Below are 72,089 nucleotides of genomic sequence, written 5' to 3'. Positions count from 1 at the left end.
ACATGTGGCGCAAAAAGTACGCTAGTCTAGCCTAAAACACCATTCACTGCGTTTTCAGTACGTGCGAGCGTCGATGGAAGACTTCAGTCTAGCCCGCATAAACCGATGCATCCAATATTAACCATTTACATGATCATATAAATACGTTAGACATTCGTCATTGAACCTCCCGCTAGTGTTCGAGAAATAAAGCGCACCCAATACGTTCAGGAAATATATCTTGCCGTTGCTTGTCAGTTCGTCGGCAATCTGTATCTTACATTGCCTGTATTTCTATTGCCGTTCCCTGACGACGGCCGCTTATTTTATAGGGAACTAGTTGTTTTGTTCACGAACATAACCGTTTTAATACATTTAGACAAGCGTGTGGGAGCTAAAGCGACACAATTTATTGCTGCGCGCCTTCGGAGTCCGATTGAACTAGCGGTGACGAAGGCGGTTCACCTAGCTGTCTGCTCCGCGCTCACTGCGCTCCTCCTGCACACAGCGCCCTCTCTCCTGTCATCGTTGAAACGACCAGCTCGCCGGCGGCAGACGGCACACTTCTCAATTCTAGAACACTATACTAGAGGGAAAGCTGGGCAGGGAAACGAGCTTCTCACTGGTTCGCCGCCATCATCAAATTTATCATTGTGGCCAGCACAGTTTCTGCTCACTGCGTCAAAAATGAACAAAGGTTTGAACAAAAGTTTTAAAAACCGCTGCCGATAACACAACTGTAGGAAATTTCTATACATTTTTTTCAAGTTTCAAGCATATTATATAATCTTTCAGGCACCTTCTTAGCCATAAAGGAATGATGTAGAACAATTGGAAACCATGCTTGCGAGCAGACGTAGTGGACGTAGTAGATCAACAGTAAACACACACGAGCACCCTTTGACATTTACTGTATGCAGCACTAGCCATCCCGGATAGACCAAGGGCCGTTGCTGTGGAATTCGTCACTGTTTTTATATATATATATATATATATATATATATATATATATATATATATATATATATATATATATATATATATATATATATATATATACTGTGGTCGTCGTCTTGCGCCAAAGCAAATTTCTGACATACTTTCAGGTGATCGGGCACAGAGGAGATGCATGTGCGCTCGACGGACGAAATGCATGCGAAGCGCGGAACAATCGCAGGGATAGCCGGCCTTGCGATAACAACTCAGAAGAATCAGGACACCTATGTGATGTTACAGTAGGTACGCGACGCAACATATCACAAGAAATGCTCCACACGCGACGATTCTGCCGTTGTTTACAGCACCTACTGAACAGTAGCCGCCCGCCGTCGGTTAGCTGCACGCCGCCATCTTCCCACGATCTAAGTTGCCAGCTTCAAACCATCTTCATGTGCCAGATTTAGCAAGTAAAATTCATCTGGCAACCAATGAACAGTGGGATAATGGCGGCAATCACGCGGTAACCCCTCGAATGCATTGGGTGAACGGGCAGCTTTCCCTCTAGAGTCTTTGTATTAACTCTATGCCGTCGGGCGACGTCCGACGGCGCGCTATGAGGCCCCATCTGCAGCCGGTGTGACGTCATCACGTGACGTCACATCATGTGATCTCACTTCAAGGTCAATGGTGGCCACCGCCGGGAGGCGACCAAGGAGGATAAGGCCTCATTCTCACAGCCGGTGCTCCTCTCCGTCGCGGCGGCACCGGCGGGGGACACCGCACGACGGATGGAGCGGCGCGATGTTCAAACATAAAGGGCTGCCGGATGCCGTCAAACCTGTTCGGGGCGGGGCTTCGCCGCTCCCACGTGACTCTACGTCAGAGCGCTTTTTTTTTCTCCTGCAAGAAAAAAATATATGGAGGGCGGCTGCCCCCTCTGCAGCGGTGGAAGTCGTGTACTCCGCGTCTGTACGGGGGAAAAAAAAAAAGAAGCGTGCTGTCTCACGTGCTCTAGCAGCAGTTTGGAGCTAGAAAGCGTTTTCATCTCAGCTTTGGTAACGGTACAAACACCACGCGTACTGCGCCAAAACAAATGAGTACAATTATAGCAAGCATGTATTAAACCGCAAAACGTTATGCTCACTCCAATAAAATTATTCTTCGCAATCAGCACAATCACAGAAAACGTAATGAACTATTCTATCAATAAAATATTTGTTCGCGACAACATGGCAAGATGGTTTTGATACATGCATTAAAAAATCAAGTTAGAATGGCGCCGTCTGAAATAATATTTCACGCAGATCTGTCGGAAGTCGAGGTTAGCTGTGACGTCCTGCATATTTCAAAATAAATAAAATCGGCATTTTTTGTTAGCCTCTTGTGCTTCGGTGCTTCAGTAGCTGTACGAAACTCCACGCAACTCAAGACTGCTATCAATATAAGCATTGTTCACCAGCAATGAAACGTTCCTGTCGATACCACCATTCGTGATATTTAGGTAGCACTTAATATTTCGCTATCACCTGCAAGTGCAAGCAATGGGGCTTCAAAAGCGGTGGCTTCCTCTTAAAACGCAGTTTCGTCACAGCTTTTTTTTAAAGGGTTCTCTGTCTTGCGGGGATATTGCGACCTTTTCTTACATTTCTTTACCCCATTGATATGCTTTTTCTTTACTTGCTTTCTTAGACCTCCTCCCCTTGACGAATGTTTCTTGCCGCGCCATTTACCAGCTGTTTGCATTTTTCTCTCTCTCCCTCTCTTTTCTTTGTTCAGTTTTCTCCTCTGCTCCTTTCCTCATCTCGCCTATTACCTATTCCTTTCACTTCTTCACCTGTGCGGCAGTCATTTTGACTTCTTCTTTACTGCCTCGAACCTTGCTTGCCACTCCGTACTTGTTTTTGGTTCTGGTTGTGTCTATATAATGGCTCTTAGCTCAACTTGTGAGCCACATGCTTTACACGATTTCAATTTGTCAAGAACCTGTTCTGCGTTTGGATCGACTTAGGTTGGCGAGAAAAACTACCAGATTAACTATTTGCAACGAGGTACCGTTTGCGTAGCTCCAAAATGAAAGGGAGTGAAATTCCAAATCTACTACTTGAAAATAGTGTTACCCCAGCATCTCAGATAAAAAAAAAATTACCCGTCTCTTATATTCCGCTTTTAGTGTCGCGACTTCTCGCAGCAGTTCAGAGTTGGAACGCCTTCTTATGTCAGCCTCAGTACAAACACCGCACGTACTACGGTACAAAAATGGGTACGGATATGTATCAAGCCAGTATCCAAGCTCAGCATAAATGCGCACATCTATAATATTATTCATGGCAGTCAGCGAAATGCCCCGCCGGGGTGGTGCAGTGGTAAGACGCCCGACTACTGTGCCGGAGTTCCCGGGTTCGAACCCGACCGCGGTTGCTGCGTTTCGATGGAGGCGAAACGAAGTGACGTCCGTGTTGCTGTGCGATGTCAGCGCACGTTAAAGATCCCCAGGTGGTCGAAATTACTCCGTAGCCCTCCACTACGGCTCCTCTTTCCCTCTTTACACTTTAACTCCCACCTTCCTCCCTTCCCTTACGGCGCGGTTCAGGTGTCCACAGCTACAAGTGTGACAGATACTGCGCCTTTCCCTTCCTGTGAACCAATTTAACTTTTATTTAACTTTAGTCAGCGAAATCGAAGAAATCTATAGGAACATATATAATAACCCTGTCATCAATAAAGGAATGGGTCGCCAGAACTTGCAAAATTTCTTTTGATACACCCATTCAAACATACAACTGAAATATCGTTACGTTTTGTAGGAGGTCATGTTTAGCTGCGACACCCGGTGCTTTGAAAAATGAAAAAAGAAAAAAAGAAGCGGCATTTGTTGTCTCTTGTCAGCGCGCGCTTCGCGGGGCACCAAACAGGAGGGCAACCCCAGCTTTTTTTCTCTCTCTCTCTCTCTCTGTGTTCGCGCACCGCCGTCTGCATGCGAGCCCGCGATGGCCGCGCGGCCGCTCCGCCAGCGCTCGCTCGGTCGCGACACGCAAGCCGTGACGTAGAGTCACGTGAGAGAAGCGAGCGCGCTCACTGGTCCGTCTTTCGTGGGGCGGAGTCCGCCGCTCGCCGGACCGGCGGCGCCTTGGAGCAAACCCCACGGCGCCGGCCACCCGATTTCGGGGAGTACTGGCACCATTAACTCCCCTTCTCGGGCGAGCGCCGAGGCGACGGAAGCGACGGAGGAGAGAAAAACCGGCTATGAGAATGAGGCCTAAGGCGACCGACGGCGCGATATGAGGCCCCATCTGCAGCCGGTGTGACGTCATCACGTGACGTCATGTGACCCCACTTCAGGGTCAATAGTGGCCACCGCCGTGCGTCGCGCGAAGGCCCGAAACCTACGTTAATGTGCTTCGCATAAAACCAGATTTCGTCTTTGTGTACATCCATTGTAACAGGAATAATTCTTTCCTTCTCTTTCCTTGTTGGAAAGGCGTTCGGACCGAGCAGCACGACGTGGAGCTCGTTCGGCAGCTCGCTGGACTACATGCTGGCGCAGCCCCCCGTGGTGACTGTTGTGCGGACTACCCCCAGCGGCGCGGAGGTCACCCACCGTGCAGCCGCCGGTCGCCGGCGAAGGCCAACCGCGCAGTCTAATAGCCGCGAAGACCTGGCCAAGCCGTCGACTAAGACACAGCCTTCGAAGTGATGGTTGGAGTGCCTTCATACACGCTACCGCCTGTCGTCCCATCTAAGCTAGGAGACGAAGAGGTCTTCTTTTTGAAGCGACAATATGTTCTGAACTGTGGAACTCTATTTATTGTGCATATGACATTTAATGAATTTAATCGATGAATCTTTTTCTTGATTTTTGGTTGGTCGTACCAGAAATGGCTACTTGACGTAACAGGTCGTTTTATGGAATATGGCACTTGCGCGCCCGGTGCATTGCATACAAAACGGGATCTGATCTTGTGGTGCTGTATTTTATTTTTTGCCCAGGGAGGTACGCACGCAGAAATTGAGCCGTGAATCTGGCGGGATTGCGTTTCAACGATTCGCGTTCTCTTTATCAGAATAAAAGAGTAGGCCTTCATGGCCGCAATTACTGTAGCCACAAACGATCGAAACATGAGCGCTGCATGCAGGAAAATCGCCCCTTCTATTTCTCTTTATTAGACACAATAAAGCCGGGAAAAATACCAGAGCGAGCCTCACGTTTTGTATTGCGCCTTGCAGCACGCTGCTTGCTGTATCACCTCCTTGTTTCCTTCACCTCTTCGCTAAGTTTGCATGTGAGCAGAGAAAAAAATTAGCTGGGGTTTAGCTTTAGTTAAACCTGGTAGGTTGCGTAAGCAAAGCCGACGTAGCTTCTGTTTCTATGCCTTTTCTACGGCGCGGTGGGGCTACCGACCGGGTTTACCCGACGGCTTGAAGAGGGCCCCTATCTGCGGTCGCTCCAAAGGTCGAACGTGGCTACCGGCCGGGTTTACACGACGGGCTGAAACCTGACGTAGTATTGCTTACGCAATAAAATATGATTTAAACCTACAAATTGCAAATCGATATGTGATAGAGATTAAGAGATAGAGATAGAGGAAACGAGGCGATGGCGAAGGAAGCATGTGCTGCAAGGCGCAAAAAAAAGAGGGAATTTTGGTGGAGCGTGTACGCAAGAAATACCTAAATGCCATTTTCCACAATAGTTAGGTACTGTGGTTATGTTCCTTTGAGGCTTTATTTCAACAGCTTTCCTACAGCCAATATATAGGAGCCTACGATTTTTCAAAACGCCTTCAGTACTGCAAATTGTAGTGCTCACTATGTTTCTTATCTTAGGTTTTCGATGCGATTTTATGGCATTGTCAAACATGCGCCGAAGACTTAAGATTAGATGAGCTTTCACTCTATCTTGAGATCGAGAAGTGAGAGGGGCCCAGTGTTGCGAGATTAATGGCGAGATTACGTAAAACTATCAACCAGTCTCGAGTCACTCACAGTGCCCCGCTCCTATTTGTCGGCCCTGACCGAGAAGTAGGACTTAGGAGTGGGGCATTGTGACCACTTTGAAAATAGTTTTGTGTTAGCGTGGTATATAATCTGGACCGAAATATCCATCACCACGCTTCGCTGCCTTTAAATGAGAGCGTTACACATCCCCTCTCGTAGTCGTATATATGACACATCAGGACAAACCTCTGAACTAGCCGCAGAAAGAGGCGGTTATCTGTTTCAGCGTCGGTCTGGCAGTCGACAGGCATGTCACTTCACGTATATTTTGCTGCTTTCTGTAGCCTTCCCAAGCATTTCTGCAAGGATCTCTAAATAAAAAAGAAGAGACCAGAAAGCTAAAGGTCAGAGTGCACGAGGCCTCTAAAATGACTAAATTGCAAAGTGAATGTGGTCAAAGGAAAGCGAATAGATAATGACAGCATTCGTTAGGGCTGTCCAGCAGTCGTTCCATTCGTTAAATTGCGGGCGAGTGTGATTACGCGCAAGACAACAATGCCCGGCAGCGCTGCCTTCTTCAGCGGTTCAGTTTCACTAAGCTTAGAAACACTTTGATTGATTGATTGATTGATTGATTGATTTATAGGAAGGGAAATGCGCGGCAACTGTCTGACTTGTTTTCTGTGGACACCTCAACCGCGCCGTAGGGGAAGGCAGGAAGGTGGGAGTGAAAGTGGAAAGAGAGAAAGAGAAGCCATAGTGGAGGGCTGCAGAGTAATTTCGACCACCTGGGGATCTAACGTGCGCTAGCATCGCACAGCACACGGACGCCTCTTCGTTTCGCCTCCATCGAAACACAGCCGCCGAGGCCGGGTTCGAGCCCGGGTACTCCGGCACAGTAGTCGGGCGTCTTACCACTGCACCACCCCGGCGCCCTATGCGGCTTTCGGCGTTCTGGAGGAGGAGAAAAAAAAAGCTTAAAGCAGAAATTGACAGACGCAAATTTGACCTTGCAAGAGAAGGTAGAAGAAGAAGAGTACACGGGATGCGAGGTGGTTTTCTTGTGGATGGCACTTATGACTGCTACACACCGCTTGCACCCTTCGCGAATAGCATCGATGGAGAACGGTAAGTTGCATTTTTCGGAAGCAGTGCTGCATTGAGTGCAGCCCCAGCGCACAGTGTGTTGACCGGAATTGATGACAGCCATTTAAGGCAACACAGGGAGAGAATGTTGAGAACTTCATGAAAACAATTCCTCACAACATGACGAAAGAAGTAGTGCTTCAAAGGTAGCTGCCATTTGCAGCAGTGCATGGCACGAAAATTCAGCGATGTCTATTGCGTTTTTCTTTTTTCAGAGATTATCGTTCTCATGGCTTCTAGCAGCTCAAAAGTCGCTTTTATCAAAACATGCACCTGAAACATTTGGGTCATTATTCCACAAGTGCTCCAGTCAGACAGGGAGAGAGATGTGATCAGACGTTTGCTGGTATAGGGTGGCGACGGATTGCGCAGACGCGGAAAATAGGAAATCGTTGACAAGGCATCTGTTCTGACGCGCGACGATAGATCAGAGTCGGCTGGTGAGGAAGATGATGAGGAATTGTTCGAAGTTCTGAATGCAAGAGGTGTTTTGCTTCTGTGCGTGTACATTAAAAAAGAAATGAATTAACATTTCCTTCACAATTGCTCTTCCTGTTTTCATGTTGTGTTCTGGTAGCCACCGCGCGCGTCTACATCCCGGCTGCTGGACAAATGGCCAAAATTACCTCGGCCGAGCGCGAGGTGTCAGAAGGTTAGCAGATCTACGTATACATTTTACCATCTACATTTAGTAATTTGCGTCAGCAGCTGAAAAAGTATAAATCATATCCAGGTTTACATGACGTAAATCAGGACGGATCAGTGTGCAACGCGACGGAGCAGTGTGCAGCAATCGACCCGAACATGACCTGCTCCAATCACCAGTGCGTCTGCTCGCCCTTCACGTCGGTGCCAAACGGCGGACTTTGCAACTCCACAGGTGAAGAATGCAAACATATTTGTCAGAGAAAATATTTAACATACATATTTAACAACTTAGGGTTCTCAATAGTCAATTGCCCCGCCACTGTTGGTCACTCTTTAGGGCGCTCGAATGTTGAACCAAAGAATGCGCGATCGAATCCTTGCCGTGGCGGACGCTTTTTGGTGGCGTGGAAAATCAAGGCGCCCGGGTGCTGTACGATGTCAGTGCATGTTAAAGAACTCCTCGTGGCCGAAATTTCCGGAGTCATTCACTACGGACGGCGTCTGTCATAGCCTGAGTAGCTTTGGGGAGTTGAACCCACAAACCAACCCAACCATCAATAGTATAATTGTGGGTGTTATCAGAAAATATCTCCATGAATACAGGACAAATAGACTGTGTCTTAAACTTTAATGTAATTGGCTTATCTGCGCTGGATTTATGTGGTCAAAGTGTGCACCTTCGATGCAGCCTCATGATATATGCTTTATTGACGATTTGAAGAAAATCAAGAAAGGATGGACGCCAGAACTTTCACTTCCACCTTCTCCAGTTTTTTTCTTGGTACCCACATCATAACGCTATACTTGCCTGGCCATTTTCTTCTCTGTCCCTCTGCTCTCTATGGTCGACCGAGAAGCCAGCATGTTCTACGTGCGGTCACTGGGTGAGGCATGCTCCGACGATGCCAACTGCTCGTCCACGGCCCTCTGCATATTCGGCCGATGCACCTGTCCGCCGGGGCTCAGACCCTGGGGCGAGCGAAACTGTACCGCCATCTACGGCGCTGGTAAGCGTGTGCACCTCACGTTTTTCTTACTTAAAGTTGTCATGACACCAATTTTGAAACAAACATTTTACTGCACCTTATTCCCGACGTGCCAAAGCAACTTAACCTCAAATCTCAGTTCTATCAAAGCTGTAGATATTTTTAAAACTAGTATTTTTGTTTCTTCGAGAACACCTTGCTGATCTGGTAGCTGAGGCAGTGGGTGACGACAGAAAGCGACCCCGCGTCGTCTGCTGCATGTTCTGTGCACAAGCACCTTCAACCGCGATATTGCGCACCCACGGTGAGCTGATGTGGCGGTCCTAACAGCTGTCATACCGCTAACCGCGGTTACCGCAAACTGAGCTTTTGTATCTCTGTTACCGCTTTTAACATAGGAAATAGCGGCGTCGGTGGGCGGGATTCAGGTGCACGTCGGCGCTGGAGTAAGGTGCGCGGCGCGCTTCAACAACGCACACATTACACAATGAAATAGGTCTCAAAAGCAACGCACAAAATGCGCAGTGTATGGAGTACCATCTGACGGCGCTTTGGATGGAGGGATGGAATATAGGAGCGTCCCCTTTGAAACGGTTTGGTAGCAGTAGCTATCATGCTCATTTTTCTCCCTATATCTTAATTATTGATTTATATTGGTTAACTACATTGGTTTCTACATTACTAACATTACGTCACTTCTCTGCTTTTAAGCCACCAATCTTCCAGTCGTTTTTTGCTAGTTTCCACCGCCGGTTTATTCACCCGGCCACTGGTATCTCTAAACCCCAGAGCCTCAGGAACAGTGACTGCGCCTGCATCAACTTCCGGATGGATACCATTACATTCGAGTATAATATGGTCAATTGTTTCACCGGAGTTACCACATGCAGTTACCACATGTATAACCTTCGAGCGCCACCTGGCGGCGCAGCAACGTAAGCTGCGGGGCACTACATCGGGGCACCCAATGCCCGTCCCGTATTTCCGGCACCGTTTGCGCTGCCCATTGTAAGGCCAAATTTCGACCCAGCCACATCATTCAAGTAGATGATAAGCTCATAAGATTTAAAGCATCGGATGCCGCAAGATTGCCGCAATGATGCCAACCGCGAGCGCGGTCGACGACGCCACTCAGGACGTCTGCATGCTTCTCCCTATAGTCCTCGTTAGCCCTAGATTGCTCGAAGCCACATTAGAACGGCACTTTGTAATTGATCAGCGAGGCGTTAGAGTAAATGGCCTACTCGATCGTGAAACTTGCTCACAACCTCGCTGTTTTGTAGTAAAGGCAATGATTATTTTCGGAGCGACGCGATTAGCAGCAGAGCTAGCGTATACACTAACACAGGCATCACAACGGCGGAACCTGCAGTGCGGTTCGTAAAAACAAAAAAAAAAAAAAGAAAAATTCCCACCGTATATGACCATTTTCCAAGAAGCATTTGATTTTTAAATTATTTTCCTTGGACCTACTTTTATTACGATAAGACCGAATATTAGCATGCTTTTCTGACACTGGGGCAAGAGATTCGCCGTATACCGTTGGCGCGGACGGGTTGAACAGCCCGGCCGGTGGTGCCGGCGCCGCGATGTTTATTGGGGGGGGGGGGGGGAGGGGGCACTGCTGCCGTCGGACGATGGCGGCTGTCACGCCGAATGTGGACGTGGTAGGCAAGAGCTAAACCGCGCTTCACAACAGTCCATGCTCTGGCTTCAGAGACATGCTAAGTGCAGTCACTGGCAGTCATGCTAGTTTTTGAACAAACCGCGAACATATGTAGCACAGTGTATCGGCAACATATTGCAGCCGGCAAAGCCTCGATGCGCCGGTCCGTGACGTCACCAATCATTTCAATCTGGCGACCGTTGCCGGTGGGAGGAACTTCGCTGTCTCAACTTCAGTCACTTATTTCGAAATAAAGAATGCGTCTATAGGGCGCTTTAATTTCGGAAATACAATAATAATGCCCAGTATATAAAACATAAAATATAGAATATAAAACTGTAATATGTTGGATGACAATGGCATGGCTCCTTTAAAAGGGGCACTAAATAGAGAGAATGAACCTAAAAAAGTCAGAGGTTCGTTTCACGTAATAGAAAAATTGTCGTACGTTTTTCGAAAAGAACGCTTCCATGACCCGTATAACTGCATAAGAGCGATATATCCGTGTCCACCACATTGCGGTAACATGAAACATCAGCAGAAGATGTATTTATTGGGCTTTTATAGAGATATACTATATCGCCGTCTCAATGGGCATTTGCCTTGAAACTACAAGGGAAGGAGCGCCCCGTTCATAACCAAAAGGGAGTAGTGTTTCAAACTAAAACAGCGCAATAAGGACTGCGGAATGAATGCAGGGCACTCGAAAATACGAGCGCTAAATATTTATATGCATAAACAGACAATAAGTTGAATATGACAAGTTCTTAACGGCGTCCATGCCTGCAGTGTTCGTTAGGCGGCCGATGAAGCGGTTTAGTTTTCACTCCAGCCATCGATTCGGCTACTTTGTACAGGCTACGGACGTGACGCGATTAAAACGTATGTGTCCTTTCTTTGGGTTTTAGTATGTCCTTGTGAGAACACCCAGATTCATGCACGTCGTCATCGTTGGAAGTGCGATACGAGCGCCTGGTTTCCGGTGTTTTTTTTTTTTTTTTTTTCTATGTTAGAAATCTGAGCATGGTTTGAGATACCTTGAAAAATATCCAAGATATGTCTTTTCCATGTACAGTGATCTTTTGGTTACCTTATTGGTATGTTCCCAGCGCTGGTCATCATGGATAAAACATGTGAGGCCGCGGTACGTGGGGCAAGATTTTCCCCGAGAAAAATGCCCAACCAGCTGATCCGTGTTCGTCATGGGGTTATGCGTGAATTGATCTTTTCGTCGACCATTACAGGTGGCAATTGTGTACGAAATTAATTAAATGTCACTTGATAACAAGTCAGTAAATAACACAGAAAGGTAACTGACGACAAGTAATCAATTACGCACAACTGCGGCTAGACGGAAGGGAAAACGGACAACCGCTGTGGAGTCCAGACGGTTAGTTCCTTCTGTTGTCCGCTCCCGCTTGGAAATAACGGATCATAGGGCTCTATTGTGCCGTTTTCTACTTTAAATGTCCCATGTTGGATTAAAATTTTGTGATGAATACAACAACGGCACGGGAGGAGGCAGACTAGCTGTATACACAGTTTGCAGCGCACCGAAGCCGCACGGGGAGAAGGCACCCCTCTGTCAATTTTACATCTTTACTTCATTCTCTTTCTTACAGCGACTGGGGATGTTTTGTTTATTTTAAATTAAGACTGAGATCCCTGGCAGAGAGTTGGAACTGTTGAAATAAAATTTTAAATCATCCAGCCTACAAACATCAACGTTAAATCGCTTTTCATGCTACTGACACTGAGTTCGAGGAGTCCTTCAGCAAGTTTATATTATTGCGTTATAGTAAGGAAGGTCACTGATACTAAGTTTATGTGTAAGAAATTTCAGTAGATATTCAAATTGCACGTTTGCGATAACGTACTGTTTTGTGCTCTTTCCATTGCAGCTCCCGCAGCTTCCTGGTTCAGCGTTCTGCTGGGCTTCTGGGGCTTGGTGCTCATCGGCGTGTTAGCGCTCTGTGTCTACGTCTTCGTGCTACGGTGAGGCCCGCAGCTTCAGTTAGTTACCTTTTTTAACGCACCTACCTTTACCAAATTAGGTAGACTCTAGAGCTTAACATTAGGGGCATGACGCAATAGGGACTCGTGGAGCTACGGGGTGCTTGTACACTGACAAGTTGACGTAGAACACGGAGGCGCCATCTGTCTTGGCAACGACGTATCAAGTCTTGAAGCTCCAGTGGCCGCCGCATGCCGGGGACGCGTTTTCACCTGCGCGTTTCTGACCCATCCCTGAAAGCGCCTTTTCGATCCGAGGCCCGGCGACGGCTTTACGAAACAAAGGGTCCAATACGGTCTCGCGTTAAATCCCGCCGGCGTGGCGCAGTAGTTAGGGCGATCTACCACAGAACACTAGAAACGCGCGTTCAATCCCAGCCGCGCTTGCCATTTCTAGATAGAGGCAAAAAAGCGAGGCTCCCCTGTATACGGTACGAGCTCAGAGCACTTTAAAGAACCCTAGGTGGTCGAGGTCTTCCGAGCCCTCCAATATTGCATCCCATATATCCTGAATAGCTTTGCTACGTTGAATTCTATAAAACAATAACGATTAATAAAAACAAGAGATCTAGAAGACGGTGTCTCACCCACAACGGTCACACTCAGCACGAGTGGCACCTGCCGCCACTGACGACGACAACGATGTGTAGCAGAACTGAGCCCCGCCTTGCGCCAAGGCTCGCGTGGTTCGGTCGGCTCAAGGCATCACATAATTCTCTAGCATTTGAGTCAATATATCAGCCATCGCTTTCATTGTGACAACCTAATCCTGACTGATGCCCACAATGGCTCATCTAAAAACTTGCGAGTAAGGGCTTTATTCAGTCATGAACACATTTGAAACAAATATTCGGTTCTTCAGGGCAGTGTGCCGCTGACTTCATGTCTCACTGGAATACGCTGTGTAAAAATGTATGGCAATACTTAAGCTTTTCCTTTCAGGGCGTGAGACGGCAGCGTTAACGGGTTGCGTACACGGCTTCTAGTGTGGATCCTCGTTCTGTGTACAAGCACTTTACAACTCGCCCACTCACTAATCTCTAAACTTGGGCTGCTATTATCTCACTATGCTTATTTGCACACATTCGTTAGCTAACGCATATTGTACAAAATACTAACCGATACAGATATGCCAAGCTTTGCTTTAGCCAATCCGTACAAGTTTCCCTGCGAGGCCGAGGGCAGCGCTCCTGACTTGAGATGCAATTGCAGGCCACTAGTTTGATTGCCACCTCACCCGCCCATTTCAGTGGACCTGCAACTGGACCGTATAATGTGGTCTCGTGACATTACTAAACCTGCCTTCCAATCAATGCCCCATGTGGCCTGCCAACTGGACTTGCCAGATCCATATTCGTGATTTATCGCTCACAACGTCGACAACGCTGGCACCGAAGTTTCCGGAAAACTGAACCATTAACGCGATCTCGTTCTATATTTTGGGAAATACAAGGGCTGCAGTTCTGAAACTCATTATTGTTTTATAGACCTACCGCGAAGGTTCAGGGGTTAGGGCCATGGTTAGAGTGCTAGACTGCTTGGTGTGCCCAAGAATTTTCCCAGCCGCGGTGGCTGCTTTTCCATGGAGGCGAAAAGCAAGGCGCCCGTGTGGTGTGCGATGTCAGTGCACGTTAAAGAGCATCAGCTGGTGTAAATTTCCGAAACCCTCCACTACAACGTCTTTCATAGCCTGAGTCGCTTCGGGACGTTAACTCCATAAACCAAACCATCATCTTAGTTCAAGCTTCAGTTCTAGGACTCGTATGTGTCAAGCGCAACAAAAGAGCCCTGCGGTACTGCTATCACGGAGGGAACATGATGTATACATCTAATTATGCTAACAGGAAAACTGATATTGTGTCTGAGTTAATATGTGTTGACGTGGTATATATATGAAGCATATTGAAATTTTACAGGAGGAGGCACCAAGGTAAGAACCGTAATGGGGACCCCCTTTGAGTCAATGCATCAAATAGAATCTAAAAATAAGGCAGGAAAACACAAGTGCTTAGAAAGACTTAATCGTAAAAAAAAATGCAAAAAGTTTGCGAGCAAAATGTCTTAGTACTACGTACGTAGCGATTATACAAAATAAATTATACAATAGTAACAAAGTCATCAATACCACTGACAAGGAATAGTAAACGAGGAAGCGGATGTTGTGAAAAATGCAGGCAAAAGTGTAATGCAAAACTAATTTGAAGTCGAATTCATCCCAAAACTGAATAATAAATGAGATACCAGTCAGGAGCGATGAAAAGCACATAAAAAATAAATATGGACTATCCTAACGTAGCTAGTAAGTAGTTCCTCAATAATTGATGAAATGAGGATGATGTACGTAGTAATTTCAAGTGAGTATGTAAACAATCCCAGATGATTATCGCTGGAAAGAAAAGTACCTCATTATCATAATTATTACGAAGTCTCGGAAGAAGTAGGTCGTTATGTTTTGTAATTCTTGTTATGTTTGTGTTTGACAAGTCTAGGGGGTCAATGCAATTAAGCTTGAAGCTTGGATTGTAATTAAAAGCGCGATCTATAAGTAGTACTAAGCTAAGCTTAAGTTGGAAGTCGAGAGGAAGAATGTTTAGATTACCGTATCTGTGCCATGGCACATATATGGCAACCTAAACATCTTTCTTCTTGGCTTAGACGAAAGGTAAAGCTCCAACGCCCTGATTTATATTTATTGTTTAAAAATAAAAAGCTAACAATGAGTATATAATGATTAATTTAAAAATTTATTACCATGCACTTGAGACATGGAATTAACAAGAAAGCAGGACTCCAATGCAAGTTCCCAGAGGTGAAGCCCTGTCTAAAATTTAATTTCACAGTGACGATGTAAAGGCGGCACCATCAGAAGGGATTCACGATGTAACCAATACACAACCTGCCACCTGGAAAACCGAAACCACCTGTCTGAATAGCCGCCTGTCGCCCAGACCGAGACAGGCGTACAGGAAAACTGCTGCTCCTTGATTATTGCAAGGACTCGGAGGAAAAATACTAACTCAACGTCATACTTGTCAGACTTAAGAGAAACGTAGTTTCGAACCACATGTTCTGCGTCTGGTTGCATTCTACGATGCTTTCAGAGCAATAGCTATGTCCGCCAGCTCCTCCTGGAACATACATTATTGATTCTCCATGATCACGTTAGTTACCTACTGTATGGACCGGTTGCTATCTTCTATTGGCTTGCATTCTATCTTTGTGAAGCAGCTCTCGTCGGGCAGTGACAGGACGGTGTCGTACTGTTTGAAACGCCTCTCGGATGCTTTGTACACGTATGCGTAGAGGCTCCCAAAGCACCGCGTGGCGGCGGTGCAGCTTCTGACGGGCAGCGCCATGTACAGCAGAAATATAGGAACTGGGAATATGGGGGCTGCGCCGGCCGTCCGTTTTCCTTGGACTGCCGCATTCCCTCTCCCTTTCCGTGCACGTGCAGAGCTCTCGCGCTGCATCTGCAGTGAGTCGCAGTATACTGTCAGCGGCGGGGATCAGAACGACCTTCGCCTAGAACGGGATCTGTAGGAGGGCAGATGTTTTCAGAGTACGGTGAAGAATGCGGATAGGTCCGTCGTAGGCCGGTGTTAGTGGAGCGGCACAAAAACGCGGGGCGAAGTGGCCAGGTCAGGGAGCACAAAATGTTATGTTGGCGGGACGGACGCGGCGGTGTAGGCCGGAGGTCTTTAATGCAGTCCAACAGGTGTTGAAGGAATTCTGGGAGCGGGGCTGGGAGCTGCTGGGATGTAAAGAAGTCTCCTGGAAGTCGCAGAACACTACCATGCACCAGCTCTGCAGCTGAGCACTGTAAGTATTCCCGGGTGACGGCCCGTAGAACAAGTAGCGCAAAGGGTAAGGAGTTGACCCAGGTGGCGGAAGTGAGGTGATCTGCCAAGGTGACCTTCAATTGACGGTGAAGACGTTCCACCATGCCGTTGGCACACGGATGATATGCAATGGCAAGGACATGCTTGGCGCCGAGTATATGATTAAGGGAAACAAACGGGGTGGACTCAAACTGGCGGCCATTGTCGGTTGTCAAGGTGCCAGGACAACCAAATCGAGATATCCACATAGAGATGAAGGCGCGGGAAACAGTCTCCGCGGTGAGGTCAGGAATGGGCACTGCCTCCGCCCAGCGAGTGAAGTGGTCGACCATGGTCAGGATATAACGCTAGCCTCGAGACTCGGTTAGCGGGTCCACGATGTCGATATGTACATGGTCGAACGACGGCCAGGTGGTAGGAAGGGCCTGGGAAGGCTTCTTGGTATGACGGCAGACCATGGTCGTCTGGCAGGGCAGACACTCACAGGCGCGTCTTAGTGCCCAAATCAGCGTTGGTTCCGGGCCAAATATAGCGCTGGGTGAGAAGTCGCTGAGTAGCCCGAATGCCCTGGTGGCATATGTCATGTAGAGAAGGGAAAATGGGGTGAAGTAGCGAAGCCGGAACAAAAGGGCGGGGAAGGTCTGTTGACACATCGCACCAAAAGGGCTCAGGCGATCAGGGATGGGGCACAAGCCGTAGTCGGAGGGAACGGGGATTCTCTCGAAAAGCGGCGAGCTCACAGTCATTCTGCTGAGCGAAAGAGAATGTGGCCCAGTTGACGGTGGGAGATGGAGTGTCTACCATGGTAATACGAGAGAGGGCATGAGCGGCAGTGCTGGTGGCACCTTGCACATAGAGAACGTCGGTAGTAAACTCCGAGATATAAGCGAGTTGGCAGAGTTCGAGTGAGACGTACTTCGAGGAGTGGATGCGGAATACGTACGCCAGAGGCCTATGATCGGTAAGCACGGAAGACTGGCATCCTACTACAAAATGCCGAAATTGTTGTATCGCGGAGTAGATGGCTAGGAGCTCTCCACCAAAGGTGCTGTAGTGGATCCGAGCAGGAAGTAGCTTCCGAGAGTAAAACGACAATGATCTCCACTCGGAGTTTATGTACTGCTGGAAGACGGTTCCGACGGCCACCACCATGAATCTAGTAGCGACGTTGCTGCGCGGATGGACCAGAAGCAGTGCTTGTTTTGTGGCAGTAAAGGCGTCCCGTGCTTCTGATGACCACGAAATGGCGGAAGACGGGCCAGCGGGTAACTGGAGAAGGTCAGTGAGAGGGCGATGCAGCTCTGCACAGTGTGGGATGAAGCGCCTGGAAACATTTACCAGCCCAAGGAATTGCCATATGTGACGCAGTGTTGTAGGCTGCAGATAATCCGCCTTTTGCGCGAGGATGTGGCGCCATCATGCGGGAGCGGGCGGGAAACACATTGAGCGGCACTGTAGCAGACGACGCGAGAGCGCACCATACGAAATGGCCACGCCAACGCTGGTAGAAAGCGAAAGCTTCCCCCCTTTTTTGGCCTCGGAGCGGAAAGTAGTGGCAGTGATTGCAGCATATCATGTTCACGCAGTATGGGGGAAGGTAGAGCGTTTTCACAATCCACTCATAACGCACGTACGCATATACTATGTTCGTATTGTAAGAGCGTGTAGCGCGGGCCGTGTTCGACGTGACAGAATGAGACGCTCTCAGCGTGCAGGTTTTCGGCAGACAGGAGAGCGTGGGGGCAGAGAGAGAGAGAGGGATCTCAAAGGGCAAAGCAGCCAGGGGTTTGTTGATGCTGCAGAGCTAGGTGGAATCGTCTGCTGTGACTTTGAGCGGCGCATATGCGCGGGGTGTCTTGAGTTACCGAGCACAATGCGGTCACCGCGGCGCCGGCATGGCGCACTGGGCGTCGCTTCCTCCTCGCGTCATCTACAACCGTGCAGCTATAGGATTTCATCCACGAAGATCGGCAGAGAGTCACATATACACACCCCGTGAAAAGGGCATTGTCCCGGCCGGAATGCACACCTGCAGGAAACGCGCTGCATTTTTCTGGCAATGGATGATTCAGAGCTGTAGCCGGTTTCTGGCCTCAGGAGTCAGAACGGATGTGGTCGCAGTGGTGAAAAGGTTCTCGGTGCGGAGAGAATGGTCATTCTGTTGTGAAAGGATCTCGAACGTTCATTTCTGCCTCCGCCGCGATTTCTGCGGAATCAACAACTTGGTGACACATGTGAATCTCCTACATATCGGATGCGCATCTCGGTCAGGAACCAACCCTGTTCTACGTCCAGAGCGATCCACTCTGCAAGTGAACGAGCATGAACCCTCCAGGAGACTCATTTATTGTGCCGGGCGGTTTCCTTGCCGTTGCAAACGGTTGGACAAAGACGACGATTATCAAGCTCCCTAACGAAGTGCATCTGATTGCGTACATTAAAGGAACAAAGTCCGGATGCTTTGGCGTGCACGAAGGCGAGCCTTTAATTAAAAAAAAACATACTGTGCGTCGTGCAAGTGTCAAGTGCGTCATATGCTCCGAGCGGCAAAAACGCAGATACTACAGGTATGCATGCATCTAAGCGAAATAGGCATGATGAAAAGTACCTACTGGAGTTTTCACCCAGGCTGTAGCGCACCAGTGATAGCTGCAATGAGGATTTCTTCGGTGCGTGACTGCTTCAGTTGCACCGGGGCCTGAAGGCGATGTATTTTGTCCCTTCTTATCTTTATGTGCGAAAGGGCTAGGTAGCTTTGATATCACAGACGGCTGTGTGCGCTGGGCCGTAATATTTAGCATGTTTTATCGTTACTGCCACCTCACTAACAAGAAAAAAAAAATACGGCGTTTTAATGCACTGCCGTTCGCGAGCCTCATGACCAGCTCAACCACTCGGCTCGCTAACGGCGGTGCATCACAACAAACACCCTTTTTTTTTCTTCTTTTTAGTCAGGCGGCAGTCGTGATAAAACATGCTAAATATTACGGCGTGGCGCACACAGCCACCTGTGATATCTGCGCTACCCGGCCCCTTCGGACATAAAGAAAACAAACGACAAAATACATCGCCATCAGACGCGCCGAACAAATGCTCATTGCGGCTATCACTGGTGGGTTACAGGCTTGGTGCAAACTCCGGTAGATACTTTTCATCATGAACATTTCCTTTAGATGCATACATACCTGTAACGAAGTGTTTTTCGCACAGTCGAGAGCCCGCAGTCGGCTGCCAAGGTCGCCCATTCACGTCTTGACGCAATTGGTTGCCCTAATCCAAGCTTCACGCCGTTGCAGGTCGCGGCTCGCCGAAGGAAACCTAACAAAACGCGTCTTGCATCCCGGCACGCCTCGAGAGTGGCAGCCGTAAGCGGCACAGGTGGTTGGCATCGTTTTACCGAGGCTGTGAACATACCGCGCCTCCAGCCCCCGTGCGTTGGCTATGAGTGCGGCGACGAGATGCGCCGTCGACGCCTCTCAGTGTGTTTTCATCAGTCGCCGCGGGGGTTCGCGCATGCGCAGAAAACTCGCGCAAAAAGCGGATTCTTGATGGGCTGTATGGTGGACGCGAGAAGGCGGATATCCTCCGAGGATATGTGATGACACAAGACCTCGAGCTAAGAGGCACCAATACACACTTGGAGGCATTCACAACCAGGCCGTACTGCTGTAGACGCTTGAACAGAGCGCGTAGGTGTTGCTCATGATCTTCAGGCATAGGGCTGAAGATGAAGACATCATCCAGGTACGCGAAGACAGGCGGCAGCTCCGCGTGACCTCAGCCATGAACCGATGGAAGGTTTGAGCCGAATTGCGTAGTTCAAAAGACATCCGCACATACTCAAACAAACCAAAGGGCGTCGTAATGGCGGTCTTAGGTAAGTTCGCGGGTTCGATGGGAATGTGGTGATACGGCTTCACGAGGTCAACTTTGCCAAAAATGCTGCAGCCGGCAAGGCGCGACGTAAAGTCCTGGATGTGAGACAGCGGATAGCTGTCGTAGACAGTCTTGATATTTAACGCCCGATAGTCGCCACAGGAACGCCAGTCATCGGGATCCTGCTTGGGCTGCAGCGTAGCGGAGATGCCCACACGCCTGACGTCGGGCATATAGTGCCGAGCTGCAGCATGTGGTCAAACGCACGTTTGCTGATAGCGACATGGTCTCCAAACAAGCGCATGGTCGAGCAGCTGTTGGCGAACCGCGGGTGACGATGTGGGGTATCACTGTATGTTTCGGCGCCTGAGTGAGGTTGCATAGCTTGGTCAGCTCCTGGAAATCCGCCACCACTTTTCGAACTGACATCTTGGCATTGTGTTCTGATGCTATTGCCAACTCCTTCGCAGCCTTGAATTGGTCTTGTTGATCCGGCTGCCAGTGAGTTGCCGGAGACATTCACTGCTGTGAGTGCAAATGCTTTTTTTGTGCTTGTTTTGCCCTGCATTTTCGTACACTGCACTGCTGTATTAGCCGCACTTAACATGAAGGGCGCTACCTGGTAATTGCCTGATTGATTAACTGGGTGCATATTCCTTTCGATTCGATTTTATGAAAAAAGCCATCTTTATGTGTTTGGGTATTTGTGTGTTTGTTTACATGGTTGGGAGTTCACAATACATCTTAATTGGGAAGAGCATAGTTTGACTCCAATAATGCGAGTGATCCTAGGAGTGACCTATGGCGAGAAATGACCGATCCCGCAGCATCCACGGAACAGGAATAACGTCCGGGTCACCAGATGAAGGGCTAACGCCTCAGGATAGAAGGAACAAGACTGCTCTTGATTGACACCAGAACATGACTGCCTGCAGAGTCTGCACGAGGAAAGACCAGGCACCGTTATTTATTTTCTTCGCCGGGCGGCGTCCGATATCCGGGTTCCCGGCGCCACCCAAGAGGGCGCTACAGTTCGTTGACAACGTGTGCTTTCTGAAACAGACAGTCAATTAGGATTCACGACTGGACACGATGTGCGCGTCGAAAGTCAGGGATCACATCGAATACGCTGCGTGCCTTTTAATAGTCACTTTAAGCGTCGAAGTTGAAGTTGTCGACACCGCGTGTAGGAAATAATCGGGCCTGCCCAAAAAAGATCGTATCGTAATTCGTTGTTGTAGTGATTTATGATTGTCTGGTGTGTAACGGGCGATGACGGGTTTATGATATCAATGTATTTAGTTGATGAATTAAAGAAATAAAAAAATAAAAATGCGTTGAAAGGTGTCAAGCTGCTCAGGATGGAAAGGCAGTATCTGCAAAAGCCAAACATCGGCGTACAAAATAAACAATATGTCAAAATAAACAAATAAAAATAAAAAGTATAAAACATCATCTCTGTGTGTGTGAAACGCCGTCATACTGTTAACGGCGGCTATGAATTATCCTATAATTGTTAGTTAGTTGTCTTGGAGAGTTTAGCGTGTCAAAGTAATTCAGAGTGATTCAGGCTATGAGAGACGCCTAAGTGGAAGGCTCCAGAAATTTCAGACACCTGGTTGTCTTTATCGTACACTGACGTCACGCAGTAGACGGGTGCCTTGCTTTTCGCCTTCATCGACAATGTAATGTTTGGTATATGCTCGAAATACTGAACTCTCTATAAGCACTAAAAATCGGTGCACTCAAAGGCCTTTCGATCGATATTCTCTGCAGTTGAATATAAAGGGCACGTTTTATTTATTTTCATATGATGTCCTTGTATAAGAAATCGTATTCTCCTGGGATGAAAATTGAGTGCGAAGAAAAATATTTTTCAATGGCAGTCATACCTATCCACTGGAAAGCTTTGGAAGGCAAAAGGGACGCGTTCTCCAGCCATTTAAATATTACCGTATGAATTATTCGTAAGGCAGTGAATTCTTTAAGCTCTGGAAAGCTAAGCTAGATTAGAAGCTAGGCTGGGAAGATATCTCTGAACAAGCTAACCTCTTGTACTTCGGTTCTCACGTCATGTTTGGATTTTAATTTTGTGAGAATATGGGCTTTATATTGGAGCACAACTGTCAGTGCAAACGCAGGGCTCAGTGCACTAGATGCATACGCGTAAATTAAGGCGGAAACGGCCGGAGTCTCACCGGCAGCGTCCGAAGGGCTTCTCCCCAGTAGCCTCGATGGCTCGCCGCCAGGGGAATCCCCGCGCTTTCGTCGTGCGCCGAAACTTGAGCTGGGGTTCTCTATAGTCTACTGGATCGTAAGTGCGTAGAGCAATGCTTAATGACACGGGCGAAATGTGCAAATGTAATAACAAAGCGTAGGAACGTTTATGTTTGCTCTCGTCCAGTTTTGCAACATACGTAACATAACTTATATTTAGCCAATTTTTTGGGTTCGTTCGGCTTGATTCTTAGGGGCCAATGTCGCAAAGGGAATCAGGTTGTAAGTGGGATGATGTCGTCGAAGGTTCCGTATAATCTCGAACAGCTGTCTTTGTTTAAAGAGCAACCACAATGCACATTCACCGACACCTTGCTTCTTGCCCCCACGGCAAAGTGGCCTGCATTTAAGGCCACATATGGTACGCAAACTTATCACTAAAAGAGAGAGACTAGAGCGCCATCGTGCCTCGTCAAGCCCTTTTATTGCGAAAGCCACACTGCTCGCAGTTTGAGCCTTCAGCGTGGAACGGCAGTGACCACCATTGGCCTCTGACCTTTAGACGATCCCCATAGACGACCCCAAGCTGGCAGGAGCTGCCAACTTGGGTCTCTCGTTTCACATGGGATGGTTATGTCAGAATCAGCCTGCCCCGGCATTCACGTTACTCCTAGAGCCCAATTAGACACGTTCATACAGCTTGGTTGAAGAGGGTCTTTATATGTGGGCTGGCAGGAGCTGCCAACTTGGGTCTCTCGTTTCACATGGGACGCTTATGTTAGAATCAGCCTGCCAGGACCTTGGCATTTCGTTACCCCTCTAGGCCACTAAGACACATTCATACGGCTTGGTTAAAGCGGGGCTTTATGTGTGGGCTGGGGAAGAAGAAGAAGAATTAGAAGCATGCTCGGTTACCCGCAGCAATTGCATTCGCTCAATATTCGGTTCAGCAGCGTTGAACTCTTCTAATTTTATTTGCTTCACGTGAGACTGTGTCTATCTTTCCTGCAGGGGGTTCCAGCCTTCATGGGCACAAGGCTACTCCGGCCGCGAGAAGTCCGCGACACTTATCGTCTGGTCCCAGGAAAGCTTGGGCGACCATGTATACAGTACTCCGACGGCGGCCCCGCAGCGCTCTCAAGTATCCGATTCGATGTCTGGCCAGCAGATGGAGACCGAGCTGTTCCCGAGCGTCTTGCAGCTAGACTCGTTGCTTATGGGGGGCGAGCGTTCCACCGACCTCACCAACCAGATGAGCACGATGAGCGAGCTTCGGGGCCTGTGCAGTGCTCCGGAAGAGTCGTTCGTGCGGCCAGTGCTGACCGGAGAGGAGATGTACCGCAAATATCCCCACCTCCGGGAAATGATATCGTCTTTAAGTGAAGGGACGAACGAGCTATCCCCGCTGTCATCACCGACGTCACGTCGCAGTGTTCAGCCAAGCGAGAGTTCCTTGACGTCAGAGGCAAGCCCGTTTCAGAGCATCGTCTTTTGCAGGCACAAAGTCGTAATTTCGGCAGCACTACACGCGTTTATCTAATCCTGCTCTATTGAAAAATCATTGACTAGAGGGAGAGTTTGGCGTGTTTTTGTGATGTGAAAGGTGAAAAGGAAACCACAGAAGACATTACCCGGTGTGTTCTGCATTGCTACGTATTGCCTCGCACTTCAAAAGATCCCACAAATGAAACTTCAGAGAAACTTATAAATGTGTTAGAAGGATGAGTGTTTCAATGTAAAGAAAAAAAAGGCATCAAGGTTTTTGAAAGTGAAATGAGTTTGAGAGTTCAACACATACCTCTCGCATGTAGTCTAGGAAATTGCGGAATTCTTTGTCATTCGAATTTACTTAATACCTTGAAGTATGCGATGTGAAAGTCGATGAAAAGATTTCTCACGTACACGAGGAACCTGCAGAAGCATTATATATGCGCTATTTTGAGTATTTTCAGTTCACAGCACCCCACAACCAACGGTTGTAGTATAGGTCGCAAAGCGTTTTCTGTGGTATATACGCAGTCGGTGGGCAAGATGGAACGGCGCTCAGCAATCTCCTCCTTCCCGAAGAAACTAAGTTCGTCGCCAAGGCTCGAGGTGACCTCCAGGCACGTGGCCTTCCCTTCTCACAGAGCTACATCGCCCGTCCGCGCCTCAAAGCGAGAGAGCGAATCCGAGCCGCCCGGACAAACCCTGGCGGGCTCCCAGGTGCGTCCATAATTAAAAACAATATAAAATAGCATGTACATGATTATGATCATCTCGGTTATAATCACTATTGTAGTCATCAACCCAACGACCCCAATAACCCTGCCTTGTACGTACCACGGGCGCGTTGCCCTCGCAAACCTCGAAGTTTCACACACCCGTCAAGTTTACCACCAGCAACCCCCCCCCCCCCCCCCCCCCCCACCACCACCACCGCCGCACCGCCACCACCACCATCTCCTCCTCCTCCTGCTCCTCTTCGTTCGCCTGCTGCAAGTTTCCTTTGTCTTGCAATCCACTCCCTAAATGTCTGAGTCAACTACCTACATTAAATGGTCCGTATAGGTTGATTCCGTGCACTTAAAATGAAAGGCCAAAAAGAACGGTAAAGAAAGAGAATATTGGGCTGCGGTAAATGCGAGGAAATATGAACATGTGAAAAGCTTTTATTGCATGCAAAATAGAGGTTTGCTTGCCAATCGCTAATTAGATGTTGAAAGTCTGTACGTGAACATATAGAAACCGTTACCAATCGATAAAAGGCCTTCTGTATGGCGAAAATCCCAATGGCGATTTTGTCTCTTCTACTTTGGCGACCTTTGCGAATAGAAAAGTCAATTTCTGCCATGTATCTTCCGAACCGGCCTTTCGATCACCCATTTCGCGGAGATATTATTAGATACACCTCGGTGAGAACTACCTTGAAAGTGGAAGAGCGCGCTTCTTCCACCAAGTTTAATATATGGCTGCACAAAAGGCAATGCCCCAGTGTACGTAAAAGCTTCTCGCTTCTTCTAAAACCTTGATTTCGTATACGGAAATTACATTTGCGTACTATCGAATTTGTATTCTTTAGCGCGATTCAACTTTGTAGCGGAATCTTGATGTCGTGTTTTTTTTTATGGCTCACTCGATAGAAAATAATGGGAGCATGCATAAGGGAACTGCGAAGCGATCTGTTAAAAACTGCCGACTTTCACTTGCTGATTAATAATAACGCTTATTTGGCTAGAGTCGGTGCTGCTTTCTGGGCATTAGAGTTTGGGAAATGTGCATTATATAGGTCACTGCGCTGGCACTCACTCTGCGGTTCGTCAGGCCCCAGTTTGCCTATTTATTAAAATGTAGCACGCGACAATATTCGTTTAGGGTGGGTCAGAGTTGCTAGCGGAAAAGAAAACATTAGTCAAATTATTTGATTAACACTGATTCCAATGTGACACATCTTTCTTTTTTTCTCGCGTTCTATCAACAAAAGAGCTTGCTTTGCCTTAATATAAATGTTTTTGTTAAATAACGTGCAGTGTGATGCGTATTTACTCAATATCGCTTAATTAGGATGAATTACATAGCAATTTATCTATTTAATGTGTTCCGGTCAGACAGCTTTCATTTAATACTCCATTTAATACATTACAGTATGTTTATTGTAAAAAAAGAAAGAAGCAATAGTAATGAAACATCCCTAGTAGCGTTCCAGGATTGATATACGTCCACAATTAGCGCAGCATAAAGTGGTACCTTGTAGGAATATCAAGTAAAGTAATTTGGTAGAGGTACTGTTAAGACCTGACGTGAAATTTCAGAGGGGTAATCACCAGTTTTAACATTGTTATCATTTTTCTCCTGTTCCTGCAAAGGCTTTTGGCACAAGCAGCACTCCGTGGAGCTCTTTCGGAAGCTCGATGGATTCGCTGCTGGGGAGGCCTGTGGTGGCCCGCTTCTACACTTCTACCAGCGGCACGGACACACCAGTGCCCACGTATAACAGCAAATGCAGCGATGGGCCGGCAGCGTCACTGAAAAGCCGAAGTCACTCAAAAGAGGATGCTATTGCTAGTCAAACGAACTCGACTCGATGAACCAGCATGTCATCGGAGGGGCTTATGCAAATATGTGCTTTCGAAAGAGTTCATAAAAAAATAGCTGCGATCAAGCTGGACACTTTTATAATGATGACTTTCTAGTTTTCATCTGTAATGATTGCGTGCGGTTTGAAATCAAACGCGGACTCTTTGTCTTTTTAACAGCCGTTTCGCAGGTTTCTCTTTCTCCATGCGTTGACACATTCCGTAATTCACTAAATGCTAGAAATTGTTTGTATAATTTTGCTCATTATCAACTGAAGCAACCCAGCATACTGAATGATTCCTCAATGGCTTATGGCTTTATCTCTTCTCTTGAAGTTAAGTTAAAACTCCGTGAAGTGTCGCACTATTACGCATTGTTGTATCGCATTTGATCATGCCTTACCATGGTTTCTATGGTCTCCATTATGTCATGTGGTGCGAGATCACACTCAAGTGGTTATGACACATTTGCAGCCTATGTGCACAGCGCTCACCGGTAAGTGTTTTTTTCTTTGTGCCCCTGAAGAGTTCCCTGTAACTAAGCGAAATATCATGTACATTTTTAAACTAGAAACTATTGAACGCACACGGCGTCGATTATACACCGAATCTTTCAGCGGATGATTTATAAAATTTCTAGCCTTGGTTTCGAAACAGGAAGTGAAACATTTCTAGGAACAAGCCTTCAGCCGGCTGTATATGTAATTTCCTATAAATATTCATTCCAGTCACATGGCTATTACGGCGATTAGCTTTACCTTTAGCATAATTTTGTGGTCAGGGGTAAGTGGGGTGTTTGAAGTCATGAACGGTATGATGCCATATCAGGTATGCTCTAAAAGGGGATAGTTGGTCCTTGAAGTGAAAATAAAAGCCCTTTTTTAAATTGTTGGAGCACTAAGAAATCAGCTCATTCTTTGCGTACAAAATTTCACTGCAAACCACAACGTTAACTGATGACAAACCGCAACTCATGCAGCGCCTGATTCGGTGGCTTGTTGTAGTGTAGCCCACTGAGCACATTATTTTGCTCTGCTGCTTGGTGGATGGAAACGGAAAGTTATCGGAAAAATCTGTAGTTGCTCTCTTTAAGAGCGGCGACGCGATGCAAAAGAGAGCGCCTGTCACGACGAAAGAAAGATGACAGCAGGAATTTACTGCGTAGCGATTGCAACATTTCACCAGCATGTTATGTTTTCATGAAGTTTCGAAAACTTACCTGAATTTAGGTTTTGCGTAAAAAAAAAGTGCCACATTTGCTTGCGCTGCTGAGCTTTAGAGAAGGAATGTTTTTTGTTTGTTTAAGGAACTATCACGGCGTCGTTTTGTTCATAGCGTCGAACTCCTGTTGGTGTAAACCACTCAATTATGGCGAGGAAAAAGTTGCTTTTATTTAATTAGCAAAGTAATTAGATTGATTTGTATAGTAGATGACGTCCGCCGCAGTTGGTAGTTAGCTTTATAGGAATGTTTGAGTGTTTGCTGAAGCACCAGAATACTATTTCAGTGTTCCGAGTAGGCTGATAGTATAGTGGCAAACATATAGGCAATCAAGCAAAAAATATTTACGATCGAGAGGTTCACGTAATTCATCACGTAGTTTAAGAACTTCTCGATATCTTAGTGCTAATTATAATGGGTGATGAATATTCAGCAACTGGCTCTGTTAGAAGCGTGGGTCGGCGCGCAGCATTTACGATGCCTACGTTCGTTGCGCATTTCTGTTTTTCATCGGCATTAAGCTTGTGCTATAATTGTGGCTGCGCGCAATAAGGATGACAAAATAAGATAATAAACGTTTCCGCAGCTTTCGCAGTAACTGACTCGTTGGACACGACTCTCAGCCCGAACAAAATTATTTTCTTTGCGAATTGCTGGCGGTGTTGTTCAGGCTGGCAACTACAGGTGTCCCTGTTAGTACACCAAATCCAAGAAAGGAAGCTGGGAAAGCATTTTAGCTGAGGATTGCAAAAGAGCTTCTTCCACACTACAACACTTCGTGGCACCTCACACATGCTATTGCAACATTTTTAGCTTTCCTATGATGTTTGCACCTCTCAGCGGTGATTTATGAATGCCTTACACCGCTAGGTGCCTTTTTCCAACCATGTGGTTTTGTTTTAGAAGTACTTCAATGGGCGCTAGCAAGGCACTGCAGGTACTTAAACTTAATTAAGAGTAAACATATCTTCTGATGCGCGCACTTTTCTTTTTTTTCTTTGATTTCTTTTTGTAATGGAATAGTTATTTCAGCTTTAAAACTGCATTATTTGTTGCATTTTAGCTCAGATTCAACACAGGAAGATCGTATACGCAGGAAACCTTGTGACATAGCTCTCCGGGATCCTCCGGCCTCTACATGCTCGATATTTTGGTCACTGAATGCCATTCGCGCGGGAAATTCCGCTTAAGATGCGCAAACCTTCAAAAAAAAAAAAAAAAAAAAAAAAACTAATTACACCTTTACAGAACCAGAACTGGAGAAATGCGAAGGTTGCTGCTGTTCCGACATCAGACGCGGCATTTTTTTTATTTGTAAATGTTTCTACATTTTAATACTTTTTAATGTTATATAATTTTTATTTTTAACATTTCATTTGTTTTTTTTTTTTTTTGCATATTTAGCACTTTGATTACTTTATTTCTCTTAACGCCTTCCTGCGTCCTGGCGCTAGGCAATGAGACCTATGGGCAGCTTCGCAGGAAGTCGGCGTAGAATAGTGTTTTGCGCACTCAGCTGGGACACGGAAAGATCGTGCTTTTCTATTCCTGACAAGGACATGATTTTTTCCTTTAGTGTCAGTTTATGAGGAGCCAATCTGGAGACACGCTTTGGTGGTCTCTTCTGATGACAGGCTGTGATAAAGCCTCTTATGAGACAAGAACTGCTTACACATTAATATCACTGTAATTTTGGAACGACGTTCAAGATAGCTAGCAGAGAACAGGATCTACGAGACCTTCATGCTTAGCATGCTTTTATTGACAAATTGTGACACGTGAATCGCGTTAGGAATTAATTGGCACTTGCCAAATGCAACTCTCAATGTGTATGCGCAACATTTACTCTCACTTCCTGAACACTGCAGTCATTTACTGAAACAATCATTCTCAGGTGTGGCCCCACCATGATGGTACAGTGGTTAGGGCTCTCGACTACTGCGCTCAAGAATGTGGGATCGAATCCTGGCCGCGGCGGTCACTTTTCGATGGAGGCGAAAAGCAAGGCGCCCGTGCGCAATGCGATGTCAGTGCGCGTTAAAGAATCCCAGGCGTTGAAATTTTCGGGGGCTTCCATTACGGCGTCTCTCATAGCATGAGTTGCCTTTGGACGTTACGCCTCTGAAACCAAACCAAACCAAAGGGCGCTCGACTACTGTGCCAATGTGGGATCGAATCCCGGACGCGGCGGCCACTTTTCTATGGAGACGAAAAGCAGAGCGCCCGTGCGCAATGCAGTGTCAGTGGACACTAAAGAATCCCAGGCGTTGAAATTTCCGAAGGCTTCCACTACGGCGTCTCTCATAGCATGCGTTGCCTTTGGACGTTAAACTTCTGAAACCAAACCAAACCAAACCATTGTTAAGTGCAGCTCTACTTCGCTGTTCATCACTAGCTGCGTGTTGAAAGAAACATTGCGCGTTTATCCCACATGAATTACTGAGCACTCATTGTTTGGCCTGCTTCTCCTATTGTGAACTCATTCAAAGGCTCACTACCAAGTTCATTAAAGCAAGGCTGACGACCCGCCACTCTATGCCGAAATATCGTTTGAGCTAGTGCCAGTAGAGAACTCAATTTTATTGATCGAGTTCAGTAAGGCCTGTCAGTGTTCTTTCTTTCTTTCTTTCCTTCCTTCTTTCTTTCTTTCTTTCTTTCTTTCTTTCTTTCTTTCTTTCTTTCTTTCTTTCTTTCTTTCTTTCTTTCTTTCTTTCTTTCTTTCTTTCTTTCTTTCTTTCTTTTTGCCATTGATTTTGCGCACACAGTAGTGCATTGTATTCTACGGTAGAACGAATGACGCAGTTGAAACATAGACGTTATTTTGGCACCTTCAAACTGTTTTTGCCTTTCAGCGCAATATGTGTTCAAGTTTACCAGCATATTGCATGTCTGCCGCTTGGAGCAATATTATACAGAGTCGCAGTACTCACAGCAACCACATGAATCCTCATGGCTTCTGCTGAATGCCAGATTCAATGGGATACAACAAACCTTTGCTGCAAGTGCTGTGAAACAGGGTTCGTGTTTACCGATAAGAATACATTTAACCAAGTAAAAATTGGATATTGGTCACCGGAAACGAGTCATCAAACTTAGCATGAACAAGGGGTAATGAGATGAAGTAATATCAACATTCACGACAATACAATTTTTGCAGAGTTATATGCATATTTTAATGGATGATCTTGCTTTTCAATGCCCTAATTTATGAATTTATGCTTGTATAAGGCACATATAAAAATTTGATAATATTTATGAAAAATTGCAATGCCTAATCACTCGTTCAAACACAGGCGCGGACACACAGTCAACTCTAAATATAAGCACGAACGTTCTGACATCACAAAAAATTTGAGATACTGTTATAGTTCTCTTCCTTAAATAAGGGCATCACTTTAAACCCCTTTCGCCGAGAGGTTTTCTTTATGAGGTCTTATTTTGCTCTTTGATCAAACACAATACTAAATAAAAAGCTTGGAACATGTCACTGTCTTACATAGAAAATACTTTAGTCCATTTCTTAGCGAAGTACTATGCAAAGATGAAACAATGCTCTGCAAGATGCGAAGAGCCGAACAATATGCTCTTCATTCTGGCTCGCATTTTCCGAGCTACACCCTAGTAAGAACCGGGCGAGATCGAGGACCGCAGTGTGGTACCCTAGGCCTCTGTACAGTGATGTGAGCTTTCTGCGATGTGGTCATACAGGCAAAGGTGTCTCCCAGCTTGTGAGGACAAATAAATGCTGCTGGAAGCAAGGGCACCGCGCATCTCGGGGCGTTTCTTTGCAGAGGGTGGCGTAGTCCTTTTTGGGATTGTGTTGGGTGGTGATCACAGCGGCACATGAACTACACGCACACTATTTAGCACAAGCGTCGTCTGTCGCGGTTGCTGTACCAGCAGTCGCCCGGGTATCGGCGCCCATGGTCAGTCACAGGCACTTCCTTGGACAATGATTGTGAGAGAAGAGTAGTTTCTGGTTCTGCAGGGACTACCCACCGGCAGCAAGCCTTGAGACGTTTACAGACCGCACTGGTTCACAGAGAGGTCCATCACATAAGTCGCGTTTGAAGGAAAATAACCACATATGTCGCGTTTGAAGGAAAAATAACGGAGTGTCATCTCACTATACACATTGTACCGCTGCGCTGCTTTTTGTGGTTGCACTGCTGCAAAGGGTAGAACGTTCGGCGGATGGAAACCCTGTATTTTTATACGTCACTTTGATGTCATTGTTTATTCTGGCCTGGAATAAACTGCTGTTTTTTGTACCTTCTCGTCTATGTATTTCTGGTCTCATAGACCTAAACTCGCAAACGACGCCCAGAAGAAAGTGTCACAAACTTCGACGCTCACACAAGGAGTTCTTCGCAGTTCGCTACCGTCAGTAACACCAGTCTTTTTAAGCAGAGTCGCTGCACACAGACACACAGGACGTGTATGGTCCGAGACATCATAAATGCTCTATGTGGACTAGGAATATCGACGTTCGCTTCCTTAGCGACAGGTTAGCAGCGGGAAATTACGCTGTCTTCAATTTTTATCTCCGGCTTCTCAATGCTCCCGTTGGCGTCCGCTTTAGGCTCCCGCTTTTGTGAACCTCTGCCTCCAGAGAGCATCCCAAAGAGCATCTTGTCTAATGCGGCGGTCGGTGCTTCACATGCGAGGAACGACAAGAAGGCCAGCTCGAAGCTCCAGATAAGCACCGAGTTGAACAGTGACACCTGGAAAAGAAATTTCACCACCATCACTGTTTGTTTTTCACGCGTACAGTATGAAACGTTTTTCATATTTGTTCAAATATGAAACTTGATTGTCATTTTCTGTGACCGCAGATTGTACAAATTAAAATAAGCAAGAAATTAGCCGAACATGCGCCTACGGATGAGATGGCGCTAGAGTAAAAGCGACAGGAAAAAACAAGCTTCAAATTTGCAAAACCACGTGCGCTACGGTTTGACATTTGATTAGTACTTGTAGTGTCTCCGGTACTTTATACATTTAGTTCAAGGTGTCTAAATTATACAGTGCTTCTTTTTAACCAGTAGTTAGACCACCCCACCAAGTAAAGCTGGGCATTGGAGTATGCTCTTCTTAGTCATACTCCCTCTGACTGTCGATGAAAGAAATATAGAGGAAAGTGGCATCGTTGGGTTAATTGTAAGCACGCACACGCACGCTACTACTGTTTACGTCTTTAGGCCCCTCATTTGCCAATTTCTCGTCACCTCAAAGTCATAATATTTTAAATGCGGCAGTAGCCGCAGGAAGCCGGTTAAACTACGAACGCCCATTACATTTAACAGCTAACTAGCAACAATGATAATACTTACCGTATTAAATTTCGACCAGAATAAGCGCTCCCTAGATGAGTGCAGCAGCAGCTCAATGAATGGAAGGTGTATCAGGTAGGCGCCATATGAAAGCTTGCTCAGGGGCACGAACGCTGTCCAGGAGAGGAACCTGTTGACAGGGCCTGCAAAATTGTGGTGGGGATGCTGAATGCGCTCTCGGAAGGAGGGAAAGGCTTGAAAAAGGTACAGAGCTAAAAAAAAGTATATTTTGTTTTCAATCATGAAGGACATCCAGTCAATGTGATGTATTTTCAGCCTCTCCTTTTTGCTAAAACGTAAAATGAAAGCAATTTACAGCACCTATGTGAGCATGCGAAGGAGTGCCAGTATTGAGCCCATTGAAGCGGCACTGAATCAGTTATGCCGCGGAATATGAAGCAATATGGGCAAGGGCATTTTGTGGGCAAGTAGCCTGAGTTGATGGCTCGTGGAAACATGACGTGCACAAGCACCGAAATTATGTTTTGAATATGCTAACTACAGGCGCGAAGCTCCTTTTGCTTGATATGAAATGGGTGAAAGTTTGTGCACGGCATCTATTCTGTTCAATTGCTCGCTTGAGGTTGTTTGCGCTGCTCAATATTAAACCTTCGAGTCTTTGGAAGGGGAAATATAAACCGCGGCAACGTTTCGAATGCCCGTCAAGGATCGTCCTTCGATGAAGAGCACAGTAACGTGTGGTCGGATAACGTCTAAGCCTGCAGTATTGCTCTGCCAAAATTCAGATTTTCAGCACATGATTGATGGAGGGTAAGAAAGTAGCCATTAGTTACAGCTGTTATCGTTATTTAACGAATGGGTGTTCATAAGTTTGATGCTGTCGAATGGTGAAAATTGATTTCATTTACGATTGAGTTGTCAGCAGCAGAATACAGGACGTCGCGAACAGAGACCCATTGTCGTAAAAGAAAAAAATAATTTCCACTCTACTGCAAACGGGATGGTGAAAAATAGTGAAGAGAAACATACTCTGTTGTTCTGCGACTAGAGTATATCGAATGACAGTTTGCGGTTTGAACTTCGTTAGAATGCGAAATTGCTTTTTCATATGGCATACTGAGCATTACGGCCTCTCCTTTTTCGTCACCACCAGAATTCCAGCCGTAGAAAAGAAGCACCAGCCTCCACCACCCGTGCCTGGTTCGCTTATTGGAGAGGTGCAAGCGCCAAAAAGCGATAGCTGCAATCTCACGCTTGCTACTTCGTATGAGTGGTTCGCGCCTCGATAAAGAGGATCGTGACGGCGCGGTCCACATGCGTTTCTTTTCCCAACATTTTTTATGTAGAAGAATTCCGCACACTCCCCAAGGAACGCGACATCTGGTAAAAACTGCGAACGCGTTATGATGACTATAGGAGCCTCACCGCCTCGACCAGTGGAACAGGCCAGCGTGATCCAAACGAGGAAGATCGACCAGAGGATACGGTCGAAGAATGCCGCGAGCAGCACGACTCCATGCGAAGTCGGATCTGGGCTTCTGTACCAAGCAAGCTTCATGAAGGTGCAGAACAGGCCGCAGCCAGCTGCGACAGTCCAGCCTGCGAAAAGGGCGACCTGCACGAACAAAGCGCGAATAATTGGAGCATGTTTCCTTTTGAGCCCTGTTATGAGCTTTTAAGAAATAGGTATATGAGCAACGTTTACTTGCTGCTCTCCTTTATTTTCCTGTTCACTGTTCTAACGTGATGTCATTATAAAGGCCTGTTTCTACAGAAAATTCTGTGCTAACGTTGCCGTTGTGCGCGAAAAATCACGGGCAGGATTCTGGCAGCTGATAGTTCGCAAGTGATATGGCTGGGAATTCATTCTTTAGCGGGTTGTGGGACCTAACGTGACCACGTGCAACAATGTTGGGAGGAGTTGCCAAGTCAGGTTTTTAGGATAGAGGGCGGATATAGATAAACTTTCCCGGACACTTGGATCCCGAGTTAGGCCCACTTGACCACTCAAGCGCAGCTGTATCACTTTGTTGTATAAAGCGGGACTTTATATCTAATCAGGTTGTCTTTCAAACAAAGTAGTAGCTTACGACTGTACTAGAATATGTGTGAGATATTAGTGCGCCAATTAAGGAGTTCATGTTTAAGAGGGGAGCAAGGTGTATGCACCCGAACAAGGATTGACAAGGGGAATCTCAGATTGCAGCCTTTAACGCTGATATGCCATATCCTTAAAAGCAGAGCTTAGTGCCCCTATAGTTTTCCCCTTATAAATAAAGGAAAACGCCAATCATTCTGCTTGATTTAATAAACGCTGACTTTCGAGTTGGCCTTTCCTTATAGATGCTCGACCACTTATAGATCATCGCCCTTATTTTTTTCATGTTCAAATTCACTACCTCTACACACTGTCCTTCCCTATCGTTTTGCTCTGCAGAGCTTGCCTCTTCCATCATATTTTCTAAAAAAAAACGGCCGGCTTAGTACCTTGTAGCATGCCACCTTTTGCAGTGCCCAAGCATCAACAACATAGTCTAGGTAACTCTGTTTCATCTCATCAGACTCCACACATCCCACCCTCCTCCCCTTACTCGGTCTTCCTTCTCAGATAGAAAGCCCTATTTGAACCCACATAAAATAAGGAATGCTTTGCACATGATGGAATTTCACTTTGTGGAAACGTTGACTAGTGAACTCAGGCTTTCTATCAAATCTTGGTATAAACTGCGTCAGTTATACACGAAATACAATCATGTCTTTTCGGGACTGCCTCGTTGACGAGGCCTATCTACCGACTGTCTTTAGTATGTTTTGCTGTTAGACATAGTACCGTGTGGGAGAACTTTAAATATTTGGAAATGAGGTTAGCTTTAACGTTAGTCGTTCAGAAAACCTGCCTGCCTAAAGAGAACTAGTTTTTGTTCGGTATGAAAGAAGCACAATATGTGGCGTGTTCTCATCATTTTACGAAAACTCACTCCATGCTGCGTCCCAAACCGTCGAGTCAATGAGTCTGGCGATTTGCAGAGTCAGTCACATTTTGCCTTGCTCGCTAAATACTTGTGCTTTGATCTCCCTTATGTTTATCAATCGCTAATACGCTTACCTTGCTCATTGGCCGCTTCCTAAAATCGTCCATAAGAAGGAATGCAATGCAGCCGCTGAAGTAGCACACGGCATGGTAGTAAGGCCTCATGTAGTACTCGTTCACCGTTCGCTCCATTTCCCTGTAACAAAACCAAAAACCTTAGTTATACATGTGGTAACAAATTATGGGAAAAGCTTAAGCTCCATCTGTAATTGTATAAAGCGATATCGTTGGCTACCCGTCTACATATAAAGGCCCGATTTAACAAAGTCTTATAAACGCACCTGCGTTTTAACCGTTTTTTTAGTCTATGCCAGGCTTCAGTAGGTGGTTTAAGCCCGTATCTCGAATGTTCTTCGTAAGCTTTCAACTCTACACTGCTAAATGTTCCTGTGAATATGTTCTTCGACGGCAGCAGAGCACGTTTGTTGGTATCGCCGACGCCGACTTCAGATCCTTGCAGGCGCAGCTCAGCTCAGTGGCGCCTTAACCAGCTGTTCTGTTGTTTATGTGTAAATACCACGTGACCCTATAGAGCTTCACTTTAATGCTATGCATAGCGCTGGCATCACATCGTCATCCTTCTTAGCATGATCTTTTTTAGCTATCTCTTGTGTAGCTCTGAAATTCAGATATTATCACTAATAGAATGACCGCTGCATTGCTTTAGGGCATTGTCGGCGGAAATATTTTTACATCCTAGTATTTTAATCTCGAAGACCATTTGCGTGGAGATTAACATGCTGAAGTCATTGCTACTGTAGAACTCACTTCACATTTCCTCTGCAGGCAGCAGTGCCTGCCTCTGCAGACAGCGGTACGCAGATTGCGCATGTCCACCGTCGTTCGCCCTGCTCTGTTTACCAACATCTCTGGTAAAGCTCCAACTTCGTGCAGCAGAAGTGCGACGTCACATCACGCTTTCTTTGCGGAGGCCCACGTGTCATTGGTCCGTCGTGGTGATCCACCTTAAGCATCTTGTTTCTGCCAGTAACACTTTCATAAGTGTCTCACTTTTTATCCCCCCTCCCTGTCGCGGTGGCTCTATAATTACGAAGCTCGAGTGCTGAACTCAAGGACGCGGGTTCGTTCCCCGGCAGAGGAGGCCACTTTTCGATGTAAGCGAAGAACAAGTCGCCTGTGTACTGTGCGATTTCAGTGCAGGTTAAAGTACCCGATGTGATAAAAATTTTCGAAACCCTCCACCATGTCGTTCCCCATAGCCAGAGTCGCTTTGAGGCGCTAAAGGGACACTGCAGCACTTATAGCAAAAGTTGGGCTTTCAGCAGAAACCCACAGTTTTTCATGCTGCGAACTTGAATATCGGATTGAAATTAGGCAGAAGAAAGCAGAAATAGCCTTTTTTTTTTCAGCACAAATACGCAACCCGCGTGACGGGGTTCACCGCGTGTCGCGCCACCGCCTGGGATTGGCCAAGACGTCGCGTGACGACCTTTTGAGGACCGAGGAAGCTGCCGATGCGGCTCCTTCACTGCGCTTTGTGCTGATAGAAGCTCTCTGCGGCTTTGTGAATGTCATTATGGCATGCCATTTCCACACGAGTTACCATCGGGATTTTCACCGCATGTATCCATACCAGATGCGTCCACAAACGATGAAGCACTTCCGTTGTGGGGAGCATATTTTTGGCATGAAAACTTGCTTTGGTTAGAGTAAGAAATTTTGAAAAGTAGTGTGTGTCATTATTAGCAGAAAATACACGGCCCTCAGTGAAATCTGGGCGCGTACGTTCCTGAAAAGGAAGGTCAGCGAACTACATTGCCTTAGCCGACTGCTTCCATCTCAGGCCTCCCGCCCCGCCCCAAAGGTCATTGTTGGGAAAAATGGATCCAAGGCTTGGCGCACCAAATCTTGCTTTGAGTGCCATGGGGAAATGAAGAATTTTATAGAAAGGGTGAAGCAGTACAGAGCTGATACCAGACAAATGAGCAATAAGCGAAACTGGGTTGCCGAGCTCTGCAATGCATACGAGGCATTGATGGGGTCATTGTGTGAGTAATAGGACATTTAGCAGATGTAGAGAATTGTTCCCTTTTATCATACTCTCACAATACACGTTCAGAGAATGGACGGCTGACGTATGTCGAAAGCCAAGCTGCAGCTCCTCCGCACCCATACCTTCATAAGAAAATCATGTTCCGAAATTTGTTTTCTTACAAAAGCATCGTCGTTTTCATTTCTAACTTAATGTGCATCCCCAAACAAGACAGGACTATGAAAAATGACAAGGCAGCAACGGGTACAAAATCACAAGGCCATATATGAACAACTTCGATGATTGCTTGCTTGGAAGCATCGAAGGAAACCTCCCTTAGTGCGCTCCTTATGTGAATGCGCCTGTACTTAGCAGAGGTGTACACTCCTTATCTTATAATAATGCTCCCGGAAAGGTTTCACGAACATATCAGGCACGTGCTGTCCTGGAAAGGATTTCGCAAAGCCTTCACAACCTATACTTCGTCTCAAAGATATATGCAACACTGCGAACAGCCAAGGAGTCCTTGCAATTGTGCTCCTAAGTGCATCTCGCCTCTGCACACTATGGTATAGAAGTGTTCTACTGTCACCCCCGCCAATTTAGGGGGCGAGAGGCGCGTAGGAGCACAATTGCCTATTGTAGTGCTCGTGAACCTGATTGGACCGTTGTGCCTCTGCCTTTCGCAGTGCTGCAAACATCTTGTGAGACGAAGTATAGCTGCGACACAACAGTAGGCTCTTCTTAATCATCCGCTAGTTCGCAAAAAGCATCAGCGCGTGCTGCTGATCAGTTGTCAATGTTTAGCATAGAAGCCGCTGCGCGGAGCGTTTGCGCAAAAAAAGAAAACGAGACACGCGGATACAACCATGAGCCAATGCTGTCTGCCCGTCCCATCGCGAGATTGCACTCCATGAACGGATGAGCTACATGTATACGCTAAAACTCAAGCGAACGCGAACGTGATGCCCATATAGCTCACATGTAGCTCAGTCTTAATGAGAGCAAACATGATGCATCGTGTGGACCAGCGATGCTTTGGCTTTCGCAATTCTTCATTGTAAATTCCACAGCGCTCTCGGAATTTTTTTCCCTGTGCCATTAACATCTGTATTGCTGAGTTCTCTGCTTTCGGGCAAAATGAATACAAAGACGATATTTGTAGCTGCAAGCGCCACAGGCGCAGAAAAATTAGGTTACAAATCACTTGTGCTCATCACGTAGTACACAGAGGGTTTCACTCAGAACTCACTGCAATATGGGACCGGGAAATATCATGAACGGAGGTAGATCCGAGGCATCCACAACCCATGTTCCGACGGCGCAACCCAACAGCGACAGCAGAAGAAACGCCACCACGGCCATCATTTTGTGACTGAAAAAAAATTAAATAAATAAATCTGCCATTTTAGAAACCTCGCGACAGTTGATAAAAAAGGGTTTCAAATTCGTAACCTCATCAGATAAAAAACAACTATTTAAACAGTAGATCCACAGAAACCAGTTATTAAAGAGTTGCATATAATTTTGCTACAATTAGGCGGCTATCGTGTTCTCCTCTCGAGCTATATTCAATGCTAACTTTTAAAAAACTTCCTATTTACTCACTCTCAGATTTTCACGGGCTACATATGAATTCAAGAATTTGCACACATTTATATGAAAGAAACAGCTTCGCTTCAGAAATGCGTTCGGGCTTAAAATCAAGGTTGGGAACCAGCTATGAAAAACATTTCCCCTTTCTCATTAGCTGTAATCGACAAAAAATGTGTCAAGATGCATAAAAATATTGTACACTTCTTAAGCGCGAAATACTATTCGAGATTTTTTATGAGAAACCCCCTTTTTTGGATACATGTGGGAATAATAAATAAAAATAGAAATTATAATGTAGCTTGGAGTTGTACCCTTTTTCGTACATTTGCTTGAGGGTAATTGTACAGGTTGTGTCATGCGGCTGTTCTAATTCCATCAACCTTAAGTATGTAGAGTATAAGGAAAATTCGCATGGTCACACCTAAAGATTCTTGTGTGCCAGGGATACCACAAGGTCCCCAAACGTAGGCGACCGACCAGCAAACCCGATAACTGAGGAGTTTTTTATGACAATGTTACTACACTTTTTGAAATCCCCCTTTCGTGTCTCTGTGATGAAGGTTGTTTCAGGCTACTTACCTTTTAAATACCAGTAGTACTAGAAGGGATACAGTGAAAAGCTGGAAATCCGTAGACAGATACCATAAGTGGGGCAGCACATCCTGTTATGGAAGGAAAACATAGTCGTCATGTTGTGGGGTTGCGTTCCAAGAAGAAATTTTAAAGTTGCTGAAAATTTCTTTCAATGATTAGAAATGGACTGAATGTCCGCATATTACAACCGGGCGTGGGCAGAGCAACTTAATTTTTGTACTTGATAAAGTGATTCTTCTGCAGGAGTCCCATTGTGATTACGTTTTGCTATCGGATCTAATGATAAGGTTTGGCACGGTTTCGTTGGGGAAAAAAGGAAGACAGCCCGCGCCTGCACCATTGCATGAATATTGTTTGTTTAGATTTGCTTATCCTTATCACTTGACATATCCATTAGAAAATTCTATCAATTACCGGCGCATGACCGTGCCTTAGCTAACTTCGAAAGCCCTCAATAGTCAAAACACAATTTTCAAAAATGTGGAGACATTTAAGCTCCGCCCTTAAAGGTATGACGCGGTACAGACGATGACAACCACACACACAAAGGCCTGGTTTATTCAAGCAGCATGGATGTATACCTGCGTATAGCTTATGTGTAGCAGGCATAACTCCTCATCTAAGAGCAATGGAAGGTTGTCCACCTTCCCACCTCAAGTGAGCATCCCTGTAGTTGGCAGCTCCTCCACACTTTCTGATATCATGCTGCCTTGTTAAGTCGCACAAACCATTGCAGAATTCGTGCTTGCGCCATGCCTGCGTTTCTTTCGCTCAGAACGGAAACGCTGACGCCAACGCCGAATTTTTTGGGTAACAGAATCATTAACGCTATCTCGTTAAATAAATGAAATCCTAATAATATCGTAATTGGTCGTGAGTGCTTCTTATTCGCGTTTTTTATGACAAAATCAGGCGGCTCGAATGGCCGACTGAGGAATCGCAAAGGCGTCGAAAAGACGGAGAGCGGAAATATCAGATATACAGAAACGAAACATTCATTTTCGCTCTTGGAGGCTTTCTTCCCTTTCATGTTGTGTTGTTTCGTAGCGCGGTTCCTTAATTACAGTACCTTATGCAGATATTCGCCACCGGTCCAAATGCATAAAAGTTCCAGATAAAACGTCTTCAATTTCCGCATAAGCAGGTTGTGACTCGAATCATTTTAAATCTCCGCCGCTAACTTTGTATGAATACGAGCCTAATTGTTTGTCAATTATATGTTAACAGTTACTGCTTTTGTATGGTTTGCGTTTCTCTGAACTGCTATCCCTCACCTCTCTCTGCCAAAGGCCTGCTGGATGCAATAAAAAAACAAACATCAAAGTGTCTGCCCACAGGCTTCTCTTCTGAGTGACACCTGTTGCGGAACACTTTCAGTACCAGTTAGGCGCAAATATCTGTATGAGGCGCGTCTTATGGTTGTAAAGACACTGAGTTGTGATCAGCCAATAGCTAATGTAAGTGACCGTAGGTACTTTACATATCCTACAGCAGGTATTAAAATGATATCCTTGTGCGCCAGACGCTTTCGACAGAATGAACTCATCTTGCCCTTGGCAGTTTTGCTTTACGGAGCATCGCCTAAGCGTTTAAGAAAACCGTTTTTTGTCTTAAGCAGAAGTTGACACCATGCATAAATAAGCTTTAGGAAGAAGGATGTGTGGTAAGCTCACCCGTGGCGTAATGTGGTAAAAATTTCTTATCATGACAAGGAGGTGCCACCAGTGGTAATCAATTTCCTGGTACATTTTCTGGAAGAAGGACTTGGTGTCCGGTCCAGAGACAAATCGTGGCAGCAGGTACATACACATGATGATGAAGAAGAGCGGGATGCAAGTTCTGCAAAGAGATCAATGTCACTGTTACTGCCTAAAGGACTAAGAATTGTTTGCGGTTTTCTTGGGTAGAGTGACATATTTTAGATTGCCTCTGTTTCTGCCCTCTGAATTCATATGCCTTGAATTTTATATCTAACCTTTGAAAATTTTAATTTAGACGTGCTGGGCTTTCTGTAAAATCAATAGAAATTTCGTGTGAAACATCGCAGTTTAATGCGTGACATTGCTCTTGTAAGCTTGGGAACTCGAGCGTTCGACGTTACGGCAAAAAAAAAAAAAAAAAAAAAAGCTGCGAACCACACCTTACAATTTCTGCTTCGTTTCAAGAAAAAATGCGCGTCCACACATGATAGAAGACCTTGTTGCTGCGCTCCAATCGGCGCATTTCCTGGTATAGGTAGGTGTGGTAGAGAACGAACGCAAGAACGAAACACACAGTTGATGAAACTTTCTTGCACGTGATTTCTCTTTTATGTTTACCCCGGGTAATGCTAAGCTCACAACAAGATGTGCTGGACGGCATGTGGTGCGGTGGCTATGATCTCGCGCCATGTGTTTGGGCTGCGGAAACTGAGGCACCAGAGCATGAGTAGAATACCTTTCTATTTCGCATTTACATCCACGAGCTTCCTACAAGTGCACGCAGGATGTAAAATAACCGCATTTAGTGCTCTGTTTTCTAACTGGAAGCTTGGCAAGAAAATGCGATAAATTTATTTTGTTGCTCAAGTCTTAATGCGATGCGCCTGCGCACTAACGTCTCTCTGCTTGTCATACTGAATATCAAAACGTTCTTACCTGATGAACCGCCTAAGCACTCCTATAATGAAGACAATGGGGCCGGTTCTCTTTTGTCTGCTCACAGTAAGGGTGAGGAAAAAGCCGCTGGAAAACAAGGTGAACACTTCTGTCAGTTATGTGCAGGCGACGCACAAGCTGGCTACTTATCACTCTAGCAGCCACCCGGAAGTAAAATCGCTAGTACAGAAATAAATAACGAATCGAGAATTATGTATTGTGTATTTTGTATAGTCGTATCACATCACTGAACAGCCCCTTCACCTCCACCACCCCTCTCCCCTTTTTCTTATAGAAAGGATAGCAAAATCCCTTGTTTCAATGTGTGAAAAGGTGAACATATTGTTGAACAACGAAAGGAACATATCAGACTTCTATTTTTTGTTACCTCAAATATATTAATCTCTAAATGTGCTTCTTTTTCCCACGCACCTATGAGTAAAAAAAAAGGCCCAAGAAATATCCATGGTCGACGTTTTTTAGTGTTCTTACATGCACTAGGTTATGTGAAATTGTATGTATACGATTACTTGGGTCTTTTTTGTTCAAGCTGTTTTACCACTAATTTCGTTTTCCTTTTCTTGCTCTAGGTTTTGCTACTGTGGCCGGGCTCTGAGAGGAGGAAGACATTTCAGTTATGTATAACGTAACCTACCTGAGGAAGAAGAACGTTCCAACGCTGCTGAATCCTGCCGTTATAATCATGAATGACCACTCGTGAGAAGTAATCAGCAAATTCAACAGACGTGCTGGAATAGTAAGAAAGCTATTAGGAATCTTCTCGCGCCATATGAACTGGGGTGTCGATTTGAAGACACCAATCATGTGATTAAATAAAACTGATGTTTGATAGGATCTTTTAGATAGATGTAATGATTCGATTAACAAGACGAGCAGGTTTCTTACTGTATTAGCATCGTAAGGAGGCATGACCTCTGTTCTATGTCTAGGGGAAAGGCAACGTTTTATAGGCAATGGGGTGAGCTTCGAGCTTACAACGTAAGGAAGCTGAGCATCACATAAAACAACTGGCCCAGCTATTCACGATAAAAGTTTGAAAGGAGGCTAGGGAGCGCTCTCAACAATAGAGGTCCCTGGTAAGAGATCGAAATAATAACATGAAAAACACAGACAAAATGTTCTAACTTTTCTTCTGGCAGCAACAACTAATTCGAATTCGCTCTTCGTTTCCTCCAGTCTATCATGAGACCAAGAGACTACTCCAACCCCAGAAGAAGAGTAGTCGACAAAGAAACTCGATTGTAAGAATGGAGCAGGAAGAAAGTGCACAAGAGGTTTTTCTATGCTTTCCATATCTACCCTGTGCCAGAAGACGCTTGGCTTCGTTGTACAGTGTAGTTTTGAGACGTAGTTTCAGCCTGACGAAAGAGTAACAAGTTACAATGAAACGTTGCGGACGAGGCGGCAACATTTATTCATCATAAGCTCTACTTTCCATATTTAGTTTTATGACAGTTAAGCTTCAAGATGTATTGATTGGTACCGAACACAACTGCAGCCTCCTACGTAAATATGCGCGCAAATTAGACGAGCAGGACAGTGATAGAAACTGCGGAAAAAAGGTTTTCCACTCTCAGTGGCACATATTTTTCTCAAAATTTAACAGGACATCAATTTGTGACCTTGTAATCAATTTGAAGTCGGGTTCCCCCTGGCCCTCCCGAGATGCTTGCTCTATACTGCATTCTAAGAGGAAAGACAACATTCCCATTCTGCGATGCTATCAAGAATGCATTAGGTCAGCTCGCCAAATGATGTGTGCGTTTTTGTCCTTCTTTAGAGAAGTCGTAACCATCTGGTCGCTTTCGTCATGATGGCTTCCTCACACGGCAAGAAGACCGTAATGAGTGGATGGCCGATATGTTGAAGTTAAAGGCGTGGAATGGAAGTATGACGATATCCACCTGTGCCTTGATAGAAGCAGCATCAGATATCACGCACTGAAGTAGCGCAATATTATAAAATGTGAAAATTTTTAAAGAAACAAAGCAATCCTCGATTTGAACGTAAGATTATATATACAGCTTTCAAGGCTTAGTTTGCTTCATGTGGTCTACGCAAAAAAAGGTTGGTGATTCAACGATTACACGGACACTTTCACAAATTGAAAACGATGAAGAGGAGCTATCGATAACAGATTACTTATGCATATGAGACGTTTTTAGATGCGTAACTTACACAAAGCAATGGCACTCGTTAACTGAATAACATAGAAGCTGCGGTCCTACGCGCTCCGTTTTTTTTTTACGTTTTCTTTTGAAAAGCAGGCAGCTATAGGTTGCTAATCAATAGACCCGGCCTTCTAAGCGCGCACAGAAAGCAAGGTGGTAAATGCGTAGCAACCAACGTGATCTACTCACACCAACTGTCCGACATAGTCTGTCCGCAGTGGCACAATACAATGTGGACAATGCACCAGAATCTCATGCCGTGCAGGAACTGAAGGGCGTACTGTTCAGCGTTAGCCTTGTCAGCCGCTCTGAGCAGCATACTGGTGTTGGATATCATGGAGAACCCATTGCCGAGTTTGTGAAGCATACCTGGATGGGAAGGGAATGACAATAGCACATAAGAAACTGCTGTCGACTTGATAAAGCCTGGAAAGTGGTTTGCATAAGACAAATAGTTTTGTCCAAAAAAGCACCTTTAGCCGCCTCAGCCTGTAGGGCTTGATTGAAATACATATTGAATATATTTAGAATAATAACTGAAAACGCGCATATGGACGATTTATTTCAACGCTATTTTTCTGAATATTGAATCCTAGTCTTAGTGATGAGTTGGGCACATTTTCATGAAAGCTCCAGAATTCAAAATATTACTATTACACAAATTAAATAATTATGTCAACAGTTGTGGCTATGGGAAGGATGCCGGCAGGAATACTGAAATAATTTTATAGCGGAAAGTTACTGATAAATCAGGGATTTCGAGGAATACACCGCAGCCTTCGAAATCACGATACAAATGTAGACAAAATGCCAAAATCGTACGCTTACTGTGTTCTTTAATCCATTTTGGCTTGCTTTTCGTCGAGTAGTCCAACCACGTGCTCGCTGCAATGATGGCGATCAGGACGCCTAGGAATATGCTGTAAGTAAAAGCACTGGAATTGTTAAGAAAGCAGAGCCATTGTATTTGCAGCACACAATTTTGGGAAAACCAATTTCAACTCAGTCCTTTGCAGCCGAATGGTCAGAAGTTTGAATTACTCCTTGTTACTATTCTATGCTCTAAACACGATTGCAATACATCAATAATTATAAACATTTATTATGTGGAGCTCCCAGATGCACTAAGATACAACCTTCTGCACTATCTCTCTTCTGCAGAGCAGGGATCTCTGGAACCGGAAGGCATCCGAGCATCATGCTTCAGGCTCTTTCGTATCCGACTACACTAAGAGAGACTGGTGGTGCTTTCACTGGCCAAACAAGCAAGTTATCTGCATCAGGATATATGAAATCTTTCTGATGTTCACGCCAGGTAGAACCGGGTTGGTCACCAAACAGGTCCGCGGCCCATACAAGTCAAACTTCGAAACAATGTTCATACCACTGTGCAGAAAACCTGCCTGGCTGATTTCTGACTTAGTTGTCAATGCAGGTATTTTCAAAATTAACTAACAACTTATTTGTGTCAGCAAGAAGTGATGTAACAAAGTTTCGCTAAAAATCAGGGCTACATTTTCAAGGTGTAGAGGCATGAGAATAACAAAGGAACTTGCTTGACAGGGAACAAACGAAAACAGAGCAGGACGGGATTAGGTTCGCTTATAATAATTGCACTCGAAGTGTATTGAAAGAGCGGGCGTAGAATGGGTGCGAAAAGGCTTCCTTCATATGCAGTTACCTTTCGTTTCTGGGAAACAAGCGTGAGTGAGAAGTACTTACACAATGCCCAATTGTGCCTTAGTCCATGGCTCCATTTCAGCCGTCACGCAGTTGGACACTTCAATGCGCACAAGTGGGGGCTTCACTGTAAAATAAATAAACAAAACGTTATGCGAACCCATTAGGCCATAAAAATACCTGTGCGCCTTCGGCAGTAAATAAGTTTACCCTTCTTGCATCGACCATTCTCTGCGAACCGCTGCGGCTATAGGGAGGGCGCCAAGTTATTTTTGACAACCTCTTCAGGACTGACGGATAAGCAGCCACTCGCGCCTGAGCGAGAAACGATATATTTCTTACTGGTAGCGAGTCACCACTTCCAGCTTGAGTTCATAAGCACGAGAGCAGACGAGTGCATTGTAAGATGGGGGTTGGAGCTCAGAATAGCGAGGTGTAGAGTTATGGAGTCCTGCCTAGCTAGAATAGCTTTGTGGATAGTAACGGCATCTCGATTTCATCCATTGTGTCATTCAGGCATATCACGAGAAAAGAGGGCCACAGAAATGGTAGAAGCGTCCGAGATTCCACATGATAGTAACGAATCCATTAAAGCACACTATGACTGAGATTTTAGCAAAGAGCTGGAATTTGGTAACATGGCAAAAAAGGTTTTCGATCTGCAAATGGATGGCTTATTTGATGTCCCCTAGAAAAAGATCATTGCCGCCTAAAAAATGTCGCTTTGCGACATCTGACATGAACCAAACAGTCATCAATCACTGACAACTAGTCACTAATTATTGACGTATATAAAGAGTATATATAGACGTATGACCGTAAAAGTGAATTATCAATAGTGATAGATAATAAATAGTAGCGTATAATGCCAATACGATAGACTTATTAACAGTAATCGCGTTTGGGTTTCAACAGTGTCACTGATTACAATTCCTAATCATTGCAACCTAAAAATGCAAATTAATGGTATTCAACATAAATTAACATTAGTTCCCTTAACCAGCACTAATAACATCACTTGTATTTATGAAAACAGCAACACTCCATAGAAACTCTTTCGCTTTAACCGCACGCATGTTCTTTAAGCGCCACTGGCAATCTTCTATTAACAGCTTCTTAGAGTTTATAATTAAGCATAAAACCAGCTTCTTGGTCGTTTTTTCCTGCCTTGAGTTGTCAGTGTGGTTAACGCCGGCGCCCATTCCTTTTGGCTGTTTTAACGCTTTTCCTTCTTGTGTGATATGCTTGTTCTTTCTTGTTCTTGTGTGTTCTTCTTGTTCTTCTTGTCGTATCTTTCTTCAGATACTTGGTGTTCATCGGCATTAGCCCCATTTGCGCCTTTTATCACGATAACAATGTCATCGTTTCATCTAACTACTCACGTCTTCCGTGGTCGCGTGACAACTCTTCGGTTTCAGCCCTTCATGTCACCTAAGTGCCCGTTTCACTCCGAAATACGAGTCAGTTAAAAGTTGTGCGCGCCTTTTTCTTCGTGTCCGTGCATGTTGCTTATGCAGCCTCCATGTGCAGCGGCGTTGAACGACGAAAAGCTAATCTATCGCAGTGACAAAGACTACAGGAAGCAGGTCACTGTTTGTTTCTTAGCTATTGTATCTCTAATTTAGTGCAGTATGCGCGGGACTTAAATTTACTTAAAATTTTGTCGATACATGCGGACGAAGAGAAAGGTAAGTCTTAAGATTAGCGTCTTCAATTGAAGACCCTGTGAGTACCCTCATTTCTGGATTTCATCTTGGGATGAGCAGCGCAATCAAGGTATGCAGTAGAATGAGAAATTTCCATGCCGCTTTTAAATCACCGTGTTATATAAATTCAGGTATACTCAGTTCGGATAAGAATTTGTTCGGAATGCAAGCGCTCCTGATTTTAGTTGCTCGAATATTTACTTGAGGCGAAAAGGTTAACGGCAGCTCATCAAACAGCGAATATTTGAGTACTACTATTCAACTTTGAGACATCTAGAGAAATTTACCCGCCGCCATTTGCAGCCATCGATATGACTTTTTATTTGATTCTTGATTAAAAGTGGAATTCCTAGCAACAATTTCAAACTAGCTCGCAGAGACAAATCCTCCGGAAGGCTAATGAACACTAGTGTTCAGATCTAATCTTATACTTCGAAAAGGTAAATGCTGGTTTTGTCTTCACACCCATGAAGCAAGAGAGGGCAAGAGTTTTTGTTTTCAAGAACTTGAAGCCTATTTTGACTGTCGAAGGCGCCCAAGTGCTACGTTGTAGCGGCGCTGTTACACATGACGCTTGTCGGTGAAGATGTTCAGTTCGGCAAAGAAGCATATTTTTATCGCTCTCAGGGCCCTTCTATCAACAAGAGCTATACAGTGATAATTACATGGAATTATCTCGGTAACGGGAAGCGCCGCAGATTAAAGAGCCACCGCTTGATGGCCGCCCTTCAGCTCCGGCTACTTCCCGGTGGGCTACAAGGTGTTGGCAAGAATTGTATATCCGTAAAAGTTCCTGGGCCAACTGTAACCGAGGGTAACCAAAAGTTATAACAATTTCAGCCTACTTGTATTAACTAATGCTTGCAAGTCTTGTTCATTGCAGTCCTCAACGAAGCAGATTGCCAAGCGAAGAGCGGGAATCTCCTCTACGGAGAAGTAATTCTTGAAGTATTTGAACTGAAACGAGAAGGGAATATCCAAAGTAAGAAACGTTATGTGGAGACAACATTGTTTGTTTTGTAAATATTACAAAGTTTAACGACAGCAGTAAAGTATTAACGAGTCAGATGTGAGTTCAGCAAATAATAATAAAAAAAAACTTTGTAGAAATGAGCACACGTTCAGGGCACAATCCCTCGACGGCACACGTTGGGCTTATAGACAGATGACCTACTACTATTCTTTATCTTGACTAGGAACTCTGCACCTAATTGTCAGAAAGCATTGAAATGTCCTTGTTGTAAGCATAGTGCATTCAGGAAGGCTGCCTGCTGATTTACAGCTAAATTTATGATAATAAACAAATGTCTCACATGAAATACGTCAGCGTGCTTACCTTCGGGTGCAAGACGCTAGAAACGGAGTCTATTCTTTTCTCGATAGCACTGGCGTTCTTGAAGTAGACCAGCAGGTTGCAGTATTGGCCATGTGTTAAAACTTCACCGAAGCTGTCCAGCGCTACAGTTTCAATGCACTCATCGAATGCACCCAGGTCCACACGAGAACCCTGAAGGAGACCCGTAGGTATCTTTCCAGATGAGTCGAAAACTGTCATATATAGAAAAGGGTGGAAGTAGGGCAGTTGAAAAAAAAGAAAAAAAAAACTATCTACACAAAGAAGAACAACTTGGGTGCATATGGTGTTATTACCTTCACATTTGATCATCAACAAACATGTCTGAGCAACAGAAGTTGCGAATAAAAATGCCTTTCAGTGTCGGCTCTGAATAGGACTACCATGAAGTTGTGTACACGTAAAACATCATAGCTTTAGGGTAACGCATGGACCCCACGCCCGAGGGGCCATACGAACAACGGTGACCACTTACGACGGTCACGTGACCATGATATGAATTGCGCGAAGGACGGGGTCTGCACATCAAAAGATTTACTCATCTGAAGCTCAAAAAACGTCATCGAGCTGTGCACGTAATAGCACTCACCAGATCCGCGGCATCATTCCGTATAAAAAGGTACAGATGATGCCACAAGACCAAAGTTGCAGGCCTGAAAACACAGGGCAGTCGTAATTGCTCGTGCAACTGACACACCCTTGTTTACCGAACTATGTATGCAAGGGTGAGAGCAGCTGCTTCTCCTTTCGGGACATGATTGAATTTCTTATGTGCACGTGGAGAAAACATATTAGGCTTGGCTTTATCTCTTGAATATGCCAAGAATATCTAACTTGCACTAAGGTGTGTAATGTGCGGTGCTATCTCTGGCGCTCGCTTTGCATTTCACATCGTCGTTTTTTTTTTTTACCCCTGTTTTTCAGCTCTGGTCATGTTCCTAGTGCATAGGTGTCGCATAAAACAAAAAATAAAAAAAAAACTCCCTTTTCTTTTTTCGTCTCAAATATACGATAGACCAGGGCTCTGATAACAGGACCTTGCAAAGAGCATCCTCTAGTTACCATTACCTCGTTAACTTAGCTTGGTGGAGTTTCATTCTCAGTAGCTGCGAAAAAAAAAAAAGAAAAAAAGAAAAGCGGATCTCATGGATGCTTGACACATGGTACAGACGTCAGCGATGCGTCGCAGAGTCTACGAAACCAAACGTAGAGGATATCTGTCGCTTACGAGGCACTTTATTATGAAACGAATAAAAATAAATTTGAAGCAAAGTTAAAGCTACGTAAGTATGCGACGTAAAGACGACGTCATGGGCTGCTGAAATCGATACTGCCGTGCAAGCCTTTACGATCGTAAGACGTGGAGCTGTGTCAAAAGCTGCGTGCCTCAGAAGAAGGTGGCTTTGGACGTCTCGTTCGTGAGTTGCATTCGAAAGCACTCTCAGATTCGAAGAAATTGGCAAAGTGCCCCTCCCGGCTGATCTTGGACACCCTCCTATGCAGACACAACCCGTCGAGAACTACATGTTACAGTAAAAATACGAAAACTTACCTTTGGAGTGCTTTGTTCAAGAGGATTTATAAAATTTTTTTAAATTTATAAAACTCACAAAGCTCGTTGTTTGCCACACGACATTTTAACAAAAGGTGTCAATGGAGTATGCATACAGGCCAGGTGTCTCGAAAATATTACACACTAGGCTTTCACACAATCCCGCTGGCACCAGGAATTTCAAGTTTTGCTTTGGAAACACAGTGCCTGCTGTGTATTGAGTACTTTTGAACCCCTACCTGTCGCCTCTTTACTGCCGTTAGCTCTTTCGCACCGGTTGGCAACTCACTATACGTTACTGACAAGCACGAAAATTCGCACACTTTCCCTACAAACATAAAGGCGGTGTTCCCCTTTATTTTTATCTTTGAGTCGGCGCCCCTTGAACGGTAAGCACGTGCAAGACAGCTGAGGGATCAAAGTTCTCGAAATGTGCCGTGAGGGGTGCGTTACATTTTTCACTCCCTTTTTGTTTGTCCCTGTGCAGTTTGCGGATGCTGGCCAGGAGAAGTTAAAAGTTTAGCCAGAGTGGCACGCGCATGGCAGAGATTTGATAGGTCTGATATAAACAAACTATGCCAGGAGCTCAATGTGTTCGCTTGCTACAGCCTACAGAGGTAGGCGCATCTCAGTCCCACTCCTGATGCTGTTCATTACCATGGTGATACCAGCAATCCGCTGAAATATGTGCAGAAAGCGCTATAACTAAGGCACAAATTTATTTGAAAGCTATGTTTAGTGATCGCTTTGACAGCATGGTCTTTTTTTAAAGCAAAACAACAAAACATCCGTTCTGTAGTGCAGTACAATCCAATTTTTGGAGGATGCACTTTGAACTCTACCGAATACATTCAAATCTAGGAGAGAGTTCCTTAAAAAGTTTGCAAAATATTGCTGTACTTAAATGATGCAAAACACTAGGCGTATAATATCACGTTGGCTTAATACGAGGCGGAGGCGATCTATGTTTGCTGGTGTTGCTACAGGTCTTTGATGGCCCGCAAAATTTATGAATGTGGGCCAACGAGTTACATTTTATCATAATATATACTTCACGCGGCAGAGACAGCTCTCTCCGTTACCATCTCTGGTTAAAAAAACTTGCGCGAGTCTTGGGATGTTTGCTTCATGTGCTACTCAAACTTCGTAAACAGTCATGAATGCCTGCAATATATAACTTTGCCGTAGATGGACACCTCTTTCAGGTCCTGAATGCTGTGTTCCTGCCTATCGAGCACCTTGGGGTTATGTTCTGTTCAAATTGTAGTCTCTGCTCCACAGCGTAGATAATTTATTCCTCTTATTCGGGTCAAAGGTTGAAGGTTCAAAGAACGCCTGAGCAAGCAATGGAACTTTCTCCCATCCTGTAGTATTCATTGTTCATTGGCAAAGAAATTAGAAGAGTTATTATCTATGCACTTCAATGCCCTATACTTCTTTGACAGCAATAATTTCTCGTGGTTTATATTCCTAAATAAATAAATAAATAAATAAATAAATAAATAAATAAATAAATAAATAAATAAATAAATAAATAAATAAATAAATAAATAAATAAATAAATAAATAAATAAATAAATAAATAAATAAATAAATAAATAAATAAATAAATAAATAAATAAATAAATAAATAAATAAACAGAAGTACTGTCAGTATATCTTTTAAATCTGCTTTGTTTTATTTTGCTTACTTCCAGAGTGACTACACCTGTATTCATTTGCAACATATTTACGGTTGTGGCGGCAACGACGTGCGTAGGGCCATTTACTGCGGGTACACATAGGCGCTTCCACGTTAACACCGGTGTGTGCACAAGACTCGTTGGGAGACATGTTTAGAAAGGACAAGGTTATTCAAGAGATGTACGGATCAACACAAATATTTGCGAAAACATTTTGGTGTTTGTTAAGCTTTCATGGGCAAAGAAAACGTAATCGAAGGCTAAAAAAAGCTTTTTTTTTTTAAAGCTGTGGCATAGCAGTGATCGAAGCAATAAATACTAAGTATACTTTTCCGCAAATGAATAGTGCTATGTAGACCATGCACGTTTTTCTTTGTAGGCAGTTGTATTACTAGTTTTATATCTTTGTGCAATTAGCTTTTCCAGTTTTACCTTCCGTGACATTGCAAGTACAGAAGGGTGAAACTTGCAAGGCATTGAAAAAGAATGTTAAAGCTAATCAAACCAAAACAATAAATATTTGAAGCTTCGGAGACAGCAAGATATACCGTCATGACACTTGCGTTCCTTTTGGCTTCAGTTGACTTGTTGATTCAAGAGAAGCTTCCTTCATTTAACCTAGATTATTGATTTTGCGACGCTCTTTGTGTGGTCCGGGAAAACACTTCCATGTGCTCTTTCTGTCGAAAAAGAGTTGTTGCTTTTCACAACAATTTAAAGCATGCATCTCCACTTTTTTTCCTTCTGCTTCTGTTCATTCTTAGGGTGAAGTTTTTATTGCTTCGAACGTTACACTGTTGGGCAAATAGGGATAGTATATAGAGAGGCAAGCGAGCACAGGTTGCTTACTGTATTTCTACTTCCTTATGTAACGCGTAATTCTAGCGCTATTTTTTGTTTAGGAGTGGGTTGCTTGTGTCCAGATAATCGCCCCATGGCCACAAAACATTGTTATAAGTGCGCCACCCAAAACTAATGCGAACTTCGGCCTATTCATTGATAAAATGAGTCTAAGCGGTTTTAATTATGCACCCGCATGACTAGCCCAGTATGTAGTATCTGAAGTTTTACGAAAGAAAGAAATAGAACAAATAATGAACGAACGAGTTGACTCATGAAAACGAGGGTAAACAATAAGTCTGTAAGCAGAGTGGCATGGCTTTTGATGCATTCTATGCAACATGACAAGACAATACTCTCCAGAAAGCTTCTGAATACCACAGGTCATCTCAACGTCGGCAGTATGCATCAAAGTCAGCACACCAATGGTTCAGTTCACTTCGTTCAGAGCCGGCGCTCTTAAAGACCCACAAAACGCATTGTAGCTTTCAATTTAGGTATATACTCACGTTTTAGGGCCCAAGGCTCGAGGTTCTGGACGGCCCTCATCATTCGAAGGAGGGCGGTGCTGCACTCTGGTCGCACTTCCGCTTCCAGGAGCTTCCTCCTCAGCGACTTTGGTATGTTCGCGAAGCCGCCGGCTAGTGCGTTTCGCAGCGCCAGTTCGAAGTCCACATCCTCCTCTTCTTGATTGTGTTCAGTAGCTGAGGTTGTGGACGCTGTCGTGTTGGCTTCGTCATCTTTGGTGGAGCCTGTTACGTACTCGGCTCGAGAGCACTGAGTGAAGAGCACTGTACACACTGTGAAAAGCACTAGACACACCTTCGACGGGCCACAACCTCGTCCCCCTGAGGGATGTAGTAGGAGCATGGTTGATTACACTCACACCGGAACAAAACGAAGTGAAAGAAGCAAATATCAGTTTTTCTCCGTCTCAAAAATTCCAAGAAAAGAGCTGAATCCCGTGAGTTACTGGCCCGTGCAGTCCGGTGGCAGAGCTTTCACTCGGAAAAAGAAACTGCTCCAGTCAAGCCAAGAATTTCGCAATAGCAACGAACTTTAAGCAAGGAAGAAGAATCCAGTGCAAGAGCATTCATTTGTGAACTTCGTTTCTATAAGTAAAAAGTTGTCTTTCGTCTAAAATTCACTGGCGAAAACGTCTTCTTTACACGAGCGTTCCGCGAGAAACGTTACAGGGCTCCAACGCCTTGACCAGAAGATGCAGGGGATGGAAGTTTCGTTCTGCAGTCACAGCAGTCGACGCGGAACCCCACAACTTAACGTTTCCACTGTTGGCCCGAAGCAGAGTGAACACGAGACGTGAAGTCTCTCCTCGAGCCGTCTTCGACGCATCCGAAGACACATGCAGCTATTTGTGGGCACGCGGATGAATTGCGCCCCTGGCATTACCGCCGCCTATAGACCCGTTCGTGCGAGGAGGTGACGGTGGGACATTTTCTCTGCTCGTCGTTCCACTCACCCGCATCCGCCGCCCTCGACGCCAGCCTTCTGACGACATTTTCTACGTCACGCCGCTTTCCATGATTTTGAGTTAGCCTTCGGTCTTCGGAACAAGTCTCCTCTCAATCCTGTACTCACCCTGCTTGCGGCGAGGGAATGCTGCCAGATTAATCGCTTGGTCTTTCTCTCGCTTTCTTGGTCGTTGGGCCGCGTTCAGCTGCCGCTCAGTGCTTTCACTGCAAGCATGCTTCTTAGGAAATTAACGTTGACTGCAAAAGTTGCGAAAGTAGGAAAGTACGTCACTAAGAACCTGAAACTACAGCCTTCAGGGATTCCGGTGAATATGGTACGAAGAGCAACCAAAACAAATGATGCGGTTAAAATTCCCCAATTCATAATAAATATGCGGAGAGTGCAGCACGTCACGAAGTCGCACTGCTCATGTTGCTGCGTCGCTTAATAGAGGCGTGTTTGCGAATATTTTGTCAATAACGAGTTGTAAAGACATCCTGTGTGGGTGAAATAGGCCGATAGGTCAACATGCAGCTGAACAAATTCGTGGGGCTGCTATTGGAGTTTCGCTGTGCGGAGGGAAAAATATGTTCATCTACCCAGATACACAAAATAAATTGGTGGAAGAGGCCGCTACATGCATGTGTACAGTCATAATTGTTTATTGTCAGTACTTGAAAAAATTCTCCACTAGGAATGTTCATCGCTTTAAACGAAGCCAAAAACGTTTTATGGGAATGGAGCATGATTGTAGCCACCAGTTGACAAACCCATTGAAACTATTACCAAATGTGCTCACACTCGGCTCAAAAGGTAAGGAAAACAATAAGATTTGCACAGAGTTAGCCTTTGATGAAACAGAAGGCTGTATTACGTTCCTGCCGAGTACGTAACAGCAGCTCATCCAACATCAAAAGAGCGAAACGCGAAGCGAACGCAGGAAAGGTTTCAGCGTGCGCTCTGCAGCAGTTTCCCAAAGTACATTTGCAGTAGACCCAAGGTAGATCATTTGAAGGACGCACTTCAACAAAAAAGGCGAATGGTTTAGCGCTAAACTAGACAAATTGCAAATTCAAAAGGAAGAAAACTCGCTTTCTACCAAGATTTTATAATTTTGTGCTAAGTACAAAATAATTGAAATGATAGTAAGAGCTCGCAGAAAATCGATTTCAAAAGCCACATCTTTAAACCTGTATGTTCTAGTAACGAGAGCGCATACCTAGACAAGAACTTGTTTTAATAAGTGAAAAAATGTGCTAATTGTTTTATATGCACCAGTTTTGCCAAATGCTCACATTAGCAGCACGACCTAAAATTCCATTTCTCCAATCCTTGCAACACATTTAGTTCACAAGTTCCTTCTATTTGCTGATAGTGAGCTGAGCGGGTCGGAAATGTAAGGTGACTACATAAATACAACACTTAGTGATAATTGAGATATTGGCACCAGTACTATGGAATAATTTTAAATTAGCATTCAACATATGCTTCAGTTGACAACTATATAATGCACGTAATTTATTCACTCATACTAACTCAAGGTTCTTCCTGGGAAGTTGATGGGCTTGTTATATACATAATAGATCGTAATAAAGACAGACATAAAAGAAAAATGTGTAAGACAGACAAGTTACATACATTTTTTTGCTAAAGCCATCGACGAGGGTGGTTCGGTTAAGTTCTAGGTGGCACTTGTACAGCAGGAAGTTACTACGTCTACCGCTAGGGCATCCAGTGGCACTGGTGAACACTTTCATCATTAGCGTACAAGGGGCATAAAATCCCTTGAAATTAAACGGTTTTGAAGGCCACCGTCATTGCTGGAATAGTAAACGATGGCAGGTGACATGTGGAGTTAGTTCAGATGCCACCGGCGGAATGTGGTTATCTTTCATTTACTGCCTATTCGATAATTCTGCTCGTAGAAAATGAATGTACAAAACATTTTTATAAATCAACACCTGAGCGTTACGCTGGTGATTAACACCAAGAAGAAATCTTTAGGAGTACTTGTAACATATGGAGCTTTTATGTAACGAAGCATGGACAGAAAAGTGAGGGTCTCTGAGAAATTCATTCACATTCACAAGATGGTCTTGCCTAAGCAGATGCAGCACGAATCATGCTAAAAGGTTTATGCAATATGCCGCGGCTATAGTCTACGAAATTCCAGGCAGTTGTGGACGTCCCTACATTGTTCACAATTAATCCTCCACATTACCACCGGATAGAGGGTGACCGACCATGCTTAATGCACTGCATTAAAAAATATCATTACGTGATATGATTTGTATCGAGGTTTTTGGGCAGAAGCAAGAAGTGCAGTAGCATGTACGTTGGTTGGCGGCCTGCTACGTCGAGAAAATCACTGCTGGTTGCATCAGCTAAAGGTAGAGTTCTTTGCGCAATTTACAAAACAATTCTGTGGCATTTAGTTTGAACCATGAACATGCTTGTCCTCCCACCCCTTTCTTCGCATCACTGCGCTTTATTCCTACTTTTTCTGATAATTTTGTCGTTATTAGAAATTTGTAAATCAAAAACAAAATTTTTGAAAAATATTCTGGAGAACAAATATAACGTTTTGAATTTTGCAAATGCATTCTTAGAGTGAACTTTTATGTTGAAGCCCACTGCACATAATAAGTTTGTGAATTAGTATTCATGGACCAGCCTGCTTCAAAAGAGAGATGTCAAGCGTTGCTTCCTTTATTTACACATCCTAAAATTTATTCATGGCGACTTGTATTGCCACCTTGAAAACTTAAGTAAAAAACAAGGCAATGTCGAGCACTAGGTTATCTGGAAGGAGTTAAGCCACTGACTGGGATCCTGCGATGTTGATGTAATCAGCATCATGTGATGGTGCATAATGAGTAGCATGATGTCATGAGTGATGTTGTGTGTAGTTGAGAATGCTAGCACAACTGACACCAGATCGCCTTTGCCGTCACTGCTGCTGTTCTCTAACACATATGGCAAGTCTCAAATACAAATTTCTCTTTTGTTAACTGGATTTCTAACATGAATGATGCTAACTGTTCTGGATAGCTTTTCAGGTGCCTTCAGAAGACGACAGTTTTAGTTTTGAACATAGCCAATTCGGGTTTCCTTTTTTTGCATCAAACTTATTAGCGACAAAAACATTTCCAGCAAAGCAGAATCCCAGTAGCTCGAAAGTATTGCCCGTTATATTTCGTAAAGCATCCTGTTGAGATCCACACACAGGCTTGTTTGTAAGGTCGAGGACTGTGCGTGAAAGCAGCTGCCGTCTGCAGGTTTGCTTATGAATGTTGTACGATTTACCTCAAAAGAAAGCAAGGTGGTGCTCCTGCCGAAAGTTTGCTTCATGTATTGCAGAGAAAGGCCAGCTTCTTGTTTTTGAGCATCTGCCATTATACTCGTGCTTCCCTCCTTCGTTGGTGAGATGAGAGTACCGCGTAGAGATGCTTCTACCAGCTTCTTGCGCGCTATGCCTGCTTTTCAATAAGTGTTCCGGCCTTTAGATTCAATGGCTTTACCTGGATATACCTTGTTGCCAAGGGTACATAAAGGCACTTTTCCTTATTGTTCTCGTGCGTGTTTTCGCAATGTGGCCTTGCCTCGCGTAAATGGAGGCAGTCGCGTGCCACACGAATGAAACAAAAATAACCTAAACATGAATTTTCTGACAGGCGACTCCTCACTCATTAGCTGTGGCGAAACGCAAGAGGTTAAATTCCGGACAAGCCACCTGTTTGGGTGTTCCACCGACAATTATCTCTGCTCATATCATTATTGAACATCTATGCGAATTACATGTCAACCGGAAAACGGTATAGAGAAGGCGAACACATCGAGAATGATAAGTGTCATTTCCCCCTTTCGCGTTATCTTGCCGTGTGTCTGTTCTGCATTTTGCTTGTTTATTGTGTCCTTGATTCCGTGGAGCACTCATTACGTCACAAGAACGAGACACGAAAAGGTGTATCTATCGTGTAGCAGGAACTGCAAAGGCGGGGATGTTCGGAATGTTGGAGGAGGATAGAAAATGTTCATGCAGAAATCTCACCAGCCTTAAATTTGGAGGAAAAAGTATGTTTACGGTATTATATATTGTGTCGATAGTACCGCCCCTTGCACTTCCACCAACTATCTGTCCTATATATGCCTTAAAATTGTCCTTGCTATTGAGGCCCGGTTGCAATTCTAAAGAAGTGGGTAAAGGGGTACCCGTCAGAGTTAAAGCTATCGAAGGGAAGTCCGGGTGTACGGAAAAACTTCTTCAAGAGTAACCTACAACGCGACAATCAGATTTCGACTCTACCAGCCTTTTTCGCCAGAGTACGTTTTCTGCAAGCACTGTGTGCGTGGTGGCTGAGCGTGCGAATCCGCGAGTGATATGTGCGAGTGTTGTGGGTCGTATTTTAGCTCGATCTGGATATGTTTTATTTGTAAATAATGATTTTACTTTCTTCCAAGTATGCGTTCAAGTGTGGAAAAATGTGTTTGCCTCTAATGATATTTTGTCGTCTGTGTTTGTATTTATTTCCGTGTTGCAGATTCACAACGCATTTCAGGAATTATTTGGGGTCAGATATGCGTTTTGTGCTTTTTTATTTGGTATTGTGAATCCACTCCGCAGTGACTTTTTTTTTTTTTTTGCAGTTACGGTGCATAAAATGAAATAAAAAAAATTTCAACGGCCACCATTTTCTCAGATAGCATATAGAGCAAACATCTTCTGGAATGCGAGCCCCATCACCAAATTGTAAGAATGCGCCGGCACGTGTCAGCTGCACCGTGTTCGAGAAGCAAATTGCTTCTCTCTCTGTGCTCATTTTACCTGCAGAAGTTTTCTTGCAGTAGGGCCGCTACATCGCTATCGTCCACTTTCGCGCGAGGGGCAGATCATCGTCAAAACATTTCGCAAACTCTCCGTCAAGGCCACTACTCATGCCTTCTAATCTTGCGTTTTGTATTTTTTTTTCCCTTTGACTGTTCATTTTTCCTTCGTTTTCTTTAGCCCCTGCCGTTGAAGCAAACTAGCATGCGCCAATTGCCGGCTACATTGATGCAAGCTGCATATATTACGGAACGGCGCTGGCAACATAACTTTTCATCACTGGATAATAACGGCCGGCTCGCTTCATACTCCTCTGGTTTGCGCATAATTATCACTAGCGTCACTCGAAGAGTACGTGAGCATGGACGTATTCAGGGACGAACTTAGGGAGCACACGTTCGACACGTGTGCACAGCGCTGAAAAAAAAAAGAAATTGCAGCAGCCCTGAGCAACTGATCTTATATCTCAAAATAAATGGTGATAGCTTGAGCGCATCCACGATCGTAAAGTGCACACAACTGCGTCCCAAGTTTCGGTGTGCGCTACGCGTCCGCTCAACACTGACTGCGAATACAGTATGCCACCTGAACTGTCATCTGGTGTTAGGATGATGTTGAATCCGGAAAGAAATATACCTCAGAAGAGAAACAAAACAGAAAGCTAATCATTGTATTGTCTCCATCCCTGCACTCTTGTGCATTCGCAATTTTTAGTCGTGTCCACACTTATCAGTCGAAGCAAAATCTTTTCATGTTACATAAGTTGTGGTGAACCTTTCACATGGGACCCCAGAGTAAGGAGCTCTTTTATCAGAAAGTCTAGCAGCTCCGTGTGACAGTATATTTCGAAAGTATCTTTTAAACAGCGTTCGGGCTTTTAAAGGTTTTTTTCATCGTTATGTACCTACTGAGCACACATCTCACATGGGAACAACGCCACTGAAATCTGTGTAATACATTGCATGCAAATACCTTTATGACAACTGCCTACTTTCGAAATGAAGCCGGAGCATTCGGCTACAATGCCAAGTTGACACTCACCCATTGTGAGGTCATGGCAAACGTGCTGCTCTTAAAACTGAACCAGCTATTTTGGTGGCACAGACGAGTAAATTTGTAAAGTACTTCAGAAGCTATTACTGAATCATTATCGTCTAGCTTGGCTGAAGAGTGTGTTTATTGCGCTTTCCAATATGTTTTTATACCACAGACGTTATCTAGTAATGTTGAGTTATTCCTGAGTGTTTATTTTTCACAGAACAACACAAGAGTGGAAGTAGTTATTGCCAGAATAAATTGTTGCAGTGGGTACTGCAAATAAATTTGAAACCACAATAGTTGCTTTGCCTTGCAACACGTTACCGAAAACGCTATTTATATTATTTTGTCTAATCAAATATTGGTACCCCTGGATTGTGCTAGGGTAAGACAAGGTTAAATGATACTTGGGATAAACTGAGACATCTCAAGACTAACGTTATCTAGTACAACCTCTGACAAAGCGATGAAGTTTTTAAACGTCGGGGAAGTGCCGCTTGATGTATGCTTTACGGAGACCAAATACCGTGGGTATCTAGCAAAACGGTCTGCTTGAAAAAGTTTTAGCATTGAATTTTATTGAGGGGCTGTCTCGCCAAACAGTGCGAAGTTCTGCTGCTTTGTTTTCTTTTTTTGAGTCATGCAGGAAAGCAACCGTAAACTACTGCGACACGGTGTGTATCTCTGTAATGCCTTGGCCTTCAGAGTAAATAAATAAAAAAAAATCTGTTTCATAACTCTGTCTCGCTATTGAAGTGCCGATTGAATTGTAGCGCCCTAGATTGTAGTACTAATGTCCACGAAATTAATTAAGGCCGAGGATAAAGCGCACAATGGGACGTTCAATCTCAGAACTATTTTCGCTCGTGTACTACTTGTTTTTGAGTTATTTACTTTTGTGTTCTTTTTACAGTAATTTGTACATATAAAAGAAAAGAAGGGTCAGGCCTGCTTGGAGTGAGGACAACATCAAGAAATCGGCGAATTGTGTGGGCCAGCAAAAGCATTCTACGCGCTTCGGGGCAAACCTTAATCGAAAACAGGGATGTCTTGCAAAGGTGAACAAAAATTTAGCTGTGAGCTCTACACCAGTGCTTTACAAAACAACTCGGTTTACAAAGATAAGTTCTTTTTGTGAAGCAAGGAGAGCTTTTAGAGCATGTTTTGTTTACTGAGAGGTCCCTATTTAGACCGGAAAAGGCAGTCGAGCAAACGCTGCCAAGGAGTTACGTTATGTTAGAAGAAAACAGAACAGGAAATTTTAAAGGCACGCGGCTGTCATCGAAGTGTTAAATCGCAAGCTATATCTATACAACGAAAACGTTCCACTAAACTCTCGGCACGTAAAACGTGTCCCACCTGATGTGTCGGTTTGACACGGGGGTTGGGGCAAAATGAGGCAAATGAGACTTTTTACAATTGGCTACTTCATAGTTTTAATTTTACTGAATGAGCCAATTTTGATAACTTAGCCAAGGTGCTATAGAAGGTTTCTGCACTAATTGTTTTCGATTGCCCACAAAAGACAAGAAATAGTGTCAATTTGAAAATTTGTCTCATTTTTCCGCGCCCGGTCTTTATATTCTTAGTTTAGTACCTGCGGCAAAACGACAATCCTTCGATGTACGTACATTTGCCTATTGTTTCTTGCCTTGTACCTGTGACAATTACTTTGATTGCTTTTTTTCTTGAGTGCGAGAGTACTACAGTTCTGCATATCCGGGCATATAACCGCCCTCTTAACAGCCTCGGGTAGAGAAGTTTGACAAATCTTTGCGTTTGGAATTATTTATCTAATTTTACTGGCCTTTGTATGAACACCTATATTGAGGCTGTCGCATATCAGGCCAGGGGAAAACAACTTCGTGGCCCTTCGGTTTCGATGCCGAGGTGTTGTGTTTGACTTGTCTAATGTTTTTATGCTTGGGATACTTGTTCAATATCTTGCCGTCATGCAATATTTGTGCACGTAGGGGAAAATCTGATATGCGGGACTCACAACGTTAAGAATTTGTGAGTGCCGCGTCAATGAATGACGCCTTTCCGGTGACCGTTCGAAGATCCCCAAATGCCCACTGTGCATGAACCTTGACGGCACAAGAGGTCAACATGCCTTATTGAGCGTTGGAGGGCGGCACTAGACCTTCACGTAGATGACGCAGCGGGCAGGTACATCGTCTTAATGACGTCTGAAAATATCCCTTCGCGGCCCCCTCTGAAGAGTGTTGATGGAAACTCTGTGCGCTGTTGACAAAACATTCGAAGGTGATTACCGGTCAACTGCCCATGAAAGTAGCATTGGAGTACGAGTCATCTGACACAGTCGCCTTCTTGAATTATGTCGGTTGAGACAGTATGAGCAAATTGCCGCAAGGTTATCGCCACAATACTTTTTCTCTCCCTTGACGATGCCCCAGCAAAAGTGAACAGCATCGCAGAGGGCAGAAAACCACATGCAGGTATAGTTTGATCTTCTTCACTAAAGAAAGAACTTGCAGCCTTTTGTGTGGTCTGCTAGCCCCTCTTGCCCTTTATGGCCAATAGTATAATCAGCTACATAGACCACGGCATAAGGAAAGATTAGTAATGACAAAGCGTATATTAGACCACCTACGTAGCTGCAGTTTGTTCTTGAGTACGTTTACACAGACAAAGCGCCGAGAACGTTTCTCCACAATTGTGCAATACCATTGGCGCGCCTAGTATTTCAATTCGTAAGAATATTTACATGGCGCCGTTGAACAAAACATTTTACACATTTTACACAAAATTTATGTTTAAGAGAAGTTCAGAACAGTGGCTTCGTTTGCTGCCGAGCTTGCTGCGGATGGTAATGAATGAACAGCTGTAGTTTTTAAAAGGAATTACAGAATGGTAACATTTTGTTTTTATCGGATGACATCATTTTTTGTGCAGTGCAGGTTTAGGGCACTCGGCTACATTACGGTATGTATATGCTTGAGGAAACATTGCCTGATCTCGAAAGAGCCTGATGGCGTAGTTATGTCACCAAAATACCTTTTAAGGACTATTTCTCAGTGTATTTGAACAAACATAACCGGTGGCAGAAAGCGCCGCTTTGTTCTAACTAATGCTGCTAACAAAGAGCAATATGAGCAGTTGCTTCTCTAAATATCGACTTTTTGTTATCCAGGAAGACTAAATGTTTATTTCATCCTGCAGATTCCCGTTTCTTAAACCTTTAATCATCCCGAGTAAACGTTAAGCGAAGCACCGAGACGCCGTTGTCTTTAACATGTGCAGAACCTAAATGCCGCAGAATAACGGAGTTCGTCAGCTATACTGTTAGTATTATCATAAAACGCAAATTTTTCTGTTCGACAATTATATGTCTCAACTGTTCTAAAAAGCAGTCCCAAGTGTACATAATTTGCTATGTAATATACGACGTGCACATCTCCCAAGTAGATGTTCAGGACAAATTGACTTTGACAGAATATGCGGTCATGTAAAGAACAGAATATGTGAACGATTTCCAAATAAAGGTCAAAAAAGGTTTCGTTTACTTGCTGAATTTAGGAAAGTAAAAACTAACATTTTCGCTTAGATGTAGTGAAGTAAGGTTTAAGAATCAGGGGCTAATAAACAGCACTGTTTCTTATCGGGAGAAGACCGGGTGGCACTCTTTTTTTCTATTCTGTGGCGCAGAGAGTGATGCTTCGATCAGCACAGATGGAAGTAATATAAGGAGACCAAAAGAGCTTAGACCTCAAAAGAATGCCCAAACGGTTGTTTAACATAACTACGGGCATAGCTAGTTTTTTGTTTTAAAAGTCTACTTAGTTTTAGCCATCTTACAGCTCTGCAGATGAATGGCAATTTTCACCCCGGCTTCAAACAAAGTTAAGGTGCTATTCAAGAAGATGATGGTTGACAGCGGGCACTCATTTCGCGTAAGTAAATTACTGGCCGGCAGATATGAAGCATGCTGAGTTTTTAATAAAATGCTCATGTTGTTAATATCAATAACAAATAACAAAGAATAGAGTGCTACTCTGAAGTGCATTGGAATTAAACAAGCAGATTACAGCTTTTGTTTACAATCCAAATGAACTCCTGAAAAAGGCAATTCGAAGTTTCAAGAGGGTCTCAAAGTTAAAATGATCGCACAAAGAGCTCGTAGTTAATAAGTTAGGTGGGCAACAGTGGTATCGACCATCAGTGCACATAAACTAGTTGAGCAATAGCAACTTGGTTTGCAGCATAGTGAGGATATCGTTCACCCAGTTACTGCGCTAGGTTAGCGCCCGTTTATCACGGCTTCTTTAGTGGTCGCAGGGTTCAATCTCATGCTTTAATCCCGTATGCCAAAGATGTGTACGTGAAGGACGGTGACGGTGAATCGCCGACAGCAATGTATTCAGCAACCTCTGGCCACTATTAGCATTCGCAATAGGAAAACAGCTTACATATCAGCACCCTCTCACGTCAGAAACGTTGGTACATACGGAGGGTTTTACTGTTCTACCTTGAGTATATTTGTGCAGGGCTGGCCGTTCATTGAGTAAGTGTTACGTAATAACGCGTATTGCAGAGAAATGTAAAAGGTCACTGTTGTAACCGTTAGTGACCATCTTGAGGATAGCGAAGCCGCCCAGGTGACTTGCTCAGGGGCGATAATAGCAGCGGCACGGGGCGCAGCAACGCTGATTAATTCAGTTCCGCTGCTGACAAACAGGAAAGCGATAGACTTGGCACTAGTTCATGCTTGTGTTGATGGGGCGGTCGAGGTTTATCTAATCGTCCTTTCATACACATCGCCGAGTTTAAATAAATCTGGATCGTGTACGTGATCTCTGTCAGTCGTGGAACTACATACAGCATCTAGATTTCATTTCGTGGCATCGCAATAAATGCACACCATTGCTAGTACAGCGGCGCATGAAACTCTAACTGAGGTAGACAGTGCAGTAACTATCTAACAAGACAACATTACGTTGTGTTTCTGTCTTATATAAAATTCCCAAGGAGTGTCTTGGCCCATGCAATTCAATGATTACCGCATTTTGGGTCTCATTTTCATAAAAGCTTGAACTGTGCATTGACATACTAAAGAACAATGCTATAATTCACGAGGAAACCTTTGCGGCCGTGATGCTGAACCTCCGGGACGAAAATATGTTCATTTACATACAGGTGTATAGAGACAGTTTTGTGGAATGCGTATTTGATTATGCAAGAGCTGGTATCGCATGTGCCGCCATTCTCTGTAGCCACCGGGATTCTCTTGAGTCCAGTAGAAGACTACTACGATGATCAGATGCTTCCAGCCGGATGGGGCTACAGGCCATGCCCCTGACGCGCCGACCTCGAATCATGCTTTTCCAGCAGAATGACGGTAAACAGTGGCTCCCAAGGACACCGGTTGTTACGGTGGCCTTTGATAAATGTGAATGTACTCCAAATTTTCCTTTCGTTCACTTCTGAGTACACACGTAAATGATCAACGCACGCATACCGACGGATTTGCGAGACCGCTTCAGTCGCGCCTATAAGGCGATGCGAGCTCATATTCTTGAAGTCATGGCTAAATAAGGAAAGAAACGTATATTCCTTCGACGCAAATGAATCTCATTTTGAACGCTCCTATCCTTATTACTGCACAGCAGACCACCATACAGAGAAGGCGTTCTTTTTTGATTACATTCTGATCTTATTGACTCCTTGAATTTGCATTTTTCTAGGTCCTTACCGAGAACAGCAAATTGTAAAATGGTATGGTATGACGTGGCACGGTATACGACATGGTATGATTTGGTGTAATACCATTTGGATCCAAAGCCTAAGCCGCAAATGGGCATATAAAGACGCGATAGTTGAGAGCTGCAGAATAGTTAGAGCAGGTGAGAAATCTTTTCTCTACATATCATATTTTCGTTGTTTTACTTTGCTTCCTTGGGGGCGTACCTTATAGCCCCTATAGTGCGGAATATAATTTTATGGGCCAAGTAGGACCCATGAAATACTCTGCGCTCAAAGAAAAAAATGAGAAGGGTTCAACTGGCATCTGGGAAGCCAGAGATCAAAGCTACGTGTCATATTACTTGTCTCAATAAATATATATAAGAAGTTAAAATCCAATAAGCTGGTTTCTAGTTGGGCTAGTTGATAACTGGCATGTTCAAACATCATTGCGCTTAAGAAAAACCGACGTAAAGAACGATACAAAACACGAGAGCGCAAACTATCAACTGAGATTGTATTGCGGTGAACACACATATACAACATTACACATAAAAACATAAAAAAAAACCCTTGACACGATAGCTACTTTGCTGACTTGTCGGTTCTTTGTGATGTTTTATGTGTAATGCTATATATGTGTGTTCACCGCAAAAATTTCAGTTGATAGTTTGCACTTTTGTGTTTCGTATCGTTCTTTACGTCAGTTTTTCTTAAGCGCAATGATGTTTGAACATGCCAGTTATCAACTAGCCCAACTAGAAACCAGCTTATTGGATTTTAACTTCTTATATATATTTATTGAGACAAGTAATATGACACGTAGCTTTGATCTCTGGCTTCCCAGATGCCAGCCCGAGTCACCATTGATGGCATCTTGCACTTCATTGAGTTTGCTGTCCTATCCTCCTGTGTCCATCAACTCATCTTCGGCTGGGATTTCCTCCAAAACGCCTCAGCAGTCATTACGTGTTCCCCTCCCACTATTGAAGTCACTGAATGCAACATTCTTGCCGATAGAGAACCACTTTCTTCCCGTGTAGTTATGCTTGCCGATCACGTCCTCTATCCGGGCAACGAAGATATTCTATCTGTGACTTCTGACGCCGTCACCGATGGCGACGTCCTGATTACACCCAGCCCTCGTCTCCTGTCAAGAGGTATTATCATCATCGTGTCCCTTCTTCGCTTCTCCAGCGGTTCTTCTCTTCTCGCCGCATTCAACACCACATCAGAGCCCATTCTTCTGCGACGCGACTCTACTGTTGCATCAATTGCTTCCGCCCAGCCTGTCACACTTCTTCCCATTTCCACCTCCGATCGCTCTGATTCATCCCCTGCCTCGCTCAGTGCAGCACTTCGCCACACGATCAGCACCGACCTGACAACAGACCAGACAGACGCACTGCTCGCTGTATTGAACAAGCACGCAGACTCGTTCGACGTCAATTCCGGCACACTGGGTCAAACCGCTGCAGCAACGCATCGCATACTCACCGACGGATCAAGCATAGTTAGACGCCGGCCTTATCGTGTTTCCCCAACCGAGCGCAAAGTTATTCAGGAAAATGTTGCTGACATGCTTGCACGCAACATCATACGCCCATCGTCTAGTTCCTGGTCATCGCCTGTTGTGCTAGTGCAAAAAAAAGACGGTTCGGTTCGTTTTTGTGTAGATTACCGTGCTCTAAACAGAATAACTCGTAAGGATGTGTATCCCCTCCCTCGAATTGACGACGCCCTCGATTGTTTGCAAGGTGCCCAATTTTTCTCCAGCCTTGACTTAAGATCAGGCTACTGGCAGATCCCCATGAATGAAGATGATAAAGAGAAGACCGCCTTTGCAACACCGGACGGTTTATACGAATTCAATGTAATGCCTTTTGGACTCTGCAACGCTCCTGCTACATTCGAGCGTATGATTGACACAGTTCTCCGCGGCCTCAAATGGAAAACATGTCTCTGTTACTTAGATGACATCGTCATTTTTTCTTCGTCATTTCCTGATCACCTTACTCGTCTCGATGAAGTTTTGACAGCACTTTCCAGCGCTGGCCTACAGCTAAACACGAAGAAATGCCGTTTTGCATCAAAATCCATTAAAGTTCTTGGCCATCTCGTAAGCAGCGAAGGAATTAAGCCTGACCCTGAAAAAATCGCTGCTGCGCTGCACTTTCCCCGTCCAACTCGGGTCAAAGATCTCCGCAGTTTCCTCGGCTTGGCATCATACTTCCGCAGATTCATCCGCAATTTCGCCTCTATTGCCTCACCTTTACATGCGCTTCTTCACAACGACACGCCTTTCATCTGGTCTCCTGCTTGCGAAGAAGCATTTGAAACTCTGAAGCGTGCTCTGACTTCGGGTCCCGTCCTCTGCCATTTTGATGATAAAGCACCGACAATTTTGCACACCGACGCCAGTAGCCATGGCATTGGCGCTGTCCTTCTGCAACGCCAAAACACCTCTACAGAAAATGTTGTTGCCTATGCGAGCCGAACTCTGACTTCTGCGGAACAAAACTACACTATTACCGAACAAGAATGTCTCGCCGTCGTCTGGGCTGTTCAGAAGTTTCGTCCTTACCTGTACGGCCGTCACTTCACAGTCGTCACTGACCACCACGCCCTATGCTGGTTATCCACTTTGAAAAATCTGTCCGGTCGTCTCGGGCGGTGGATCCTCCGCCTTCAAGAGTACGACTTTACTGTCACTTACAAATCGGGCAAGAAGCACAAGGACGCCGACGCTCTCTCTCGTTGCCCTATTGCTTTGCCGTCGCAACCCATGTCCTCGCATTCCTCTCCTGTCCCAACGGAGTCAAGCCATTTAAACCCTACAGTTATGCAGTCTTTGAGCGCCGCCTCTATTGCTCCCATGCCAGATATACCCTGCAATCTTGCTCACCACCAGAGTGCTGACCCTTACTGTCAAAAGCTGATTGATAGTCTCAGCGGTGTTATTAGACCTCCAAATGCCCGTCTCCGTCGTCGGCTCAAAAATTTCAAGTTACAGGATGGCACATTATTTTGGCACAACTACAGCCCACTGGGCCACACATGGGTTCCCGTAATTCCTTCTTCCCTGCGTCCTCAAGTTCTACAAGCCTTTCACGACGACCCCACCGCAGGTCACCTTGGGTACCACAAAACCTACGACCGCATCAAACGTCGTTTCTTCTGGCCTGGCCTTTCAACCTCAGTATTAAAATACGTAGCGTCTTGCATCCCTTGTCAACGACGCAAGCGGTCTACGTCGCCTCCTGCCGGTCTCTTGCAACCTCTCCCATGTCCTTCCACACCTTTCGAAGTCGTCGGAATCGACTTGTATGGACCCCTGCCCTTGACTCCAGCTGGCAACCGCTGGGTCGTTACTGCCGTTGACCACCTCACCCGATACGCTGAAACCGCAGCACTTCCTTCCGGCTCCGCTTCCGAAATCGCCAACTTCTTCCTCCACACCATACTTCTTCGCCACGGCGCCCCTCGCCTCCTCCTTAGCGATCGTGGCAAGTCGTTCCTCTCCACCGTCCTCGCCGCAGTGCTTCATGCTTCAGGCACGGTGCATAAAACTACATCTCCTTACCACCCTCAGACCAATGGCCTCACGGAACGCTTTCATCGCACCCTTTCTGATATGCTATCCACCTACATTCACCCTCAGCACAACAACTGGGACTCTTTACTCCCCTTTGTAACCTTCGCCTACAACACTGCCGTTCAACGAACCACCACCTACTCTCCGTTTTTTCTTGTTTATGCCCGCCATCCTACCTTCTCCCTCGAAGCATCTTTCTTCACAGCTTCTACTCCTTCTGCCGCGCCTTCCCACGAACAGTTCGTGTCTCGTATCGCCCACTGCCGTGATCGTGCCCGCCTTCAAACTGAAGCCACTCAAGCTTCCAGGAAAAGCACGTATGATGCGACTCATCGCTCAGTGTCTTTCCGCCCTGGAGACGAAGTGCTACTCTGGACACCTACTCGCATCCCCGGCCTGTGTGAAAAGTTTCTGAGCCGTTTTATTGGCCCGTACACGGTTCTGGAACAAACTTCCCCTGTAAACTATCTCATCACACCTGCATCGCCTGTTCGCGATCGCCGGTGTCGCGGCACCGAGATTGTGCACGTGTCGCGCTTGAAACCCTTTAACCGCCGACCTTAAGATTTAATTTGCGACCAGGATGGTCGCTTTCGTTCGAGAGGGGGAATGTTGTAAGCACTGTGAGTGACCTTCATCTTCATCTCAGCGTAATCATCATCGGTCTTCGGGTCGTGCGAAGAAGACGAAGTGTTGCTAAGCTGTGGCTAGTCGGTAGCTGCTGCTTCGGCCTACCTGAAGTAAAAAGGTGAATTTGCTGGTGCGTTCTTCTGCCTCACAATATTTATTATCACGAAGACCGATTACGTGGAACTTTAATCGAACAAGGTTTGTTCATCGACCAAGTTCATCGACATCCCAGATAAGCCGAGCACCAGGCCAAGCGAGATCTTTACCTTTTCCTTGGAACTGCTTTGCCTGATAAGTACGAGCGAAAATATAGGCCACACACAAACTTTAGCCACACATTAACATCCCAATGTTAATGTTAACCACGCCCGTCTGAATAAAATTCGCTTTGATTGGCAGGAAGACGTGCTAGGGAAATGACCTTACAGTACAACTTTATTGAGACGTTTCTGCCGAGACAGAAATCCTTATTGCAGCCATGGTTACCTCGACCTTACCTGTCGAAAACAGGGACAGCTGCAGCTTTGCCCTCTACCCAGCGTACGTAAAAAAAGAAACATATTGTATATTGAACAAAGTCCCATATTACTGCTAATTATATATTGCATTTATCTGAATTTTATACACAACCGAAGTAACAGCCGGAAATTTCATTTGTGGAAACGTATACGTTGCGTTTAAAAAAAAAAAACCTTTACCTCAACAGTATGACGCGTAACCCAGTAGAGCAAAAATGTTATTTTTCAGATTTGTCATTTGAAGGAAGAAAATTTAGTGTTAAGGTGAAGATTGAAACACAATGTGAAAGAAAAGTGATCCACAATAACTTTGCCACGCTGACCAGTAGTGAAATGGCGGCATGCTTATATTACATTTTCTTAATCATTGTCACCTAATTTTAAAGTAAAGCATGAAATTTGAAAGTATCAACCCCTTAGGGCAAGGGAACGTAATAAATTGCACGTATATAAGAAATTGAAAGAAATAGAGAAGAAGGAATGCTACTTTGTAGGCAGTCCTAAGGTGTAGTTGACCTCAGTATGGTTTCAAGAATTACGCGCTTATTTTTGGCACCTCTATCGGCACCTTCAGAGA

At 44.9% G+C, this 72,089-nt stretch overlaps 1 protein-coding gene across 1 annotated transcript; it reads right to left on the bottom strand.

Moving 5' to 3' along the window:
* Positions 1 to 29,389: 29,389 nt before the first annotated feature.
* LOC146196442 (nose resistant to fluoxetine protein 6-like) lies at positions 29,390 to 54,607 on the bottom strand. The gene is made up of 15 exons (XM_084596360.1): positions 54,240 to 54,607; positions 49,639 to 49,850; positions 49,148 to 49,259; positions 46,639 to 46,723; positions 45,745 to 45,836; positions 45,106 to 45,285; positions 43,380 to 43,473; positions 42,725 to 42,811; positions 41,762 to 41,927; positions 40,074 to 40,156; positions 39,151 to 39,273; positions 35,921 to 36,041; positions 34,240 to 34,429; positions 32,854 to 32,996; positions 29,390 to 32,244 (listed from the first exon to the last, which is right to left on the bottom strand). The coding sequence occupies exons 1-15, from the start codon at positions 54,598 to 54,600 to the stop codon at positions 32,029 to 32,031; spliced, it is 2,265 nt and encodes a 754-aa protein (XP_084452486.1). The 5' UTR covers positions 54,601 to 54,607; the 3' UTR covers positions 29,390 to 32,028.
* Between the last annotated feature and the right edge of the window lie 17,482 nt (positions 54,608 to 72,089).

This window comes from Amblyomma maculatum, chromosome 3, assembly GCF_055883805.1.
Source record: "Amblyomma maculatum isolate TAMU_Amacu chromosome 3, ASM5588380v1, whole genome shotgun sequence".
In the NCBI taxonomy this organism is placed as follows: Eukaryota; Metazoa; Arthropoda; class Arachnida; order Ixodida; family Ixodidae; genus Amblyomma; species Amblyomma maculatum.
Note: the sequence above shows the minus strand (reverse complement) of the source record. Positions and strands in the feature narration are given on the sequence as shown.

Bases quoted from the DNA above. Each gene is read 5' to 3' on its own strand.
- LOC146196442 (XM_084596360.1), bottom strand. From the start codon at position 54,600: ATGCTCCTACTACATCCCTCAGGGGGACGAGGTTGTGGCCCGTCGAAG. The intron at 49,260-49,638 runs GTAAGCACGCTG...TTCTCGTTTCAG, and splicing joins CTAGCGTCTTGCACCCGAAG to TTCAAATACTTCAAGAATTA. The intron at 32,245-32,853 runs GTAAGTATTATC...TTTCTTTTCCAG, and splicing joins TCTGGTCGAAATTTAATACG to GTGTCACTGTTCAACTCGGT.